This window comes from Nyctereutes procyonoides, unplaced genomic scaffold, assembly GCF_905146905.1.
Source record: "Nyctereutes procyonoides isolate TBG_1078 unplaced genomic scaffold, NYPRO_anot_genome, whole genome shotgun sequence".
NCBI classification, from domain to species: Eukaryota; Metazoa; Chordata; class Mammalia; order Carnivora; family Canidae; genus Nyctereutes; species Nyctereutes procyonoides.
The window spans coordinates 898,626-968,986 of record NW_026575043.1 but is presented as its reverse complement, the minus strand read 5'-3'; the positions used below and the strand labels follow the sequence as shown (position 1 = coordinate 968,986).

Here is a 70,361-nt window from a genome sequence, read left to right as displayed (position 1 = left end):
AAGCCAAAGAGCATAGGCGGTCTCTAGAAGCTGGAAACAGTAGGTTCTCCCCTGGAGCTCCCAGAAAGGAATGCAGTCCCCCTGACACCTTGATTTTAGCCCAGTGACTCCCATGCTGGACTTCTGACCTATAAAACTCTCAGTTAATTAACCTGTGGTGTTTTGGGCTACTGGGTTTGTGATGATTTGTTAAAGCCACAATATAAAACTAATACAGAGCCATTTTGAGATGGACTTGGGCCACAACTCCATTCATCAATTGGTTAACATGTGTCTCCACTCTAACAGGGGGTCCACGATGGCATTTTATGTCTCCTGGTGTCAATGCTATATCGGCTCCCATAACCAATAATCCTTGAAAACTCTGAGCATTTCCCTTTCCCCATATGTAGTCAACCTGATAAGTTGCCACAGTACCCTTCAAGGAGGAACTGGGGAGATAGCTACTAAAGACCAGCCAAAGCCTCAATTCATATAAACGCTGTGACAGTGTACATCCTTCTTCAATGGGAACCAATCTCTTTCTAGTTCTGTGATCTCTAATTCTGTGTGCTAGTCATATCTGGAAACTGGCAAAAGATTGATTTCACAAAGTGGAGACAAATTGCCACCAATCCTTGTGGGTCAGGACCCTTTATAGAAATGGCTGAGTCGGGATCCCTGGGTGGCGCAGCGGTTTGGCGCCTGCCTTTGGCCCGGGGCACGATCCTGGACACCCGGGATCGAATCCCACATCGGGCTCCCGGTGCATGGAGCCTGCTTCTCCCTCTGCCTGTGTCTCTGCCTCTCTCTCTCTCTCTCTCTCTCTCTCTCTCTCTCTCTCTCTCTGTGACTATAATAAATAAATAAATAAATAAATAAATAAATAAATAAATAAATAAGAAATGGCTGAGTCCAGAGTTGGGACAAGAGAAGAATAAGAAAGGGGCACCTCGGTGGCTCAGTCAGTAAAGTATCTGCCTTTGGCTCAGGCCATGACCACAGGGTCCTGGGATCTAGTCTCACATCTGGCTCCCTTCTCAATGAGGAGTCTGCTTCTCCCTCTGCCCCTGACCCCTGCTCATGCACTCTCTCTGTCTCATAAACAAATAAATAAATAAGAGAAGGATAAGATGATTTTGGAATAGCTTGCATTAAGAAGCAAGAAAGTGGGGGATCCCTGGGTGGCTCAATGGTTTATCGCCTGCCTTCAACCCACCATGTGATCCTGGAGACCCAGGATCAAGTCCCGAGTCAGGTTCCCTGCATGGAGCCTGCTTCTCCCTCTGCCTGTGTCTCTGCCTCTGTGTGTGTGTCTCTCTCTCTCATGAATAAATAAATAAAATCTTTTCAAAAAAGGAAGAAGCAAGAAAATTTTCAAAGAATGATGGGGACAGGCCAAAAGGATAGAAACCCGTGGTTACATAAAATTTTAACCATAGTAGAAGACAGGGGAAGAGCATACAAGCTCTATACTGTGCTGCAGCCCTTCTGTAAATCTAAAATTACTTCAAAGTAAATGTTTCTTTAAAATGGACGTAGACTTTATCCAAAGGATACAAACGGTGTGATTTGTAGGGGACATGCACCCCAATGTTTATAGCAGCAATGGCCATAATAGCCAAAATATGGAAAGAACCCAGATGTCCATCAACAGATGAATGGATAAAGAAGATGTAATATATATATATATATATATATACACATATATATTAGATATAAAGATATTACATCTTTATATATGTAATATATATGTATATAAAGATGTAATTATATATATATATATATATATGTATTACTCAGCCACCAAAAAGAATTAAATCTTGCCATTTGCAATGACATGGATGGAACTAGAGGGTATTAGGCTAAGTGAAATAAGCCAGTCAGAAAAAGACAAATGTCATATGATTTCACTCATCTGTGGAATTTAAGAAATAAAACAGAATCATAGGGGAAGGGAAGGAAAAATAAGAAGAAAACAGAGTGAGACAAATCATAAGAGACTCTTAACTCTAGGAAACAAAATGAGGTTTCCTGGGGGGGGTGGAGAGATGGGGTAACTGGATGATGGGCATTAAGGAGGGCACTCGATGGAATGAGCACTGATGCAACTGATGAGTCACTGAATTCTACCTCTGAAACTAATAATATACTATATGTTAGTTAAATTGAATTTAAATTTAAAAGATTTTTAAATAAATAAAATATACATAGAAGCCAAGCTGGAGGAGTTCATACAGTACAAATCTGGTATAACTTCAGCATATAAATAAATAATGATATTAATATATTGTAACCAATTGAATCCATACTGAATATAAGAGAGAAAGAGGGAAGGAGAGCGAGGGAGGGTGGAAAGGAAAGAAGAAAGAGAGAAAGAGAGAAAGGAAGAAAGAGTGTTTTTTTTCCTTAAGTAAAATGCCAACTAATAACTGTAGAAAGAAAAGTGGAATTAGAAAATCATTACTGGGCAGCCCCGGTGGCTTAGTGGTTTAGCCGGGGTGTGATCCTGGAGACCTGGGATCGAGTCCCACGTCGGGCTCCCTACATGGAGCCTGCTTCTCTTTCTTTCTCTCTCTCTGTCTCTAATAAATAAATAAAAAATCTTAAAAAAAGAAAATCAGTTACAATTAATTTAGCAAGAAACATTAATAAGTACTAGAGCAAGTACAGAAAGTAATAAGGAATGGGATATTTACATTTACTGCCTCTGTAAAATACTTCTTAATTACAATAGGAAAGAAGAGGAACTTTAAGTGGAGAAACCCAGAACATGCTACCTTAATCAAGTGATCAAAGTTCATTACCACCTGTAATGAGCCAAACTGACACCTTGTGCCTTCCTGATAAGGTGCAATGAGGACACAGCATCATCTCTCTATTTCTGCCGAAAATGTGTTACCTACCTAATCATAAGGAAAGATCAGATAAGCCCATGTTAAGGAATTTGGGTTATTTTATAAAATATTCTGTACTCCTCAAAGGTATCAAAGTCATAGAAGTCAAGTAAAGACTGAGGAACTTTTCTGGATTGGGGAGACTAAAGAGATACAAGAAATCAATGCCATACATGATCCCAGATTGGCCCCTTTTGCTGTAAGCAAGATCACTGGGACAACTATTACAACTTGAATGGAAAGTGTGAATTAGGTCATAGTACAGTGTAAATGCAAGCTTCATAATTTTGACAGTTGTATTATGGTCATATAGGAGAATGGTCTTGTTTGTAGGAAGTACACTAAGGTACTTGGGTATGATGGCACAAACTGCTCTCAAATAATGCAGGATATAAAGTTATTTGTACAAAACTACAATTCTTCTGGAAGTTTGAAATCATGACAAAAGTAAAAACAAACTTCTGGCACCTAAAAGAACACTGAATCCTTTGGGATGGTCTCAGGCTTGGCTAAGTCTCCTTAGCCTCAGAGGTAAGCTAAAGGAAATAGGGATCTTACTCAAAGTGAACACAAGGGCCCCCCCACGCCCCACCCCATGCTCAGACTCTGAAGGAAGTACACATGTGACCTTTCTTACAAGCATCCTACTGGTCTTTCTTTCTGTACAACAGCAAACTTATCTAATTGCTTCAATGGAATGTACATTCCCAAAGGCTTCAGTGAACAGAAGAAAACATTTTTAGTTCTCCAATCTGAGACATTCAGTAAGAATTTAAAGGGTAAATGGTTTATATTACCTCAGAGTAGTCCTTTAGGAGCCTGAAGATCTGATCTCAGACTGGTGTGGGATGTGCTGAAGCTACAACACGGCTTCACAAATGGAATTGTTTTGGCTCAACACAATTTGAGGGTCAAAGTGACTGAGGTCAGGGCTGTAGATATGAATTGTACACTTATCTAGTGAGCAATTGCTCTCCACACAGATGTCCTTATAGAGTTTATTTGCAAGCTCAGAATCCAGTTACAAGAGCAGTTACTAAAGTGGAAATATCTTCAAGAACAGAGACCACTAACCAACTTCCTAGAACTAAAGCTGATTTTCAGAGGAGAGAAAAGAATAAGAAAACAAGAATGAGAACAGAGGTAAATCCTGACAATATTTCCTCATGGATACTTTAAAAGGAGGCAGGTAATATTGAAATTATTTAATTATTTATTTTCTAACAATAAATTACTGTTTTTTTACCCTGATCTACTTTTCTGTTAACCATAAAAATATGGCAGTCACACTTAATGATATTAATGGTTGTATTTTCCTTTAAACAGATCTAGGAAAAAAAGAGGACAATAGGGATAATTACACAAGGACGAAAATGCTGGAATGAAACATGACTTTTCATATAATTCATAATGGCAAAAAGCTAATCATAGAAGTAAAATTCATGTAGACAGACGAACTACTAAAAATTCATGCTTATACAGTTCCAGACAAAGTTCAGATTCCTGGATTCTGACACAAAACTTCTAGCCAAACTTCAGGAATCTACATATTCATCAGTTGTGCTTTATGATGTCACAGATGTATAGGTATACTACATTCATTTTTTTGGCCATGTTTAGATATTCTAATAATTTGTAAAGTTGTATCATTTTTATATAACTTGTGTAGATAAAATACTCTTCAAAATGTTTGCTTTATCTTGGAATAAAAAACTTCCTATAAAAAGATAAAATCTAAAAAAAATCTATCAGACATTTGAAAAATCCATCAATAATAACTGACATATCATATTGGATTAAGTTTCTCTCAGTCTAAGATTTCACTAATTCAAGCTAAAATGGAATCAGTTTCTTCTTTTGCTATTGGGAAATTCTATTAATTTTATTAGATGTCATTATTCTTACCTCTAAACATGAACTGTAAAAATATCTTCAGACCAGTCTCAGTTTTGAGAACAAGCTATCTTAAACATCTTCTTAAATAGATTGATAATTCTTGTACCTCATGTGAACAGTGACTCTAATTATAAATGAATGAATGCAAAACAAAATGAATTGTTTCCCAAATCCTTACAACATTCTAGGTATCATGTAGCCTTAATTTGTGCCTACATGGATTAGTCACTGTAATTTTTTTTAAAAAACTGAAAATTTCCTGAAAGTTCTTTTTGTTTTCCAGATTTAAAAAATTGCATACATTTGTATTTGGCAGCAATTGACTACGAGTGATTCAATAAGGTGTGAAGTTTGCAGAAGTCCATATGCCTAACAGACCTATATACTATGAGGTCCTGTAGAAACTTCTCACTTGGTCCCCAAATTAAATGGTGGACTGTCTCCACCAACCCAGAAGTGCTTCCGTCTGTATTCCCATTTTGTGAAGTGTCTGTGCAAACAGGGAGACACAAACTTGAAGATTCTGCTTCACCCTCCCATCACTCATCTGGTAGATCTCCCAGGGCTATGGATTATCTCTCTGAGGCCTGGACACTACACTCTTGTTACCACAGCTCTCAGTCCAGTTGCAGCACCTTTGACAGAATCCCTCTCTTCCAATCCACTGCAGAGTAAGGCTGAAATCCCCAATTCCGTAATACTTCTACTTTGAATCACTCAGTGATTCTCAATTATTGTTTTGTTTTATTTTTGTTTTTTAATATAAAGACCAACTCCTGAGCATGAGCTACAAGACCACTCCTACTAGTCTAGCCTTTATTGCCTCTCCAGTCTGAGTGAATGCTGCTCCCTCATCACATTCACAATACGGAGGTTTTTCAACTTCCCCCATATACACTTTTTCTCCTACTTCTAGTCCTCTTCTGTTAAAGCTCTTATTTGAGGTACCACTTTTTCTAAGAACACATCCCTCTTCTCCTGGGTTTCAAGAAAGCACCCTGTCGGTGTCTAAACCCCTTTCAATCATATGATATATTGCCCTTCATTATACTTGACTTATTATTCTCCAAATCCCACACTGGACTATAATTGGTGTGAGGCAAGAATCATCTACACATTATCTGGCATCTTACCCCCAGAATGTACCACAGCATCAATTTTAAGGTAAATACTCATATTTTGTTTTTTCCCAAATATCCTCCACATTTTCATTCTGTGTGAGTAGGATGCCAGCAGTTGGTTAACTTATTAGGAGCTTCTGAATAATACTAGACTGGAAAAAGTGACTGAATTATAAATAAGGGTCAGGTTATTGATGAAAAATAAAATTTTAAATTTATTTTTAAAAAACAGGCAGTATTGTTTGTTGTGGGATAGACAATAATAGGGAAAGGACTTTGAAATATTCTTTTATGTCTCTACTCCCAAAAATTACAGGCACAAACTCACTCACTCTGTGTATAGGACACTGTGGACTATACAACTCTTTCCTTCCAGAATGGCACCTTGATGAAAGAAATTAAACCCACAAGTGCCACACAAAGACACCACAAAGCAACCCACCTTTAAAGCTCAGCAGTTGGGAGGGAGGGGCAAGACGGTGGAAGAGTAGGGTCCCCAAGTCCCCTGTCCCCACCAAATTACCTAGATAACCTTCAAATCATCCTGAAAATCTACGAATTCAGCCTGAGATGTAAAGAGAGAACAGCTGGAATGCTACAGTGAGAAGAGTTCGCGCTTCTCTCAAGGTAGGAAGACGGGGAAAAAGAAATAAAGAAACAAAAGGCCTCCGAGGGGGAGGGGCCCCGTGAGGAGCCGGGCTGAGGCCTGGGCGAGTGTCCCCAGGACAGGAGAGCTCCGTCCCGGAGAAGCAGGAGCTGCACCAACCTTCCCGGGCGGAAAGGGGCCCGCAGGGAGTTAGAGCAGGACCCAGGAGGGTGGGGATGCCCTCGGGCTCCCGGGGACACTAACAGACACCTGCGCCCCGGGAGAGTGCGCCGAGCTCCCTAAGGGCTGCAGCGCGCACGGCTGGACCCGGAGCAGCTCAGAGGGGCTCGGGCGGCGGCTCCGCGGAGGGGGCAGCGCGGCTCCGGGAGCACGAATCCAACAGCGCAGGCCTCGGAACACAGGGCGCCGGGACACAGCCCAGGATCCGGCCTCCCCCCGGGACAGGCAGAGGCCGGGAGGGCCCAGGACAGCGAGGACGCTCCTGCCCCGAGCTGAGCAGATCAGCGGCCCCGCCCTGGCGCTTCCAGGCCCTGCAGACGGACAGCTCTGTAGTTACTGTGGGAGCTGACTCCAGGGCTCCAGAGCTGGCCTCAGCCACTGCAGTTGTTCCTCCTGGGGCCTCACGGGGTAAACAACCCCCACTGAACCCTGCACCAGGCAGGGGGCACAGCAGCTCCCCCAAGTGCTAACACATGAAAATCAGCACAACAGGCCTCTCCCCCAGAAGACCAGCTAGATGGACAAGTTCCAGGGGAAATCAAGGGACTTAAAGTATACAGAATCAGAAGATACTCCCCCGTGGTTTTTCTTTTTCTTTTTTTTTTTCTTTTTGATTTCTGTTTGCTTCCCCCACCCTGTTTTTACCTTTCTTTCTATTTCTTTCTCTTTTTCTTCTCTTTTTTCGTTTTTTCTTCCTTTTTTCTTTTTTCTTTTTCTCTTTTCTTTCCTTCTTTCTCTCTCTTTTTCTCCTTTTCCCAACACAACTTGTTTTTGGCCACTCTGCACTGAGCAAAATGACTAGAAGGAAAACCTCACCTCAAAAGAAAGAATCAGAAACAGTCCTCTCTCCCACAGAGTTACAAAATCTGGATTACAATTCAATGTCAGAAAGCCAATTCAGAAGCACTATTATACAGCTACTGGTGGCTCTAGAAAAAAGCATAAAGGACTCAAGAGACTTCATGACTGCAGAATTTAGATCCAATCAGGCAGAAATTAAAAATCAATTGAATGAGATGCAATCCAAACTAGAAGTCTTAACGACGAGGGTTAGTTAACGAGGTGGAAGAACGAGTGAGTGACATAGAAGACAAGTTGATGGCAAAGAGGGAAACTGAGGAAAAAAGAGACAAACAATTAAAAGACCATGAGGATAGATTAAGGGAAATAAACGACAGCCTGAGGAAGAAAAACCTACGTTTAATTGGGGTTCCCGAGGGTGCCGAAAGGGACAGAGAGCCAGAATATGTATTTGAACAAATCCTAGCTGAAAACTTTCCTAATCTGGGAAGGGAAATAGGCATTCAGACCCAGGAAATAGAGAGATCCCCCCCTAAAATCAATAAAAACCATTCAACACTTCGACATCTAATAGTTAAGCTTGCAAATTCCAAAGAAAAAGAGAAGATCCTTAAAGCAGCAAGAGACAAGAAATCCCTGACTTTTATGGGGAGGAGTATTAGGGCAACAGCAGACCTCTCCACAGAGACCTGGCAGGCCAGAAAGGGCTGGCAGGATATATTCAGGGTCCTAAATGAGAAGAACATGCAACCAAGAATACTTTATCCAGCAAGGCTCTCATTCAAAATGGAAGGAGAGATAAAGAGCTTCCAAGACAGGCAGGAACTGAAAGAATATGTGACCTCCAAACCAGCTCTGTAAGAAATTTTAAGGGGGACTCTTAAAATTCCCCTTTAAGAAGAAGTTCAGGGGAACAGTCCACAAAACCAAGGACTGAATAGATATCATGATGACACTAAACTCATATCTTTCAATAGTAACTCTGAACGTGAACGGGCTTAATGACCCCATCAAAAGGTGCAGGGTTTCAGACTGGATAAAAAAGCAGGACCCATCTATTTGCTGTCTACAAGAGACACATTTTAGACAGAAGGACACCTACAGCCTGAAAATAAAAGGTTGGAGAACCATTTACCATTCAAATGGTTCTCAAAAGAAAGCAGGGGTAGCTATCCTTATATCAGATAAACAAAATTTACCCTGAAGACTGTAGTGAGAGATGAAGAGGGACACTATATCATACTTAAAGGATCTATCCAGCGAGATGAATTAACAATCCTCAATATATATGCCCCGAATGTGGGAGCTCCCAAATATTTAAATCAATTAATAACCAAAGTGAATAAATATTTAGATAATAATACACTTATACTTGGTGACTTCAATCTAGCTCTTTCTATACTCGAAAGGTCTTCTAAGCACAACATCCCCAAAGAAACGAGAGCTTTAAATGATACACTGGACCAGATGGATTTCACAGATATCTACAGAACTTTACATCCAAACTCAACTGAATACACATTCTTCTCAAGTGCACATGGAACTTTCTCCAGAATAGACCACATACTGGGTCACAAATCAAGTCTTAACCGATGCCAAAAGATTGGGATCGTCCCCTGTATATTCTCAGACCATAATGCCTTGAAATTAGAACTCAATCACAGCAAGAAGTTTGGAAGGACGTCAAACACGTGGAGGTTAAGGACCATCCTGCTAAAAGATGAAAGGGTCAACCAGGAAATTAAGGAAGAATTAAAAAGATTCATGGAAACTAATGAGAATGAAGATACAACCGTTCAAAATCTTTGGGATGCAGCAAAAGCAGTCCTGAGGGGGAAACACATCGCAATACAAGCATCCATTCAAAAACTGGAAAGAACTCAAATACAAAAGCTAACCTTACACATAAAAAAACTAGAGAAAAAAACAGCAGATAGATCCTACACCCAGCAGAAGAAGAGAGTTAATTAAGATTTGAGCAGAACTCAACGAAATTGAGACCAGAAGAACTGTGGAACAGATCAACAGAACCAGGAGTTGGTTCTTTGAAAGAATTAATAAGATAGATAAACCATTAGCCAACCTTATTAAAAAGAAGAGAGAGAAGACTCAAATTAATAAAATCATGAATGAGAAAGGAGAGATCACTACCAACACCAAGGAAATACAAACGATTTTAAAGACATATTATGAACAGCTATACGCCAAGAAATTAGGCAATCTAGAAGAAATGGACGCATTCCTGGAAAGCCACAAACTACCAAAACTGGAACAGGAAGAATTAGAAAACCTGAACAGGCCAATAACCAGGGAGGAAATTGAAGCAGTCATCAAAAACCTCCCAAGACACAAAAGTCCAGGGCCAGATGGCTTCCCAGGGGAATTCTATCAAACATTTCAAGAAAAAAACCATACCTATTCTACTAAAGCTGTTTGGAAAGATAGAAAGAGATGGAGTACTTCCAAATTCGTTCTATGAGGCCAGCATCACATTAGTTCCAAAACCGGACAAAGACCCCACCAAAAAGGAGAATTACAGACCGATATCCCTGATGAACATACATGCAAAAATTCTCAACAAGATACTAGCCAATAGGATCCAACGATACATTAAAAAAATTACTCACCATGACCAAGTAGGATTTATCCCTGGGACACAAGGCTGGTTCAACACTCGTAAAACAATCAATGTGATTCATCATATCAGCAAGAGAAACACCAAGAACCATAGGATCCTCTCATTAGATGCAGAGAAAGCATTTGACAAAATACACCATCCATTCCTGATCAAAACTCTTCAGAGTGTAGGGATAGAGGGAACTTTCCTCGACATCTTAAAAGCCATCTACGAAAAGCCCACAGCAAATCTCATTCTCAATGGGGAAGCACTGGGAGCCTTTCCCCTAAGATCAGGAACAAGACAGGGATGTCCACTCTCACCACTGCTATTCAACATAGTATTGGAAGTCCTAGCCTCAGCAATCAGACAACAAAAAGACATTAAAGGCATTCAAATTGGCAAAGAAGAAGTCAAACTCTCCCTCTTCGCCGATGACATGATACTCTACCTAGAAAACCCAAAAGCCTCCACCCCAAGATTGCTAGAACTCATACAGCAATTTGGTAGCGTGGCAGGATACAAAATCAATGCCCAGAAATCAATGGCATTCCTATACACTAACAATGAGACTGAAGAAAGAGAAATTAAGGAGTCAATCCCATTTACAATTGCACCCAAAAGCATAAGATACTTAGGAATAAACCTAACCAAAGAGGTAAAGGATCTATACCCTAAAAACTATAGAACACTTCTGAAAGAAATTGAGGAAGACACAAAGAGATGGAAAAATATTCCATGCTCATGGATTGGCAGAATTAATATTGTGAAAATGTCAATGTTACCCAGGGCAATTTACATGTTTAATGCAATCCCTATCAAAATACCATGGACTTTCTTCAGAGAGTTAGAACAAATTATTTTAAGGTTGGTATGGAATCAGAAAAGACCCCGAATAGCCAGGGGTATTTTAAAAAAGAAAACCATAGCTGGGGGCATCACAATGCCAGATTTCAGGTTGTACTACAAAGCTGTGGTCATCAAGACAGTGTGGTACTGGCACAAAAACAGACACATAGATCAATGGAACAGAATAGAGAACCCAGAAGTGGACCCTGAACTTTATGGTCAACTAATATTCGATAAAGGAGGAAAGACGATCCACTGGAAGAAAGACAGTCTCTTCAATAGATGGTGCTGGGAAAATTGGACATCCACATACAGAAGAATGAAACTAGACCACTCCCTTGCACCATACACAAAGATAAACTCAAAATGGATGAAAGATCTAAATGTGAGACAAGATTCCATCAAAATCCTAGAGGAGAACACAGGCAACACCCTTTTTGAACTTGGCCACAGGAACTTCTTGCAAGATACATTCACGAAAGCAAAAGAAACAAAAGCAAAAATGAACTATTGGGACTTCATCAAGATAAGAATCTTTTGCACAGCAAAGGATACAGTCAACAAAACTCAAAGACGACCTACAGAATGGGAGAAGATATTTGCAAATAATGTATCAGATAAAGGGCTAGTTTCCAAGATCTATAAAGAACTTATTAAACTCAACAGCAAAGAAACAATCCAATCATGAAATGGGCAAAGGACATGAAGAGAAATCTCACCGAGGAAGACATGGACATGGCCAACATGCACATGAGAAAATGCTCTGCATCACTTGCCATCAGGGAAATACAAATCAAAACCACAATGAGATACCACCTCACACCACTGAGAATGGGGAAAATTAACAAGGCAGGAAGCCACAAATGTTGCAGAGGATGCGGAGAAAAGGGAACCCTCTTGCACTGCTGGTGGGAATGTGAACTGGTGCAGCCACTCTGGAAAACTGTGTGGAGGTTCCTCAAAGAGTTAAAAATAGACCTGCCCTACGACCCAGCAATTGCACTGTTAGGGATTTACCCCAAAGATTCAGATGCAATGAAACGCCGGGACACCTGCACCCCGATGTTTCTAGCAGCCATGTCCACAATAGCCAAACTGTGGAAGGAGCCTCGGTGTCCATCGAAAGATGAATGGATAAAGAAGATGTGGTTTATGTATACAATGGAATATTCCTCAGCCATTAGAAACGACAAATACCCACCATTTGCTTCAACGTGGATGGAACTGGAGGGTATTATGCTGAGTGAAGTAAGTCAATCGGAGAAAGACAGTGTATGTTCTCATTCATTTGGGGAATATGAATAATAGTGAAAGGGAATATAAGGGAAGGGAGAAGAAAAGTGTGGGAAATATCAGAAAGGGACACAGAACATGAAGACTCCTAACTCTGGGAAACGAATTAGGGGTGGTGGAAGGGGAGGAGGGCGGGGGGGTGGGGGTGAATGGGTGACGGGCACTGAGGGGTACACTTGACGGGATGAGCACTGGGTGTTGTTCTGTATGTTGGCAAATTGAACACCAATAAAAATAAAAATAAAATAAAATAACCAAAAACCCATATCTCGTACATCTACCAAAATTAAATTGAATCCGTTGAAGGGAATCCAGAAGTGAAAAATATATCTAAGACATGTAATTGTAGAAATATGAAAGTCAAAAATGAAAAAAGTTAAAAATGAAGAGCTGGTAGAATATTGTAGGGTGGGAAAGGAGAAAAAATAATGGAAATTTTTAGTCTGATATAAAAACAAGCCATAATGGAAAAAAGAAAAAGAAAAAAAAGGACCCTCTAGTTCTGTATTTTCTCTCTGTCCTGGAGCTTTCCAAGTGCTGCTTGGTCAGTGAACTTGCTCTTCCCCTGTTCTTCCAGCTGGTCATCTTGGGGAGGGGACTGCTGTGCTGATTCTCAGGGCTGGGGGTGGGGGGTAGGGGGGAGGGGAGGGGATTTGTACGGTCCCTTGCCAGGGGCCAGGGTTCAGTGTGAGCTGTTTATCCTGTGAGGCTTTTGTTCCCTGGGGGCCCCGCCTCTCCTAGGCACACAGAGAAACAAAGAGGATAAACAACAACGGTACCCGCCAGATTTCCAGCTCTGGAGTGGAGCTCCCTTGAGTAACTAACTGCAGTCTCCCAGTCCACACTGGCCTAGATGCTCCCAGACCCACGCGGGTCCACTGATCTGCACAGCTTGGGGGAGCCCAGTGGCAGGAGAGTTCTTGGTGTTCTGTGCCCTCCCTGCTTCTGCCTGTCCCAGGGGGCACAGAGGATCCCTGGCTTTGTCTGCTTGGGCACCCTAGAATCCCGGGCCTTGTGCCACGGGACCCGTGCTCCCAGGTTCCGTGCTCCCGGGGGCTGCCTCTCCTGAAGGGAACAGGGCACAGCCACCTCCATTCAGAGCCAGGCTCTAGGGTAAAGGGAGCTCTAGAGCCTGCCTGTTTAACCAATTGGCTTTTCCCAAATGCACTGGAGGGCTGCAGTGCTCTAGCCCTTTATGAAGATCGGTCCTCGGTTTGCAGTGAGCTTCCCGCCTCTCGGTTTGCAGTGAGCTTCCCGCCTCGCAGGTGCCCGCCTCTTATAGTAAAAACATACTTTTTTTAAAGCAACATGATAGCATTCTCTGTGAATCTATTAAAATTTCTAAATCATATAAATAAGTACATATATAAATTTCTGAAGGATATAAATAGAATTATATCATTTTGTATTTATGTCATTTATAATTTTATCATATAATTTTATTTTTATATAAATGTAAGTTTTATATTTATAATAAGTGATTAGTTGTTTTCTAATTTATGGCATTTTAGAATTTGATGTGATTAATAACTATGTCTGCCTCAGTTATATACAATTAAAAATATAATTATGAACATCATTCATAAAAAAGGAAGAAATTGTTAAAACACAATATTCTTTGAAAATTTTACATAATTGTGTCTTTCTTAACATCAAAACTTTATGAAATACATGAATATATTTGTAGGTGAGGAAAACAAGGACATGAAGAGGATAAAGTAGAAGTAGGGATCTCGTCATTTACAAAAGAAGTTATATGTTGTCATAGGTACAGCTGTTGAAGGCAAATGGAAAAATGTGCTTTGGATTTAAATGCATAAAAGAAAACCCACCAAGGAGCACCTGGGTGCCCCAGTCCATTAAGCATCCAACTCTTGATTTTGGCTCAGGTCATGATCTCAGAATCATGAGATCAAGCCCCGCATCAGCCTCCTCACTGAGTGGAGTTTCTATTTCCTTCTCCCTCTGTTCTCCCCATCACACTCACACTTTCTCTCTCAAGTATATAAATCTTAAAAAAAAAAGAGAAGAAAAGAAAATCAGCCTTTACTCCTGTTTTCAATGATATACAAAAGGTCATTTCTGAATTGTGTTGGAAGACTTTTTTATGATTTGTGACAACGTAGCTCAGTGACAGAGAAATGTTTTCCCAAATGTGAAAAGCTTAATAAGTATAAAAAATTTAATAAGACAAAGAAAAAAAAATCGAATCAATTCCATGGCTACCAACTTCAGATTTGGGGGATCAAACGATTGCCAAAGGTTTAAGGAAGAACATGCTAGAGTGCAGTAAAACAAGTCCTCCCAAAATCTCTCTCAAGACCTTACAATATTGGAAATATCCTTAATGACTACCTACAGAGAAATGTGTAGAATATCTTACAGCTATAGGAATATTATGCATACATTCATGATTATTTTTTGTAAAATTTTAAAACCAAGGCAAATTTTCACAATATAAAATTGAGTGAAAGATAACCAGAATATAAAATTTATAAACATGCTGTGATTTAGGTTGTGTTCAAGAAAAGATTGAAAAGAAATAAATCAATATTGCAATAGTGGTTGTTTCTGGAGTATAGGTAATCTTTTCCTATCTTTTATAGATGTCTGTATTTTCCAAAAATTCTACAATGATCCCTACTCTTTTTGGAGTCCAAAAAGAAACAAATGAAGTCAATAAAAGATTGTTCTTAAAATATACAATCCCTATCTGTACAGAATATTGAAATTTTATGTAATTATTTGTACTTGTTATTTCTCTGGTCTCAGTCCCTTAGCCTACTTCACTAAGGGTGTATTGTGCTCCTATCTGCTTCCTTGTAGGCCTGTACTAATGGTCCACTGTCATGACCAACCAGAGCTGCCAGAAACAGTTCATTTTTTGGGTTTCTCAGACAGACCCCAGCTAGAGTAGACCCTTTTTGTCTTTGTGCTGCTCTTCTACCTTCTGACTTTGGTGGGCAACATAGTCATAATCTTGGTGTCCCACCTGGACCCCTGCCTCCACACACCCATGTACTTATTCCTTACCAAATTGTCCTTCCTAGACCTCTGCTTTACCACCAGTTCCATCCCCCAGCTGCTCTTCAACTTGGGTGGCCCAGACAAGACCATCAGTTACACTGGTTGTGCCATCCAGTTATTCATGTTCCTGGGGCTGGGTGGCACAGAATGTGTCCTCCTGGCAGTCATGGCTTATGATCGCTTCACTGCAATCTGTAAGCCCCTTCACTACTCCATCATTGTGCATCCTCAGCTCTGTTGGAAGCTGGTGTCTGTGGCCTGGGGTGTCAGGCTCCTCAACTCCCTGGTGATGTCTCCAGTGACCGTGAGGCTGCCACGATGTGGGAGATAGTAAGGTGAAACATTTCCTATGTGAAATTGCCTGTGTGGACACCGTGGCTGTGGAAAGCACTGTTTTCATCTTATCAGTAATGACTGTCCTTCAGCCCCTGGCACTCATCCTGGTCTCCTATGGCTACATTGGCCTGGTGGTGCTGAGCATGAAGTCAGCTACGGGAAGAAGGAAAACTTTCAACACATGTGGGTCCCACTTCACTGTGATCTTGTTTTATGGGAATATTATCTATATGTATATACAGCCAGAAAATAATTCTTCTCAGAACCAAAGAAATTTCTCAGAAATTCCTTACCCTCTTCTACAACTTGGTCACCCCCATGTTGAACCCTGTCATCTACACACTGAGAAACAAGGATGTAAAGGGTACCCTGAGGAGGCTCATGTCCAGAAAGTGAGCTGACCATGACTTTTTCTAAGTCTCCTTCTTTTACTTAGTTACCAGAAATAAATAATGCTTGAAGTGTAATTCTAGAGTTCGTTTAAACCTTCCAACCTCATTGAGTGTTATATGCAAATGATAAGTTACTGAACACTACATCTGAAACTAAGTATAATTGAATTTAAATAAAATTAAATAAAAAACAAACCCTCCAACCTACCCAATAAAAATTTCCAGGGATGGAGTTTGGGAATATATATTATAAAGCCCCAATATGATGCTGATGATAAACTAGGTTGGACATAAATTTTAATTTGCATAATATCTTATGTCTACCCTTCAAATCATTTTTCCTCCTCCTTTCCAAGTGGTCACATCTAATTAAAACTCAACAAAACTATGAATCAATGCTTTAGTACTGTGGGCTGAGAGTGGACTGGCTTAAGTTACACCCAAATGAAATTGTATAAGGATCTTTCCTCTCATTGGTACTTTGTGTAATTATCATTTTTATCACAGAATTAGGCCAATGTAGTGCCAAAATACCATACTTTTTGTATTCTAATAGCTTTAAATTTCACTGTCTGGAGAAGATAGCACCATTACCCTAAACACAACCCCTGATATTTAAATTATTTGAACTCAGCTTTGTTTCACTGATCAGCTATATTACAATGATCTGGACAGATATTTTGTTTGATTTAAATACAGATTCTCAAGGCTCAGTCACTGAAGCTCTCATTTTAGTAAGTCTAGAAATATTTGTGTTGAAAACTGTCTTGTTTTAACATGGATTTAAGTTTGAAAACAAATAATCCATTCCAGATCCTTCCATTTGACAGATTAGGAGACTGAGGCATGGTGAAACATATTTATAATCAAACAGACACATGAATAATGGAGCCAAAATTTTTTATTGTTATGTGACATATTTTTATTATATTATGAAGTATAGTTGACATACAATGTTGTATTAATTTCAGGTGTAAAACATTAGGATTCAACAATTCTATACATTACTCAATGCTCTCACCATAAGTATAGTCACCATACAACATTATTATAATATTGCTAATTATATTCCCTATGCTGTACTTCCCATTTTTGTGACTTATTTATTTTATGACTGGAAGTTTGTATCTCTTAATCCCCTTCACCTATTTGGCCCATGCTCCCACCCTCTTCCCCTGTGGTAACCACTAGTTGTCTGTATTTATAAGTCTGTTTCTAGTTTGTTTGTTCATTCATTTGTTTTGTCTTTTAGATTCCACATTTATGTGAAACATATGGTATTTGTCTCTCTATGTCTGATTTATTTTACTTAGCATGATACCCTCTAGGTCCATCCATGTTGCTGTAAATGGCAAGTTCTCATTCTTTTTTTTTTTCTTTTTTTCTTTTTTTTTTCTTTTTCTTTTTTTTTTTTCTCATTCTTTTTTAAGTCACAAGGACGAAAGGTACAGCATAGGGAATATAGTCAATGATATTGTAATAACATTGTATGGTGACAGATGGTAGCTACACTTGTGGTGAGCATAGCATAATGTGCAGATAAATTGAATCACTATGTTGTACATCTGAAGCTAATATAACATCATGTGTCAACTATACTTACATTTAAAAATATTTTTTAAAAAGTTCTCATTTTTTTATGGCTGAGAAATATAGTAGAGCTAAGATTTTAACATAGGAGTCTGAATTATCAGAATGAGTGTAAATGTCCACACTTTTTAAATCCAAATTTTATTGAAAGGCTTATTAAAAGTCACAATGATAAAAACAAATAAGGAAACCATGTATGTGCCACCACACGTTTAGATCTTTATACACACACAAGGCTTAGGAAGGTTTTACAAAGTTATAAGTGACTAATTTTTCCTAGAAATAAATTCAAGGGGCACCTCGGTGGCACTGTTGATTGAGCATTCAACTCTCGGTTTCAGCTCAGGGCTCTGAGATTGAGCCCCTGGGCCAGGATCCATGCTCAGCCTGGTGTCTGGTTGAGATTCTCCCTCTCTCTCTGCTTCCACTCCTTCACCTCACTAGCACTCTCTCTCTCTAAAATAAATAAATAAGTAAATAAGTAAATAAATAAATAAATAAATAAATATATTTTTTAAAAAAAGAAAGAAATTCAAAAGTGTCTTCTCACTCTGATTCAGCTTAAGAATAAGGGTCTTATCCTAGGGAGCCCTTTAAATAGGTACTTTGTGAATTAAAAATTTCAAGTAGTCAGTGCTAGACATAGCTTTGGAGCAAGCATAAAATAAAAGTTAACCAAATAATTGTATTGCTTTGTTTTCTTTTTACTGGAGATGTTTATTTATATCAATTTTCTTAAAAAGTATATTAAGTAGGATTATGGGCTAGATACCACATTAAGTAGCATCCTTTTGTATCCATGCAGAAAAATAGTAAAGGTCATTTAAAAAAATGCCAAAGGAGACATTTCCTGGAGTAAAACCAGATAAAGACAACTTTACTTTTCAGTTAAGAAGGGGTTTCTGTCACTGGAGACCCTTACTTTCCTGTCCACAGTCACTCCCACCAGACAGTTCACATTGCTTCATTTTTCCCTCTTAGGCCAACAACCCACAAATCCGAATTCCATGCTAAAAGTTGATTCCAGGGCAGCCTGGGTGGCTCAGCAGTTTAGGGCCGCCTTCAGCCCAGGGCTTGATGCTAGATACTCAGGATCAAGTCCCACGTCAGGCTCCCTGCATGGAGCCTGCTTCTCCCTCTGCCTGTGTCTCTGCCTCTCTCTCTCATTTTCTCTCTCTCTCTCTCTGTCTTTCATGAATAAATAAATAAAATATTTTTAAAAAATAAAAGTTGATTCCAAACACCAGCCATTATATTTCCAATTATTTTCTGGCCTAAATCATACCTGTGTGAACAAATTTAACTTTTATAAATCAAACTCATCCTTCATAAAGCAAAATATTTCTTTGTCTCAATTCATCTCTTTCCTCCAACAGACAGAATGTTTACAAAGATTAAAAACATAAGCCACATCCTTGGCTTCTATCTCTGCCTTCATTTGAAATCCTCAGTGATCAAAATCACTCTGGTCTTAGCATGTAAAAGACATTATATAAATATTTGCTGATTGAATGAATAAAAAAGGTTATTACCCTTTGTTTTTCTAATGAAAATGATCATGGGGCAGCCCAGGTGGCTCAGGGGTTTAGCGCTGCCTTGAGCCCAGGGCCTGATCCTGGAGACCTGGGATCGAGTCCCACGTCGGGCTCCCTGCATGGAGCCTGCTTCTCTGCCTGTCTCTCTGCCTCTCTCTGTGTGTCTCTCATGATTAATTAAATAAAATCTTAAAAAAAAAAAGAAAATGATCATGTAATGTGTAAGTAATATGACATGTATCTCCTTCTAGAAATCCCTCTATACCTACTTGGCCCACAAAGGTAGGGGAATTCTGACAAGAGACCATCACACAGAGCTGGGGCCTCAAAAGCCTACCACCTTGGGTGGGGTAAGGGTGCATAAGAAATGCATCCATATTGCATCCATATTGCAGAAGACAGAAAAGAAACTTGCTCCTCTTGACTTTGAAGAATAACGGAGTGGCTGGTGGGTGAGGAAAAGGCTTTATCCTGAAATTTTATAACTTCAAGAGTGTCAATGTGTATATCTGCAACCAAAATCCATGCTGTGGTCTGAGAAAACTTGAGAATTGCTCTTTCTCTCAGAGTGCTTTTATAATTTTCTCTGTCTCTGATAGTCTTTTAAAAATAATTGTCTTGGTTTTTTTATTGAGATATAATTGGCATAACATTGTATTAGTTTTAGGTGTACAAAAATGATTTGATGTTTGTATATATTGTGAAATGATCATCACATTAAATCTAGTTAACATATATATATAGTTAATAAATTATTTTTGTGATGAGAAATTTTAACATTTATTCTCTTACCAACTTCGAAATATCCAATAAAGTATTATAAACTATTGTCATCCTGCTGTACATTAGACGCTCGTGACATTTATTTTATAACTGGAAGTTTGTATCTTTTGACCCCTTTCACCCACCCCCTACCCTCCCCACCTGGCAACCACCAATCTGTTAAATCTGTTTTCCATATCTATGAGCTCATTTTTGTTTGTTTTTAAGTTCTTCATATAAGTGAGATCATACAGTATTTGCCTGTCTTTCCCTGTCATTTTCCACTTAGCAAAATACCTTTAAAGTTTATCCATGTTGTTGTAGATGGCAAAATTTCCTTTCTTATGGCTAAATAATATCCCATTATATATACATACCACAGCTTCTTTATCTATTCATGCATCATTGGACATACCTGTTAGAATGGCTATTCTCAAAAAGACAAGAGACAGTAACTAGTGACCAGGATGTGGAGAAAGGAAACCCTTGTGCCCTGTTGGTGGGAACATAAATTGGTACAGACACTATGGGAAATAGTATGGAAGTTCCTCAAAAAATTAAAAATATAACTACCTTATGATCTAGAAATCCCACTTCTGGGTATTTATCCAAAGGAAATGACTCATTATCTCAAAGAGATATCTGTACTCCCATGTTCATGGTAGTATTATTCACAGTCCCAAGGTATGGAAACAATCTAAGTGTTCACCAATGGACGAATGCATAAAAAAATTGTGGTATAGGGTGCCTGGGTGGCTCGTGAGTTAAGCATCTGACTCTTGGTTTCAGCTCATGTCATGATCTCAAGACTGTGAGATTGAACTCTGTGTTGGGCTCCCTACTTGGTGAGGAGTCTGTTTGATATTCCTTTCTCCCTCTTCTTCTGCCCCTCTCCCCTCTAAAATAAATAAATAAACCATTTTAAAAACAGAAATTGTGGTATATACATACAATGGAATATTATTCAGACTTTAAAAAGGTGGAAATCCTTTTTATGACATTTATGGCAACATGGGTATACCTGGAGGATGTTATGCTAAGAGAAATAAGCCAGACCAAGAAAGGCAAATACTGCATGGTATCCCTCACAGGTGGCCAGGGGGGAGTACAATTCATAAAAACAGAGTAAAAAAGTGTTTGCCAGGGATTGGAGAATTGCTAGTGGGGAGTGAGGTGGAAATGAAGAGAAGTTGGTAAAAGGGTACAAACTTTCTGTTATTATGTGAGTAAGTTCTGAGTATCTAACATATAGCACAGTGACTATCATTAATAACACTATTGTATAATTGAAATTTGTTAAGAGAACAGAACTTAAATGTTCACACACACAAAGATAAAAATGTGAGATGACAGATGTGTTAACTGCATGGGGAAATCCTTTCATAAGGTATATGTATAACATCATGTTGAACACTTTAAAAATCTTAGTTTTAAAAAATCTTAGTTTTATTTGTCAACTGTACCTCAATAAAGTTGAGGGGGCAGAAAGGATTGCATTGGGACACCTGAAAATTAAGTTTTTATTAACAAAGAGTGAATGCAGTCCCCATGTTTAAGAACTATTCTAACAAAAATTTATATACTGGGTATGTGAAATTTTTTGCATAATAAAAACCACTAATTCAAAAATAAAATTTAAAAAAGGACTATAATCTTTGAGCAAAATCTTGAATTAGTAATGGAATATGGTGTATGGGAAAATAGAATAAGATAATACCTTTCAAATGAAGCAAAATGGTAGAATAATAAATGCGTAATGGAATGTTTGCTCCAGTGTTGTTCTCACACATACAGGGTCCATGGAATAAACACAGCTTTATATATTGAAGGTGTGTTTTTTATTTAATCTTGTAGACAGTGGTTACCAAGACTATTTTTAGAAAGTAATGATGTGGTTGTGTCAGTTTTAGAAAAAATAATTCAGATAATGCTATAGAAGCTTAGGGTTGGTGTGGTTGGAGGATCTCTTAGGAGATTAATTTAATGGGTTAGACAAGGGTAAAAAGAGCTTAAGTAAACCTTGATAACAAATAGAAAATGTGCACTGCACAGTGAATCTATTCTAAAACTATGTCAGAGAGAATCAGCAAGGCATAGGTTCAGTGGTTGAACAAAAACAGAGGGAAGAATCAGGAATAATTCAGGGGAGTCTTACTGAGGTTGTTGAGGGTTTGGTATTGAGATTCTGAAAGTCTGACATGCAAAACAGCAGCTGCTTTTAGAATATGATACATCAGGTTGTAAAACCATGGAAATTTTAGAGTTCACAAATAATCCTCATACATAGCCAAGATTCCATTTGCTTTTAGTATGGAACTCAAGAAGGGTCTAAATTATGGATGTGGTTTAGAGATTTACCTGATAGATAGATGGCAATTCATACCAAGAAATGACAAAGTATCTCACTGGAGAGAGAAGAGCCAAGGATGGAATCTTGGGAAATTGGAACATTGAAGTTTGTGCCCAATGAGAAAGAAGAAAGAACTGAGAATCAATAACCCAAGAAATAATAGAAAACAGAGAAAAGCTGATCGATAGCATAATTTCGTGAAGGAGGGAAACATCATCAATGCCATATTATACCAACTAAGATAATGATGAGTCCATCTACTTTGTGTAGTGGAAGACTATTAAATGTTTTACAGAAAGCAGCCTCACCAGAGTGGTAGGGGAAGATGTCAAAAGAGCATTTGGAAGTGTTGATGGGAGAAGAAAGAACATGAATAATCAAAAAGATGAAATTAACAAAGAGGATATCTAGAAAACAGTGGGGCAGAAGGAGAGTCTCATTCTAACTTTATTTTTCTGATAAGAGAGAGGAGCATATTTTTAGACTATGAACAAACAGATAATGGGCTATAAAAAGCTGAAGAAAGAACAGATTAAAGATAACTGAGTAATAAGCTCTCAAAAAAGTTGGAAGTTTCAAAAGAGTTGACTTCCAGTGTATCGTGTTGTTCCCACACCTACAGGGTCCATAAAATAAACACAGCTTTATATATTAAAGGTGTGCTTTAACAAAGAAAGGATATGACTAACAGGAGAGGGGAAAGGCATAGAAGTGTCCTTTTTCAAGTAGGAAAAGATGACAGTTCTAAAAATAAGGATGGAAAATCTAGAGACTGGCCCAGGGGATGTAACTTACAGCATGGGAACTATACTTAATAACACTATATTGTATGTTTGAAGATTGCTGAGACAATAGATCCTAAAAGTTCTCCTCACAAGAAAATAATGGGAAGAATGTGCAGCATAAATGGTAACTAGACTTACAGTGTTGATCACTTCACAATATATACAAGAATTGAATCCTTACATTGTATGATTAAAATTAACACAATGTTATATGATGACAATTGTGTCTCAATATTAAAAAGGAATTTGAGACTAGCAAAAAATATTCTAATACTATTAAACAGGATTGGTAAATGGAAGTTAAGATAGTTTCACTCCAGTCAATTTGGCAGGAAGACATAGACTACCTGTTGATGTCACCTCTCCAGAGCCTTCCTCTTTGGCTGCCTCTGGGGAACCAAACTCTGACTATTTCAACTGAGGCTAATGAGTTGTATGGAGCAGGACACTCCTGGGGCTACTAAAAATAAACACATCCTCTGTCCCTAAAGCACGTACTTTGACTTTGATGACTTATAAAAATATCCTTCAGACATCATAGTAGCCCTTCTATTCAAGGGCAGATTCCATAGAATTCACAGATTCCAATTTCTGTTTTGCTGTGACTCATTTGTCCACTCTAATTTGTCTTTCCTCTTCTGTGCTGAAACACTGAAATGAGTGGACAGTCTTCCTGGGTAAACCCTGAGGATGAGACAATTTATGCTAACATTAGTTGTAAAGAGATTTGGTACTACCATTAACAGAATTTGAGGGAGAGTAATTTTTACTTCCCTTGACTTTTAGATTCACCATTTTCAAACATTATCCTCTCCAAGGATGGCATACTTTAAATACATGAATCTGTATTTATTCTAAGAATTCTGTTCTCTTTCATCCCCTAACACATTTCTACAACTCCATGACCATAAACATCTTGGCAATCACTGTATGCATTAGCAATCCTGGGGGACCAGCAGTCATGCACTTTCATCTGCAGACATTCACTTTGCCATCAATATACTAATCTCCTCATTTCATTCAACTGTACTGATCCTTCAAAGATCATCTTTCTTCTTCCAAGAGGCAGTTGGATATCCGTAATCTTTGTTATTCTTCCTAGGAAGAAGATGTTATATTCTTATCCTCACATCCATTCAAATGCTCCTACAATGAGATGAAGTTGTTCCTTTTGCTCCTAAGAACTTAGACCCAGAAAGGTGGTGATGTTACCTGCAGAAGTAGTGTCTATGGGTGAGTTTGCTGTTTCCTTAGAGTCACTTGCAGACAGAAGAGAAATCTGAACTCTAGATTAGCTGAATACCACTTCACTAGTGAAATGATAGAATGTAGTTTCTCTTCCAGCTCAAACCAAATGCTAGGTGGTAGGACTTACAAGCATGCAATCTGTGTTTTTGTTTCAGATCTGTAAAGTGTAACAAATGGGTGTATAGGAGAAAAGTCTTCATTGATTATTCACGCCACGCAAAACAGATCTGCCTCCTATTACTGTAGGTTTCTGCAATATGAATAAGAGAATAAGAGAACTTGGAATAGGATAGAACTAATACCTGCATCTTGGTCTTACCATTGCACGCAGGCATTTATTTATAATAAAGATTTGTTGTCATTTGAAGGGCATAATTGCATTATACTATTGCTATAGGGTTGTATTGCGTCTGCCCACAACCTCCCTGCCCTCCTAAAAAAGTATGTTGAGATACTAACCCCAGTTTAGGTTAACTGGATTTTATGTGAAAACAGAATTTTTACAGATGTATTCAAATTAGGATGATGGTACACTCAATAGGGTGTGCTCTAATCCAATACAACTGGTATTTCTTATAAGAACAAGAGATGACAGGCAGGAGAGACTGTCATATGCCTATGGAGGCAGTAGATGAAGTGCTATAGCTGCTAGCCAATGAACCCCCAAAACTGCCAGTAAACAAACCACCAGAAGCTACAAAGGCCCAAGGATGTATTCTCCATATGGCCTAAGAAGCCCTGCTAATGTCTTCACTTAGGATTTCTATTCTCCTGAGCTATGATACAGTAAGGCTTGTTCTCTCAAACCACCTACTTTGTGGGACTCTGTTATGGAAGTCTAGGAAAATAATACTACATATTGAAATTTACTAAAATTTCCATGGCCATTTAATTCTCCTTTTCTTTCTTCTTCTTCTTCTTTTTTTTTTTTTTGCTAAAATGATCATTTTAATAACAACTCTCTTTTTTTAATAAATTAATTTTTATTGGTGTTCAATTTACCAACATACAGAATAACACCCAGTGCTCATCCCGTCAAGTGTCCCCCTCAGTGCCCGTCACCCATTCACCCCCACCCCCCGCCCTCCTCCCCTTCCACCACCCCTAGTTCATTTCCCAGAGTTAGGAGTCTTTATGTTCTGTGTCCCTTTCTGATATTTCCCACACTTTTCTTCTCCCTTCCCTTATATTCCCTTTCACTATTATTCATATTCCCCAAATGAATGAGAACATACACTGTTTGTCCTTCTCCGATTGACTTACTTCACTCAGCATAATACCCTCCAGTTCCATCCACGTTGAAGCAAATGGTGGGTATTTGTCGTTTCTAATGGCTGAGGAATATTCCATTGTATACATAAACCACATCTTCTTTATCCATTCATCTTTCGATGGACACCGAGGCTCCTTCCACAGTTTGGCTATTGTGGACATGGCTGCTAGAAACATCGGGGTGCAGGTGTCCCGGCGTTTGATTGCATCTGAATCTTTGGGGTAAATCCCTAACAGTGCAATTGCTGGGTCGTAGGGCAGGTCTATTTTTAACTCTTTGAGGAACCTCCACACAGTTTTCCAGAGTGGCTGCACCAGTTCACATTCCCACCAGCAGTGCAAGAGGGTTCCCTTTTCTCCGCATCCTCTCCAACATTTGTTGTTTCCTGCCTTGTTAATTTTCCCCATTCTCAGTGGTGTGAGGTGGTATCTCATTGTGGTTTTGATTTGTATTTCCCTGATGGCAAGTGATGCAGAGCATTTTCTCATGTGCATGTTGGCCATGTCTATGTCTTCCTCGGTGAGATTTCTCTTCATGTCCTTTGCCCATTTCATGATTGGATTGTTTGTTTCTTTGCTGTTGAGTTTAATAAGTTCTTTATACATTTTGGAAACTAGCCCTTTATCTGATACATTATTTGCAAATATCTTCTCCCATTCTGTAGGTTGTCTTTGAGTTTTGTTGACTGTATCCTTTGCTGTGCAAAAGCTTCTAACCTTGATGAAGTCCCAATAGTTCATTTTTGCTTTTGTTTCTTTTGCCTTTGTGGATGTATCTTGCAAGAAGTTACTGTGGCCGAGTTCAAAAAGGGTGTTGCCTGTGTTCTCCTCTAGGATTTTGATGGAATCTTGTCTCACATTTAGACCTTTCATCCATTTTGAGTTTATCTTTGTGTATGGTGCAAGGGAGTGGTCTAGTTTCATTCTTCTGCATGTGGATGTCCAATTTTCCCAGCACCATCTATTGAAGAGACTGTCTTTCTTCCAGTGGATCGTCTTTCCTCCTTTATCGAATATTAGTTGACCATAAAGTTCAGGGTCCACTTCTGGGTCCTCTATTCTGTTCCATTTGTCTGTTTTTGTGCCAGTACCACACTGTCTTGATGACCACAGCTTTGTAGTACAACCTGAAATCTGGCATTGTGATGCCCCCAGCTATGGTTTTCTTTTTTAAAATACCCCTGGCTATTCGGGGTCTTTTCTGATTCCACACAAATCTTAAAATAATTTGTTCTAACTCTCTGAAGAAAGTCCATGGTATTTTGATAGGGATTGCATTAAACATGTAAATTGCCCTGGGTAACATTGACATTTTCACAATATTAATTCTGCCAATCCATGAGCATGGAATATTTTTCCATCTCTTTGTGTCTTCCTCAATTTCTTTCAGAAGTGTTCTATAGTTTTTAGGGTATAGATCCTTTACCTCTTTGGTTAGCTTTATTCCTAGGTATCTTATGCTTTTGGGTGCAATTGTAAATGGGATTGACTCCTTAATTTCTCTTTCTTCAGTCTCATTGTTAGTGTATAGAAATGCCACTGATTTCTGGGCATTGATTTTGTATCCTGCCACGCTACCAAATTGCTGTATGAGTTCTAGCAATCTTGGGGTGGAGGCTTTTGGGTTTTCTATGTAGAGTATCATGTCATCGGCGAAGAGGGAGAGTTTGACTTCTTTGCCAATTTGAATGCCTTTAATGTCTTTTTGTTGTCTGATTGCTGAGGCTAGGACTTCCAGTACTATGTTGAATAGCAGTGGTGAGAGTGGACATCCCTGTCTTGTTCCTGATCTTTAATTCTCCTTTTCTAGTTACAATGAATTTTAGATGTTCCTTATCAGAATATATGCTTTCTTGGTTCCAATCACTTTCTGTGCATCACTGACAAGAACAAAATCTTTTAAAATCGTATTCTCGACTGAGTTATGAGACATGTCAGTGATTCCTGAGAAAAAACAACTGACTTGAAAGCCCTGTAAGAGACTTCCACTGGAGACCATGATGGACTGGAGACACCCTTCTCTGACTCTTAAAGCACAAAGAGAGAGGGAAGTACCAGAGCTAAGGCTCAATAACATCTGGTAAGACAAATTCCACTGACTAATGCCTGTTGTTTGATTCTGGATATTTCGGATCAAGGCCTGATAATATGGAAGATACAGAAATTTAAAACCCATGTTTTTGCTTAAGAGCATGCAAGGAGTGACAGGTGCTTCTTTGAAACAGACAACGGATCTATTGAACCATAAATCTACCAGGTTTCAGTAAAGAGCTAAAAACATTATATCTTACATTTCTTACTAAAACCTAGTAATATCACCTCATTTATTTGGAAGGAGGAAAGGCCAGGCAGGAGGAGTTGAGGAGCAGCCTTCAATATGTCAAAGCTTATTAATAGGGGTAGATTTGTACTTAAAATCCAAGTATTCTGATTCCCATTAATTGCATTTTGAAACATATTATTCCAAATTAATTCTACACTTTGGCAACACCGTAACAACAGCCAACAAAATAATCACCGAAAGGATTTAGGAATAAAAGGAAAAGGGGACTGACAATCCAACAGAAAAGGCAGAATAGAGAGGTGGTCGAATATCCTCTTGCTGGGTCATGGATTTTGCTGATAGAAAAGTGACATTTACAGAAGATAGACCAAGTCCTGCAAAGTTCCAGACAACACAGTTTTAAAAAAACACACACACACAGTTTGAATAGTCAAGGCTATTTATTATCTATTGTTCAAGATTTCCTTTGCTTTGGTATTCTCTCTGAATTTCTGATACCCCTTAGGCTCACTTTCAATAACTTGTTACAGGTCTTAATCTTCCATATTTTCATTTATTCCATAAACATTTTTTTGTGATTCTACTACATGCCAGACTCTTTTCCAGGCTATGGTGATACTATGAGATATTACTCTTAAGTTGTATTCACTATCAGACTTATATCATAGGTTGTGGGGATGAGAAGGAGGTTATTTCTAAGAACAAGCCTGATGTTTTATAGAAAACAAAATGATTTCTGTGAGGCTGGTATTTATAGAAGTAGAGATTGGGATTTTGAAAAAATATTTTGTTCCATTACATCTAATACAAAAATTTTATTTTTTTGTTTTGTATTAGATTTATTTATTTATTTATTTATTTATTTATTTATTTATTTATTTTACAGAGAGAGTGAGAGAGCAGGGGAAGGCCCAGGGAGAGGGAGAGAGATAATGCTGAAGAAGACTCCATGCTGATTGTGGAGCCATGACAATCCCAGAACCTGAGATCATGAACTGAGCCACTTAACCTACTAAGCCATCCAGGCACCCTACATTGAAAAAATTTTAAATGGAATTGTAATGTGAGAGAGAAGGAAAAACTAAACATTGGATTGGTGATTTTCTCAGATTTTACTGAAATTAGTGTCAGTAATGATTATTCCGCATTAGTCCTCCTGTAACACAAAGTTTGGACACAATGAATTCTTCAATCATTTCCAATAGGCACTTCCCAGTCAATAATTATAATTTCAGGCTCCATTCCCAAATGTTTCATTAGATTATACATAAAAATACATTGTTCTCTTTGAATAAAATTAGTAATGGAAAATTTTGCTATCTATGCATTTATAGAAAAAATGTATTTTTCTCTACACAAAGCAGAAGTAGGGGAGCCAGTCTGATGTATTTCAATTCTTGATGGAAAATAGAGAAAGGAATAGAGGCAGTACAAATGGGCAACTGATTCAGAACAAATTGATTTAATTTTTGGAGAAACTACAGTGAGCCTCAGAATTCATACAATGATGAAAAGACAATATCCCTAGTGGTTAAGAGCTCATGGAGTGGAGAGCGCTGTCTGAACCCTGGTGAGTCTCCCTTGGAAAATGATTGAATCTCCTTCATCCTCCATTCCCTCATCTATTCAACGGAGATCATGTACATGCCAACCTCACCGACTCGCTGAGAGAAGAGCCTGAAACATGGAAGATGATTCTGTCCAGTGGCTATTTATTACCCCCTTCCTCACCCACAAGGAAGGCACTGTGCAAACTTAGGCTCCCAACCAGACTCCAGCCACCTGCTGTAGGAAAACAGAGGTGGATGGAACACACAAGATAAAACAATGGAGTCCTCCTTCTTGCACAGGCAGAGTGCAAGAGAAAGAGCTAATGACAGCACCTTCTCAGGATTCCTTCTCCTAGGATTCTCCAACAGGCCTCAGTTGGAGACGCCTCTCTTTGTGCTCATCCTGATCGTTTACTTCTTGAGCTTTCTTGGCAATGGCACCATCATCCTTCTGTCTTGGATGGACCCTCGCCTGCACACCCCCATGTATTTCTTCCTGTCCAACCTCTCTTTCATGGATCTTTGTTTGACCACCTGCACGGTGCCTCAGACGCTGGCCAACCTCCAGGGGCGGGTCAAGACCATCACGTATGGTGGCTGTGTGACCCAGCTCTTCATCGCCCTGGGGCTTGGGGGCGTGGAGTGTGTGCTCCTGGCCGTCATGGCCTATGACCGCTATGCCGCCGTGTGCCGCCCACTGCACTACCTGGCCATCGTGCACCCGCAGCTTTGCCTGCGGCTGGTGCTAACTGCTTGGTTCACAGGGTTCGGCAACTCTGTGCTACAAACGGCTCTGACCATGATTCTTCCCCTGTGTGGGAGAAACCAGCTGGACCATTTCTTCTGTGAAGTTCCGGTGATGCTGAAGCTGTCCTGTGCCGACACCTCCATCAACCAGGCTGAACTCTTCACGGTCAGCGTCTTCTTCCTCGTTGTGCCCCTGTCTCTCATCTTACTGTCCTATGGCCACATCACCCGGACAGTCCTGAAGATAAAGTCAGCCCAGGGCAGGCAGAAGGCCTTCGGAACCTGTGGTTCCCACCTCATGGTGGTGGTCATCTTCTTTGGCACACTCATCTCAATGTACCTCCAGCCTCCCTCCAGTTATTCACAGGATGTGAACAAGAGCATTGCACTCTTCTACACACTGGTCACTCCCCTGCTGAATCCCCTCATTTACACTCTGAGAAACAAAGAGGTCAAAGGGGCACTGAGGAGACTGCTGAGGGTGACCATGGACTCCAGAAGGAGCTAATGCAGGCTCGCAGGCTTGACAGTTGGTGCTCGAGGGAACTTCTGGGTGACTCCAAGTGGGTTCTCACATAATTCAGCAGATCTTCATACAGCATCTGTTCTGGATGAGGTGGTAATCTAGAACTTGAGATGTGTCAGCAACTACAGCAAACACCACTGTCCCCATGGAGCTAAATCTTCCAGTGGAAAGAATATGGGTTTTAAGATTATGTAGAAAAAGAAAGGAAGATAGAAAGAAAGAAAGAAAGAAAGAAAGAAAGAAAGAAAGAAAGAAAAGAAAAAAGACAGAAAACCACGAGAATATCATGTCTTGGAAAACTTTACAAAAATGAGAATACACAAATTATAAGTACAAACAACAACATGAATGATTCTCAAAAACACAATGTTGAAAGAAATAAGATATAAAATGGTCTCCCTCTCTGATTTCATCTTCGTTTATTTTTCCCTCTGTTCCCCTAGGATCCAGTTTCTTGCATTTCACATGAGTGAAGTCATATGAAAATTGTCTTTTCTGATTGACTTATTTAACTTAGTATAATTCCCTTGGAGTTCCTTCCAAGTTGTTGCAAATAGCAAGATTTCATTTTTATATTACTCAGCCATTAGAAACGACAAATACCCACCATTTGCTTCAACGTGGATGGAACTGGAGGGTATTATGCTGAGTGAAGTAAGTCAATCGGAGAAGGACAAACAGTGTATGTTCTCATTCATTTGGGGAATATGAATAATAGTGAAAGGGAATATAAGGGAAGGGAGAAGAAATGTGTGGGAAATATCAGAAAGGGAGACAGAACATAAAGACTCCTAACTCTGGGAAATGAACTAGGGGTGGTGGAAGGGGAGGAGGGCGGGGGGTGGGGGTGAATGGGTGACGGGCACTGAGGGGGACACTTGACGGGATGAGCACTGGGTGTTATTCTGTATGTTGGTAAATTGAACACCAATAAAAATTAATTTATAAAAAAAAGATTTCATTTTTATGGTAATATTCCATTGTGTGTGTGTGCGTGCACGTGCATCACATCTTCTTTATTCATTCATCTTTTGGTAAACACTTGGGCTCTTTCTATAGTTTGGCCATTGTGGACATTGCTGCTATAAACGTTGGGGTGCAGGTGCCCCTTTGGATCACTACATTTGTATCTTTGGGGTAAATAGTAATGCAATTGCTGAGTTGTAGGGTAGCTCTATTTTCAACTTTTTGGGGAATGCCTATACTGTCTTCCAGAGTGGCTGCACCACCTTACATTCCCACCAACAATGTAAGAAGGTTCCCCTTTCTCTACATCCTTGCAAACATCTTTTATTTCCTGATTTTTTTCGTTTTAGCCATTCTGACCAGTTTGAGGTGGTATCTTATTGTGGTTTTGATTGTATTTCCCTGATGCCAAGAGATGCTGAGCATTTTTTCCCATCTGTTGGCCATCAGTATGTCTTCTTTGGAGAAGTGTCTGTTCATGTCTTCTGCCCATTTATTGACTGGATTATTTGTTCTCTGGGTGTGAGTTTGACCAGTTCTTTATAGATCTTGGATACTAGCCCTTTATCTGATCTGTCATTTGCAAATATCTTCTCTCATTCAGTCAGGTGTCTTTTGGTTTTGTCAATTGTTTCTTTGGCTATGCAAAAGCTTTGCATCATGATGAAGTTCCCATAGTTCATTTTAACCTTTGTTTCCCGTGCCTTTGGAGACTTGTCTAGCAAGAAGTTGCTGTGGCCAAGGTCACTAAGGTGGCTCCCTGTGTTCTTCTCTAAAATTTTTATGGATTCTTGCCTCCCATTTAGGTCTCAAATCCATTTGAGTTTATTTTTGTGTGTGGTGTGAGGAAATGGTCTAGTTTCATTCTTCTGCATGTGATTGTCCAATTTTCTCAACATCATTTATTGTCTTTTTTCTCATTGGATTGTCTTTCCTGCTTTGTCTTTTTTTCCATTGGATATTCGTCCCTGCTTTGCCAAAGATAGTTGACTATAGAGTTGAGGGTCTATTTCTGGGTTCTTTTGTTCCATTGATCTATGTGTCTTTTTTTGTGCCAGAACCATACTGTCTTTATGGTCACAGCTTTGCAATACAGCTTGAAAGTCAGGCATTAAGATACTCCCATCTTTAGTTTTCTTTTTCAACATTCCTCTGGCTATTTGGGGTCTTCTCTGGCTCCAAACAAATCTTAGGATTATTTGTTCCAACCTTGTGAAGAAAGGGCATGGTATTTAGATAGGGGTTGCATTGAATGTGTAAATAACTCTGGGTAGCATAGACATTTTCACAATATTTGTTCTTCCAATCCATGTGCATAGAATATTTTTCCATTTCTTGTGTCTTCCTCAATTTCTTTCATAAGTGTTCTGTATTTTTTAGAGCACCGATCTTTTGCATCTTTGGTTAGGTGTATTCCTAGGTATCTTATGGATTTTGATGCAATTGTAAATGGGATTGACTCTTTAATTTCTCTTTCTCCAGCCTCATTGTTAGCGTATAGAAATACAATTAATTTCTGTGCATTGACTTTGCATCTTGCCACATTGCTGAATTTCTGGATGAGTTCTAGCATTTTGGGGTGGAGTCTCTGGATTCTTTAGAGAGAGTATCATGTCATCTGCAAAGAGTGAGAGTTTGACTACTTCTTTGGCAATATGAATTCTTTTTATTTCATTTGTTGTCTGCTGAGGCTAGGACTTTTAGTACTATGTTGAACAACAATGATGGAAGAGGACATCCCTGCTTGCTCCTGACCTTAGGGGAAAAGCTCTCAGTTTTTCCCCATTGAGAATGATATTTGCTTCAGGCTTTTCATAGATACCTTTTATAATATTGAAGTATGTTCCCTCTATCCCTACGCTATGCAGAGTTTTAGGCAAGAAAGGATGCTCTATTTTGTTAAATGCTTTTTCTTCATCAATTGAGAGGATCATATGGTTCTTATCCTTTGTTTTATTAATGTGATCTATCATGTTGATTGTTTTATGGATGTTGAACCATCCTTGCATCCCAGGAATAAATTCCACTTGGTCATGGTGAATAATCCTTTTGGATTCCATTAACTAGTATCTTGGTCAGTATTTTGACATCCATGTATATCAGGGATGTTGGCCTATAAGTCTCTTTTCATGGGGTTTTGTTCAGTTTTGGGTTCAAGGTAATGCTGGCCTCATAGAAATAATTTGAAAGTTTTATTTCCCTTTCTATTTTTTTTAAACCACTTCAGTAGAATAAGTATTCTTTCTTCTTTTAATGTTTGGTACAATTCCCCTGGAAAGCCATCTAGCCCTGGACTCTTGTTTCTTGGGAAGTTTTTGATGACAGCTTCAATTTCCTTCTTGGTTTTGATCTGTTCACATTTTCTATTTCTTCCTGTTTTAGTTTTGGTAATTTCCAGGAATGTGTCCATTCTTCCAGCTTACCTAATTTGTTGGCATATAATACGTTCTTAGAATCATTCTCATTTCCTTAGTATTGGTATGATCTCTTCTCCTTAATTCTTGATTTTATTAATTTGAGTCGTTTTTCTTTTAATAAGTCTGACTAGGGGGTTGTATTAATTCTTTCAAAGAACCAGGTCCTCATTTTGTTTATCTGTCCTACTATTCTTCTGGTCTCAATCAAGTTCATTGATTTCTGCTGTAATCTTTTTTATTTCTTTTCTCCTGATTGGTGTAGGTTTTATTTGCTCTTCTTTCTCCAGCTCCTTTAGGTGTGAGGTTAGCTTGTGTATTTGAGATTTTTCTAGTTTTTTGTGGGAGGCTTGTATTGCAATGTACTTCCCTCCTAAAGACTATACTTTCAGGAATCATTTCTATAGTTAGTACTTCCCTCCTAGGACAACCTTTTCTGTAATCCAAAGGTTTTGAACAGTTGTGCTTTCATTTTTATAGTTTGCATGAGTCTTTTTAATTCTTCTCTAATTTCCTGTTTGACGTATTCATCTTTTAGTAGGATGTTTTTTCATCTCCCAGTGTTTGAGTTCCTTCCAAATTTCTTCTTGTGATTGAGGTCTTTCAAAGTATTGTGGTCTGAAAATATGCAGGGAATAATCCCAGTCTTTTGGTATCACTTGAGACCTGATTTGTGACCCAGTATGTGGTCTAATCCAGAGAAAGTTCTATGGGAAGTTGAGAAGAACATATTCCCTTGCATTAGGATGGAATGTTCTTAATATATCTATGAAGTCCATCTGGTCCAGTGTGTCATTCAAGCCCTTGTTTCTTTGTTGATCTTCTGCTTAGAAGATCTGTCTTTTGCTGAGAGTGGATTATTTTTTTTAAGATTTTATTTATTCATGAGAGACACAGAGAGAGAAGAGGCAGAGACACAGGCAGAGGGAGAAGCAGGCTCTATGCAGGGAGCCCGACGTGGGATTTGATCCTGGGTCTCCAGGATCAGGCCCTGGACTGAAGGTGGCACTAAATCACTGAGCCACCCGGGTTGCCCTGAGAGTGGAGTATTGAAGTCTCCTCCTATTAACGTATTATTATCTATATGTTTCTTTACCTTGGTTATTAACTGATTGATATAATTGGCTGCTCCAACATTAAGGGCAAAAAATATTCATAATTGTTAGATCTTCTTGTTGGATAAATCCTCTAAGTATGATATAGTGTTCTTCTCTCAGTGTTTGGTTCAAAATCTAATTTATCTGATATGAGGATCACTACCCCAGCTTTCTTTTGAGGTCGATTTGCATAGTAAATTGTTCTCCACCACCTCACTTTCAGTCTGAAGGTGTCTTAGTTCTAAAATGAGTCTCTTGTAGACAACATATGGTTGGGTCTTGCTTTTTTATCCAGTCTGAAACCCTGTGTCTTTTGATTGGAGCATTTAGCCCATTCACTTTCACAGTAACTATTGAAAAATATGAATTTAGTGTTACTGTATTACTTGTATGGTCCCTGTTTCTGCATATCGTCTCTGTTTCTTTGGGCTCGCTCTTTGCTTACATGATCCTCCTTAATATTTCTTGCAGAACTGGTTTGGTAGTCACATATTCTTTTAGTTTGTGTCTATCCTGGAAGTTCTTTATCTCTCCCTCCATTCTAAATGACAGCCTTGCTGGATAAAGTATTACTGGCTGCATGTTTTTCTCATTTAGTACCCTGAATATATCATGCCAACCCTTTCTATCCTGCCAAGTCTCTGTGGATAGGTCTGCTGTTAGTCTGATATTTCTTCCATTGTATGCCAGGAATCTTTTGTCTCTCACTGCTTTCAGGATTTTCTCTTTATCTCTGATATCTGCAAACTTCACTATTATATGTTTGAGTTTAACTGTTTTTGTTGACTATGGGAGGGGTCCTCTCTATTTCTTGGATATGAATGCTTGTTTTCTTCCCCAGATTAGGGAGGTTCTCAGCTATGATTTGCTCAAATATACCTCCTGGTTCTCTCTCTCTCTCTCTTTCTCTCTCTCTCTCTCTCTCTCTCTCTCTCTCCACCCTCAGGAGTTCTAATACTATATAGCTGTTACTTTTTTTTTTCAAACTATCACTTAATTCTCAGAGACTCTCCTCATGGGCTCTTAGTTGTTTTTCTCTTTTCTTCAGCTTCTTTCCTTTCCATCAGCTTGTCTTCTGTCTCACTTTCTCTTCTGTCTCATTTACCCTACTTGTTAGAGCATTCAGTTTAGACTGCATCTCAGAGTATTTTTAATTTTGGCCTGATTAGATCTCATTTCTGCAGGAAGAGATTCTCTAGAGTCTTTTATGTTTTTTTCAAGCCGAACTAGTAACTTTTTAATTGTAGTCCTGAATTCCAACATTTTACTTAAATCCATTTCCATTAGATCTGTGATAGAGTGTTACCTCTGTTTCTTCTTTTGTGTTGAATTTGTCCTTCTAGTCATTTTGTTGAATGCAAAATGGCTGTATGAGTGAGCAGAGTCAAAAATATCAAACATGACCCATGCAAAAGACACACTAGAAAAATTCCAGAGATGTCAGAAACCAGAAAATAAAAGGAAAACAAATTTAAAAAATAGAAACAAAAAAAAGGGGGGGCAATGGGATAGGAGGGAGAATATAATCTCAAAGACTGGACAAAACAGGGTGATCCATTTGGTTCTGAGTGTATTTTGGGCTGTGTGTTAGAAGATACCAAATTCCAAAATTATAAAATAGCAAAACTTACATATATACAAAAATAAAATTCAATACAGTGAAAGGAAGCCATAATTGAAGAATGTATCTAATACATGTAATTGTAAAAAAAATGAAAGTTAAGAAAAAACTTAAAAATGAGGAGTTGATAAAATAAACTAGTTGGTATGGGAATAAAGAACTCTGCTAGTTGATATGATATTGGAATTTTTTTAAGATTTTATTTATTTATTCACGAGAGGCAGAGAGAGAGAGAGAGAGAGAGAGAGAGAGAGAGAGAGGCAGAGACACAGGCAGAGGGAGAAGCAGGCTCCATGCAGGGAACCTGAGTGGGACTCGATCCCAGGACTCCATCCTGGGACTCCATCCCAGGACTCCAGTATCACGCCCCGAGCCAAAGACAGATGCCCAACCACTGAGCCACCCAGGGATCCCCGATATTGGAATATTTTAACCTGAAAGATAAATCATAAGAGAGAAAACTTGGGTTCTATATACTATTTACTCTCAGTCCTGGAGTTATGCAGTCCTGTTTGGTAAGTAAACTTGCAGTCCCCCTGTTATTCCAGCTGATCTGGGGGAGGGGACTGCTGTGCTGATTCTTGTCTGTCTCTGCCTGGGGGGAATTGTACCGCCCCTTGCCAGGGGGCAGGGTTCAGGGTAAGCTGCTTGCTGTGTGAGGTCTTTGTTCCCTGAAGGCTTTCTGCACCTCTTTTGAGTGGGGTGGGGGGGAGGAATGGCTGTGATGGCTGTGCCCAGATCTCAATCCCCAGAGCTGAGAGATGGTGGTATTTGCCAAACTCTGCAGACTCCTATGGTACATGCCCACTCAGAACCTTCCAGGGGCAGGCGAGGAGGACACTGATTTGTGTAATTTGTAGGATTTTGACAGGAAGAGCCTTTGCCTGCTGGTCCACCCACTTCACCCTTCCTGGAGGAGGCAGAGCATTGCCCCACTTCTGTCCCTTACAGAACCCTGGCGCAGAGAGTGGTTGCCTGGTGGAGTGCCCACCTGCTCATCTTTCCCAGAGAAAGGTGGAAGTTTACTGCATTCTAGTCCTTTGTAGGGACCCACCACAGACAGTGGTCACCAGATCCTGCTGAGGTTTGTGGTTTATAGCACGACAAACTGAGCCTCCTTCCAGGCTCACTGACCTAAACCTGTTTCCCTTGCTCCAATGCTTGGGAACTTTGGGGGCTCAGGCACCCCTCTTCTTTCTATGCCTTTGGGAATATTGAGACCACACCACCACCCCACCCTCTTGGGATTTTGCCCTGCTTCATCATTGAGCACCTTTCAGGCAGGGAGGTCTCTCATAGGAGCAGATTTCTAAAGGTCCCAATTTTGAGTTCAGGGCTGTATCATTTTCCTGCAGCCAGCTTACAAATGCTCCCTCTCCCTGCTGTTTATCTTCTGATATATTCCCCTCTATTTCTCTTTTCCACACTCCTACCTTGCAAAAAGTGGTCATTTTTCTATTTGCAGAGTTCCAGCCTTTTTTCTTTAAATCTCAGGTTGAATTCATATGTGTTCAGGATGGCTTGACAGTTATTGAGCCAAATTTAGGGGGCCAGATGAAACCAGAACCTCTACTCTTCTGCCATCTTGCCTCTCTTCCCCTTCATGAATTTTTTAAATTCTTAATTTCCTGGTTGACCCATTCATTCTTTAGTAGGATGCTCTTTAGCTTCCATGTATTTGAGTTCTTTCCAAATTTCTTCCTGTGACTGAGTTCAAGTTTCAATACATTGTAGTCTCAAAATAGGCAGGGAATGATCCCAATCTTTGATGCTGGTTGAGACCTGATTTGTGACCCAGTATATGATCTATTTTGGAGACTGTTCCATGTACACTTGAGAAAAATGTGTATTCTGTTGCTTTAGGATGGAATATCTGAATATATCTATGAAGTCCATCTGGTCCAATGTGTCATGCAAAGCCCTTGCTTCCTTGTTGATCTGCTGCTTAGATAACCTGTCCATTGCAGTGAGTGGGATGTTAAAGTCCCCTACCATTATTGTATTATTATTGATGCATTTCTTTAATTTGGTTATTGGTTGGTTTATAGAATTGGCTGTTCCCAAGTTAGGAGCATAAATATTTACAGTTGTTAGATCTTCCCATTGGACAGACCCTTTAATTATGATATAGTGTCCTTCCTCATATCTAATTACAGTCTTGGTTTAAAATCTAATTTATCTGACATGAGGATTGTTACTCCAGTTTTCTTTTGAGGTCAATTTGCATGGTAAATTGTTCTCCACCCCCTCATTTTCAGTCTGCAAGTGTCTTAGGTCTAAAATAAGTCTCTTATAGACAGCATATGGTTGGGTCTTGCTTTTATATTCAGTCTTATACTCTCTGTCTTTTGATCGGGCATTTAGCCCACTTGCATTCAGAGTAACTATTGAAAAATATGAACTTAGTGCCATTGTATTACCTATAAAGTCACTGTTTCTGTAAATTGTCTCCATTCCTTTCTGGTCTATGTTAGTTTTGGGTTCTTTTTTCTTTTAAAGTTCCACTTCAATATTTCTTGCAGGGCTGCTTTAGTGATCACAAATTCTTTTCATTTCTGTTTGTCCTGGAAGCTTTTCATCTCTCCTTCTATTTTGAACGACATCCTAGCTGGATAAAGTGTGTTTAACTGCATATTTTTTCTCATTTAACACCCTGAATATATCACGCCAGTCTTTTCTGGCCTGCCAGATCTCTGCAGATAGGTCTGCTGCTAGTCTACTGTTTCTACCTTTGTAGGTTATGGGCCTCTTCCCACCCCCTAGCTGCTTTCACAATTTTCTCTTTGAGATTCGCAAGTTTCACTATTATATGTCAAGGTATTGACCTATTTTTATTGATTTTGAGGTAGGTTTTCTGTGCCTCCTAGACTTGGATGCCTGATTCCTTCCCTACATTAGAGAAGTTCTCTGCTATAATTTGCTCTGATATACTTTCTGCCCCCTTCTTTACTTTTCTTCTGGAATTCTAATTACTTTAATATTGTTTCACTTTATGAGATCACTTATCTCTCAAATTCTCCCCTTCATGATTCAGTAGTTATCTCTCTTCTTCTCAGCTTCTTTATTCTCCATAACTTTGTCTTCTATATCACTAATTCCCTCTTCTGTATCATTTATCCTAGCAGTTAGAGCCTCCATTTTTTTTGCATCTCATTAATAGCCTTTTTTATGTTTACTTGACTAGATTTTAGTTCTTTTATTTCTCCAGAAAGGGATGCCCTAGTGTCTTCTATGCTTTTTTCAAGCCCAACTAGTATCTTTATAATTATTATTCTGAACTCTAGTTCTGACATCTTACTTATATCCATACAAATTAGATCCCTTGTAGTCAGATCGACGCTTGTTCATTTTTTAAGGTTTTTTCATCTTGTCATTATTGCAGAAGGTGGTTACTTTTCTATTTGTAGAGTTGCAGCTATTTTCTTAGATCTCCAGTTGAGTTCACAAGTGTTCAGAATAATTTAATAGCTATCTATCTGAATTCCTGGCACCAGACAAAACTAAGTCTCCTACTCTTCCACCATCTTGGGCTATCAATACTGTTCACATTTAATTGTATAAAATTTACCCCTTATTTGTGTAAAACTCAAAACCAGGCACAAAGAACCTGTGGTATTGGGAGTCAGAATAGTGGAATCACAAGGGATTTTTTTTATTAGAAGGAAAAATGAGGGAGAGGAACTCTGGGGTTCTGCTTATATTCGATTCTGGGTCTGGTCACTGTTTATGGAAGGTATACAATACTGGAAAATTCATCAAACTTGACACTGACTCTAGTTCCACTCTCTGTATGTTGTATGTCAAATCATTTACTTTTAAAACATTTGAAATAAACTAGATATTAATATATATTATGATACTAAACACTTTGTGTTCCTTTCACACTCGATCTTGCTTTCTATTCCAAATGATCCATCTGATTTCTTTCCAATGTGCTGAACTAATAGAATCGAAACTGTTTGATATCCATAATATTTAACCAATGAGAATGAACTTTATCTGGCTTTCCTTTTTTTTTTTTAAACTTTATTTTATTTTAATTTATGATAGTCACAGAGAGAGAGAGAGAAAGAGAGGGAGAGAGAGAGAGGCAGAGGGAGAAGCAGGCTCCATGCACCGGGAGCCTGACGTGGGATTCGATCCCGGGTCTCCAGGATCGCGCCCTGGGCCAAAGGCAGGCGCTAAACCACTGCCCCACCCAGGGATCCCTACCTGGCTTTCCTTTGAAGACCTCAAAGATCATTTGTTCAGTGAGTTCTGGTCTCTTCTCCCTTCCAGGTTGATTCGCTATTGTTTTTCTGATCTTATTTATTTCCATTCTGATCATTGTTCTTTCCTTCCTTCTGATAACTTGGAGCTTTTTTTTTTTTTTTTTTACTAGTTCCTACAAGAGTGAAGGTAGGTTATTTATTTGAGAATTTTTTCCTAATTTGGGTTTTATTGTGGTATACTTTCCCCTGAGATTGCAGTATCCCATAAATTTTAGTACTTGGTGTTGTATACACAATTTTTAAAGATATTTTGATTTCTCTTTGATGTTCTTTGATCCTTTGGTTTTGGGGTGGAGGATTTTATTTAATTTTTATGTATTTGGAAGTTTTTCAGCTTGTTTTGTTATGCTTCTTCATCTTGTATCACTGTGATCACAAAAAGGTGAGTTCAATCTTCTTAAATTTGCTAAGACTTGGGATGCCTGGGGAAGCCGAGGTGGCTCAGGGGTTTAGCGCCTCCTTCAGTTCAGGGCCTGATCCTGGAGACCGAGGATCAAGTCCCACATCAGGCTCCCTGCATGGAGCCTGCTTCTCCGTGTCCCTGCCTCTCTCTCTCTGTCTCTCATGAATAAATAAATAAAATAAAATAAAATAAAATAAAATAAATAAAAAAGACTTGAGACGCCTGAGTGGCTCAGTGGTTGAGCATCTGCCCCCTGCTCAGGGTGTGACCCCGGGTCGGGGGATCAAGTTCCAATTAGGCCGCCTGCGAGGAGCCTGCTTCTCTCTCTGCCTGTGTCTCTGCCTCTCTCTCTCTTTAATGAATAAATAAATAAATCTTTAAAAAACATTTGCTAAGACTTGTTTTGTAAATTATCATGTGATCTATACCAGATAATGTGCTTGGCAAGAATGTGTATCCTGCTGCTGTTGGATGAAATGATCTATATATCTTTATTAAATTTTTTAGTCTAAAGTATGACTCAAATCCAATATTTTCCTATTGATTTTGTCAGAATGATTATCCACTGTTAATATTAGAATATTGAAGTCGCTATGATTATTATATTGTTGTCTGTTTCCCCCTTCATATCTGTTAGCATTTGCTTAATAAGTTTATGTGATTGAATCTTGAGTTCTAAATATTTACCAGTTATATCTTCTTGATTAATTGACCCCTTTATATAATGATGTATTTTTTCTCTTGTTATCATTTTTGTTTTAAGATCTATTTTGTCTAATTTATGTTTAGCTACCCCTCCACTCTCAAACATTTACCAAAAAAATCAGCACCAATTCTTCTTAAATCCTTCAAAAAATTAAGAAGAAGGACATTCCAAACTCATTTTACAAGATTATCATTATCCTGACACTAAACACTGATAAATACTACAAAGAAAAAAAGAATAAATGAAATCTATAGACCTATATCCCTGGTGAATATAGATGCAAAATTTCTCAGCAAAGTATCAGCAAACCAAATTCAAAAGCACATTAAAAGGTTCACACACCATGATCAAAAGGAATATATAGCAGGAATACAGGAAGAGACAAGTACACAGATCAGCATATATGATACACCACACAGTAGAATGAAAGATAAAAATCATACAATTATCTCAATAGATGCAGAAAGGCAGTTAACAAAATATGACATCTTTTTATGGTAAACATACTCAACAACATAGATGTAGAAGGAATGTACCTCAACATAATAGAGGCCATATATGAGAAACTCATGGCTAACATTCAATGACAAAATGTTGAAAGCTTTTCTTCTAAGATTAGAAACAAGACAATGATGCGTGCCTTCACTACTCATACAGAACACAGAACTGCAAGTCCCAGCCTGAGTTATGAGGTAAAAAAAGAAATAAATGGCATCCAAACATTAAAAAAAGAAGTATAATTGTCTTTGCTTAGAAATTATATATATGATTATTTAGAGAAGATCCTAGGTGCCACCAAAAAACTATTAGAAGCCATCAACAAAGTAAAGTTGCAAAACAAAAAATCAACATAAAGAAATTAGTTGCCTTTCTATACCTTAAGAAAAAACATGTGAAAAGACTTTTTAAATCCCATCCACAATAGCATCAAAACCAAAACACTTAAGAATAAATTGAACAAAGGAGCCAAATGTTCACTATACTTTATTTTTTTTTATTTATGATAGTCACAGAGAGAGAGAGAGAGAGAGGCAGAGACACAGGCAGAGGGAGAAGCAGGCTCCATGCACCGGAAGCCTGACGTGGGATTCAATCCTGGGTCTCCAGGATCGCGCCCTGGGCCAAAGGCAGGCGCCAAACCGCTGCGCCACCCAGGGATCCCTTCATTATACTTTAAACTATAATGTATTTATGAAAGAATTTGAAGAATTAAGATATCTTATTTTCATGAGTCAAAAGAGTTAATTCTGCTAAGATGTCCACACCACTCAACCATTGATTCAATGCAATCACTATCAAATTTGAGTATTATTTTTTACAGATAGAAAAATAAGCAATCCTAAAATCTATATGTATAGACAAAAGTCTCCAATTATAAGTCAGTCTGACAAAGAAGAACAAAGCCTGAGACATCCCACTTCCTGATTCAAGCTACATTATAAAGAAGTAATCAAAACAATATAGTACTGGCTGAAGACACACACACCAAAGGAATTGAATGAAGAGCCCAAACATAAACCCACCCATATATAGACAACTAATATTTGACAAGAGTTCAGAATATTCATGGGGAAACACAGTCTTTTTAATAAATAGTCCCAAGAAAACTGGGTAAGAACATGCAGGGAAGTGAAATTGGAGTTATTACACATCTCACAAAAAATAACTTGAAATGGATTGAGTTGTAAATATAAGACCTGAAACTTTACAACTCCTAGAAGGCAACAGAGGGGAAAAGATTCATGACATTGGACACGTTGACAGCTACCTACCAAATGAGGGTGGTCTAAGCATTATCCTATCTACTAATATAGCCTAGTCTTTATAATCCAAATTTTAATCCAAAGCCAGAATATGTCCCCAAACGCACCAGCAACAAAAGCAAAAAATCAAGAAGTGGGACTACATTGAACAAAAAGCTTCTGTACAGCAAAAGCAGCAATCAACAAAATGAAAGATCAACCTATAGAATGTAAGAAAATACACATTTTCTACCTGATAAGGGGCTAATACCCAAAATATATAAGGAATTCATGCAATGCAGGAGCAGAAAAAAACAATAATTCCATTGTCTTCAAAAGGACAGGGGAACTGAATAGATATTTTCACAGAGAAGATATACAAAGGGCCAATAGATATATGAAAGGTATTTGACATCACTAGTCATCAGGAAAATGCAAATCAAAACCACAATCAGATATCACCTCCCACCTGTTAGACTGGCTATCATCAAAATGACAAAAGATAACAAGAGTCGGTGAGGGGACACTGACTGTGGGAATGTAAACTGGTATAGCTTCTATGGAAACCAGTATGGAGGTGTCTCAAAAAATTAAAGATAGAACTACTACTTGGATACCCAGCAACCAACTTCTAGGCACACATCCAAAGGAAATGAAATCAGGATATTGAAGAGATATATACACCCTCCCATATTCACTGCAGCATTGTTCACAATAGCCAAGATATGGAAATGACCTAAGTATCCAAACAGATGAATGGATAAAGAGGATGTGGCATACATATCTAAAGGAATATTATTCAGCCAGGAGAAGAAAGGAAATCCCGCCTTTTAGGACAACATGAATGGACCTTGAGGACATTATGCTAGGTGAAATAAGTCAGAAGAGAAAGACAAATACTATGTGATCTCATGTAACTGTGGAGTCCGGAAAACCTGAACCTGTAGATACAGACAGTAGAATGGTGATTACCAGGGACTAAGGAGTAGGAGAAGTGGGAGATTTAGGGCAAAAGGCACCAACTACCAGTCATAAAATGAATAAGTCCTGAAGACCTAATGTATAGCATGGTAGTTATAGTTCATATTATAATATTACAGACTTGAAAGTTGCTAAGGAAGCAGATCTTAAATGTTCTCACCACAAAGAAGAAATGGTAATTATGTCACATGATTGCGGTGTTGGCTGACACTACAATGGCAATCGTTTCATTATGCATATATTCATATTTGTACTCCTACAACTTGCTCAATGTTATATGTCAATTTCATCTCAGTATATCTGGCAAAAATAAATAAAAACTAAAGATATCATTCATTTCTTTCATCCCACTATTCTTCCTCTCCTGAGACCATATTTTTACTGCTGTTTAATACAAAATTCTCTTTACAAAGTTACTAAATGAGAATATTGTAGAAATGCCCTATATATAAACACAGCCCACTCTTTCTGATCCAAATTTCAATCCAGAGAATGAAAGAATAGCATTTCCAAACTTTGAAGAAATAGCATTTCTTCAACATATGTGTATCTACTATGACAGCAAAAGGGTTATAGTTTGTTTTATTCAACTCTTTAGTGATGTAAGATTCTACCAAGAGCAGATACCTTCACCACCTCCTGGTTAAGAGTTTGTTCTTTTTTCTATTCAATGTGACCTGCAGAAATAAACTGTTACCATACACACTTGGGTATACTTGTACACATTTCAAAAATTTTGAAATCATTTATAATTTATAATCACATCATTTATAATTCTGTCACTTCAAAGTAGGATAAGCTAAAGGAAACATATTTTCTTCTACTATTCATCTTCATAAATGGGATAAGAAGTCTGAAGAACTATGAGAGATTGCAGGAGGAGTACATTATTTGTGCATGTGCAGATCTTATATATGTGTAATATTATACTACTATATATGTTACTTCAATCTAAATGCAAGCCAAAATGACATGTTCTGTAGAATTTGAGAAACATTTTTCAGTATAAAATGGTCTTTCCCAAAAAAAGCAGTGAATCAAGAGAGAGTTTGAATTCATGCTAAAACGACACATTATAGCCATGATATTTCCTTTAAATACATTAAAACAAAAAAATAATAATAAATAAATAAATTTTAAAAATAAATAAATACATTAAAACAGAGTTCTCATTTCCATAGATAAATTAATAAAGAAGTTTTCCAAAAAGAACCTTGCAAAACTGTTTCACTGTTTATAAATACCTGAAAAAGGAATTTAAAAATACATATAAAGCACTATTTGCAATTTGCCACCACAAAATCAGGGGAGCTCCTGAGCAAGGCTTTGACAACTGAACATGGCATCCTATAGATCACAAGGATCCAAAATAACTCAATCATTAGAAATGTCCAGGATGCTCCACTGAGACTAAAGAAATAGATACAATACTGAACAATTTCACTCTCAAAAAGAGATTAAAACTGTCCTCAGAAATGATTGACTAATCACAAGAATCTTTATACTTCTTAAAGATCAGAGATTTCATTCAGTTCAAATGGTTAAAATAAATCCATACAACAATGGAAATCAATACAATTAAATTTTTTAAACAAAGCAAGTATAGGTGCCCAGGGCAAATCCCAAAATGTTCAGCACGATGCAGAGGGTCTGGAGAGAACGCAGGAAACCTACATTATACACACTGCAGATATGCTAATAAATGACAGTCCTAGAGCCAGAACAGGGCTATGAAGGTAGGGACACATAAATCGAGAATCCCCCAAGCCTCTTTGTGCTGACTTGTACCACACAAGTTAGTGCCCACATTCCATTGCAGTGAAGGGGACTCCAAAGCTGTGTTTGAAGGGTCAGAGGCCTCCTGCTCTTGCTATTTGGTATCCTTTGCTAATTGGTAATAAGTCTTCTGCTGGTTAAGAATTGTGTTTCAGGGGCATCTGGGTGGCTCAGTCAGTTAAATGTCTGCCTTTGGCTCAGGTCATGATCCCACAGTCCTGGGATTAAGTCTCACATTGGGCTTCCTGCTCAGGGGGGCGTCTGCTTCTCCCTCTCCCTCTGCTCCTTCCTGTGCTTTCTTTCTCTCTCACTCTGCTCTCTCTCTCTCTCTCTCTCAAATAAATAAAAATCTTTAAAACAAACAAACAAGAAAAGAACTGTGTTTCACATGAATGACTGATATTTTGGGGTCTACATCACTCACTACCCGAGCTGATGATGTGCCCCCTATGTTCCTCAGAAAGCAAAAAAGCTGGAAGAATCCATGAATTGTTCTAGAGCATAATGGTCGTCATGACCTGCAGGTGCTAAAGATGGAATAAAATAATTTAGCCAAGTCTTGGGTACAACTCCTACAGCCATGCAGAGTTATTGGTGAAAATTTAAAAGGAAATGATCCAAATAATATTGGTGACAATTTACACAACTATGGAGTCTGTTACAAAGCATTGAGAACGTGGGAAACAGATTCTTAACATTAGAAAAATGTTACAGGACAATTCTGAACTTGCGTTTGGTGATTTCTTTTAGCATGGATTCCACAGATTTTTAATAGTCATAATTTATTGCCATATAACACAAACATGCAAATGCCATTCAAACATTCACTTAAAGGAAATAAATCTGTTTCACCCCAGGGCTCTGTATATCTGTAAAAGTAGAGAAGTAGTTGCTCACCCAGAACAATAGGTTGTAACTTCATGAGACCTTGAGGGTTTTTGTATCAAAGACAGTTCATTTGAGGGATTTTGGGGTAATCATTTGGATATAACTGTTAAGATGTGGTTGAAACATAATGGACAGCCCTGGTGGCGCAGCGGTTTGGCGCCGCCTGCAGCCTGGGGGTGTGATCCTGGAGACCTGGGATGGAGTCCCACGTTGGACTCCCTGCATGGAGCCTGCTTCTCCCTCTCCCTCTGCCTGTGTCTCTGCCTCTCTCTCTGTGTCTATGAATAAATATATAAATAAATAAATCTTAAAAAAAAAAAGAAACATAATGGACAGTGGAGGGGCGCCTGCATGGCTCAATAAGTTAAATATCCAACTCTTGATTTCAATCAGATCATAGCTCATGATCTTGATTTCACAAGATCGAGCCCTACATCGGGCTTCATGCTCAGTGCAGAGTCTCCCTATCCTGCCTGGTCTCTCTCTCTCTCTTAATTAATTAATTAATTAATTAATTAAATCTTTAAAACAAACAAAAAAAAGAAATACAATGGAGAATGTAAATTTGTCACCATTGGATATAAACAGTATTACAAAACTGTTTTCCTACTGGTTTACATGAAGCATCACTATGGTATCAAGATATATCCCAGGTGTTGATCTCAAGTGAGAATACTGTGATGTTGTCAGTGACACAGGTAGAACCTGACCATGTGCATGATCTTTCCTGGTTGTCATTTCCAGCCTCCAAATGCTGTCTCTGTAGCAAGATCATTTGTCATGAGCATGACCATCTCAGGGGTTCAAGGCACTAGAGGATGCTGGTTAGTTGTCCAAATAGGGAAGAGTACAGTTGTTATGGGTATGTGTGTGGTCCAAGACACAAATACATTTACCTACACGGGGCTATGTGTTGGGAAAACCTACCAAAATCATAAACATTTCTATGATGATAGCATTGCCAAAGGTCCAACCTCTACGGGAAAATACACTGTCTGTGGCAATACATAAATACAAAAACCCAGATCCATAACCCAAAACATATTTAAGTGCAAACTGAGCTTCAGGTAAGATCTAAGGGCTCAAATGTCAGATTTAATTGTTTTTGAGATGTTTATATTTGTTTATATTAATTCAGAATTCAGTAACAGTTCATACTAAGATATTTGTAAAGTTTAGACATATTTAGATGCTTAGTAATTAATATACATTTGATTTTTTTCCTGAAATTTTCACTGGTGCATCTGGTAAGCTCCACAGAACATGGGATTTCCTGGGAATAAGAGGTTATTTCCCATATTTTTATAATATGTTCCTGAATTCAAATTGTATGGGGCCCTTGGCAGTTGTGAGACACAAAAGCATTGATCAGATGATACTCGGATCAAAGAATTTATAAAAGGACATGAAAACAGTATCTAAATGTGTCTTATGCTTGAAACTTTTGCTGTATGTATGTAGAATGGGTAGAATATTAAATAGGATCTGAGTCACGTACTGTTCAGATATGATAGTCTTCAAATGTCATTTTTAACCAACACCATGGCTCACAAGCTAAATAAACAATTTGCATACCTCACGTTGGCACTTCTGTGACTATGCACAAAATTACAGGTAAGCGCCTGTAGTTATCGTCTCATGCTCCCATTATCACTGGCAGGTATGCACCATGCCCTCCACCTTCTATAATATGAATGCTACGTAAAACCACTGTCACACTGGTGACATCACACTAGGGCCTAATACCTGAATGGCTTTTCCAAGATTGATGTTAGCAAGTGTTTCCTTAAAGTAAAAGTAGGTTTTTCCAACCTGCTTCTGGGAAAAAGCTGCAATACATCAACCTATGGACCTTGTCATAGAGCCATGATCAAAATGCAAGAACATTTGATATGCCTCCAACAATTGCTTGAAAATGCTAAAATGTTACTATTTCTTATACTGTTTTGTGGTTCGTATTCTTACCTGACTCTATGGTATGTGCCTAAATGTCTCCTTGCAAGTAAAAATGGAACAGTGTTCCCAAATGGGGGGGCGGGAATAAAGAAAACCTGTGGTTCTTTTAAAAATAATAATATGATGCAGGTGCTCTAGGAATACTAAGGCAGCATCTCTGGAGGATGCATGCATCCATGGACTTAGATTTTCAGCACTTGCTTGCATAAAAGGATCGGTTCAGAAAATTCCCTTGAGAGCTCTCAAGAGCCACACTCTGTGGCCCGCGGGCCTCCAGGGGGGCCTGCAGGTCAAGAAGCGATCAAGAGGCTGAGCGACTCCCCACGCTGGGCACTTGTGGCCTTCTTTTGGTCCAGGACCGGATGCATTGGCTTAGCCTATTGGTGGGGGTTGTGAACTTGCATCCTACCCTCTGCATAATCTACTTGCGCCTCATATGGTAGGACAAGTCCATCGGTTATATCAACAAATGGCCCAATAGCTGCTGGAGACACTTCAATTTTTCAATCCTTTCTTTTCCTCCAGGAACAGCTGACTTTGGCACTGGGTGTTCTCTGTCTGAATTCCTACTCTATAGCTCTGGGAGCAGCATCCTACTTCCCTTCATCCCCTACCCACTAATGAAAAGAATTACATATTGACCTCAATTAGCCTTGAGGTTGACTTTTAATTGGGGGGCATTACTGGATGGTCACTACCAAGGGCTCCTGTGATCCATCTCTTTGCCTGCCTCTTTATTTTTTGGAATTATGTGGAGTCTGATATACCTACTCCACTGCTCAGGAGCCCATCTAGCACACTAGATTTACACTCTAGACATTCACAGACCTAAGGATTTTTGGATAAATTTACCTCCAATCCAACACTAGGACTAACAGTTTTGTTAGGGATTGTCCTGGGGAATTTCTAGAAAGAAAAGAAGATGGATGAAGCAAAGAAAAGTGTAGACAGTAGAATAGGAAATTAGGGAATGAAGTTGATCTAGGAACCTTAACAAACTTTTACAAAACACTAGGGTCTTGTTACTACAAATTAGATTTGAATAAGCCATCTTGTAATATTTTAAATAATTAACCACCACAAAATGAGGACGTAGACCATATTTGCCAGGACTTAGTTCAAGAATTTACTAGCAAAATCCTTCCCCTTTCTCAGCAAACAGAGCACTAGGATTTGAGTGACCTTCACTTTTAAGTTGATGCATTCTTCAGCTCATTATAATTCGCATCTGCACTTATGAGAATGGTATGAGTTTGGGCACTATAAAAGACACCTGACGTGTAGAGGCACCTCGTTGGTTCACTTGGTAGAGCATCTGAATCTTGATCCCAGTTTGTGAGTTTGAGCCCCACCTTGGGTGTGGAGACTACTTTAAAAATATAAAAATAAATAAAAGTCACCTGATTTGTATCTCAGCTAAAGGAGTGAATTTGGGAAAACAGAACATTTTAGGGAAAGATAAAAGCTGCTGTAGGGTAAAAAAAGGAAATTTCCTTGAGAATTTTCAGGAGAAATTTTCCATGACACATGCAGGACACAAACATATTAAAAACTTTGGCATTCAAAGTCTCCCATCAAAGGGTCTTTCCCACCCAGTCATCTGGAGTTAGGACTCGCCAAAGCACCTTCTTCATTGCTCCAGTCACATCCTTGTTCCTCAGTGTATATATGACAGGATTGACCATGGGGGTGATGATGGTGTAGAAGAGAGAAATGAACTTGCCCTGATCCTGGGAATAGTTGTTGCTGGGCTGGAGGTAAGCGTAGATGGCTGTACCATAGAACAGGGAGACCACTGTGAGGTGGGACCCACATGTCCCAAATGCTTTCCTTTGCCCTGCAGATGATTTTATTCTAAAGATTGCCCTGACAATCCAACCATAGGAGAAGGTGATTAATGTCACAGGTATGAGGAGAATGATCACACTGACAAAGAAGATCTCAGATTCATATATAGTGGTGTCAACGCAGGCAAGATTGAGCAGTGGGGGGATCTCACAAAAGAAATGATCTATTTTATTTCTCCCACAAAGTGGTACAAGGAAGATGAGCACTGTCTGCAATGAGGAGTTGGCAAAACCAATGAACCATGATGCAGAAGCCATCAGGACACAGAGACGGGAATGCATGATCACTGTGTAGTGCAGGGGTCTGCAGACAGCTGCAAAGCGGTCAAATGCCATGACCCCTAGGAGAATGCATTCTGTGGATCCCAACCCTAGGGATATGAAGAGCTGAACTACACAGCCACCAAAGGAGATAGACTTGTCTGCTCTCCTGAGATGAACCAGGAGCTGAGGGACAGTGCTGGTCGTGTAACACAAGTCCAGAAAGCTTAGGTTGGAGAGGAAAAAGTACATGGGAGTCTGAAGAAGTGGGTCCAGGTGGGACAAGGCAATGATGGTTGTGTTTCCCAGCAGAGTAAACATATAGAAGATCAGAAGAACCACAAAGAGGACTAGCTCCAGTTGAGGCCGCTCAGAGAAACCCAGCAGGATAAACCCAGTGAAAGAACTACCATTGTTCTGTTCCATCCTCTGGTGGCACATGTTTCCTGTCAGGACCAAGCATTTAGCAATTTTTAAAAGAAATCTTCAAAAAAAAAAAGACAGTTGGCAGGGGATGGATCTATCATGTTATAAGACATGGCCATGGGATTTTATCAGTAACTATTTCAATAAATTATTGAAACTGACATAGCTTATACCAATACAGTTCCACATTATCACAAAAAGTATACCACTGATATTTAATGTAAGAAAAATGAAATATAGGCCTTGTGTTTTTTTTTAATTTATTTATGATAGTCACAGAGAGAGAGAGAGAGAGAGAGAGAGAGAGAGAGGCAGAGACACAGGCAGAGGGAGAAGCAGGCTCCATGCACTGGGAGCCCAATGTGGGATTCGATCCCAGGTCTCCAGGATCGCACCCCGGGCCCAAGGCAGGCGCCAAACCGCTGCGCCACCCAGGGATCCCGGGCCCTGTGTTTGTATTAGTCATAAGTACAAAAGGTCTTTCAGTCTGAGCTTAATAAGACTTAAAGTGGTATAAGTATTTACATACATTTTAGAGAGAAATGGTGATGAAGGAAAAAGAGGGAGAGCAATAAGAATGAATCCGAAAGAGATGCAAAGGGAGAGAAGTAATTGTAAATATGTATCTCATGATTCTACACAACTAAATTTGACGCACCTCACACAGAATAGAATAGAATACAACATAAACTTGAAAATGCATTCAGAGATTGGAATTTATGACTTAGAATGTACTTATACAAAGAATTCAATTACATTCAAAATATCATTACTAGTTCTTCATATAAAAATCTAGCATAATTGACTCTAGCTAGTAAGTATATTTATGAAAGCTGCACTGTTAGGTTTTTGGTGGGTTTTTTTTGGTATGGTAGCAAAACAATAAATAATCACAGAGAATCAAAAACATCACCATCCAATTATAGTGCTTAACTTTTCCCTAAAGATGCTTAAAATTACCATACTAATTTAACAAAAACTCCAAAAATTCATTGGTCCTTCATATCTGCTGGATTCAGAACCTTAAAATCCAGTGGCCAAGACTTTCCTTTTCCTTCTGCAGATTTCTGTTTCACACATTACCACGTAGAGCTCATGAAATCCTGAAAGAGGAAGGATTATTCACTATCAACATTCTAGTCAGAATAAACACTTAAAAAGTAATCCAGTTGTATAATCTATGTACAATGTGCAATGCTTTACATCACTCTCTATCATAAAATAATTAAATAGATAAATACATAGAGAGTAAGACAGAAACATTCTTAAAGACAAGTCAAAGCACTGTAATGGAAGCCTTAAAGTACTACAAGGAAATGCATAAAGAAAAGGATATTTTCATATTATACAGAATCTCATCTATCAACATTAGCCTATCACCTCCCTAGAGCTATCTTGCAGAGATAGTATGAACTAGTCACAACTAGTTCAAATACAGGCGAGTCTGATGACCATCATCATCCAGCTGCTTAGTACTAAAGAAGCATAGTTATACACCAACCAAAGAGGCATCAGCAAATGAGCATTTCAGTTCTCTCTTGTTCAAATGGTTAGGCATACAGTACATTTTTAATTCTTCTAAGACTTAAAATCTGAATATCGGGTTTGGATGTAAACCCATGGATGTATGAAAGAAACTGGTACAAACCTGCATAAATAAATGTAATAAAATCTGAATAGAGAAATTATATATTCTATATTCTACAACCTTTCTATAAGGTTGTGATCAGTGATACCCACAAGAAAAAACATTTATACACAAGTATTTCCTTGATAGAATTAAATATAAAGGTGGGATGCCTGGATGACTCAGCAATTGAGTGCCTGGCTTTGGCTCAGAGCATGATCCTGGAGTCCCAGGATGGAGTCCCACATCAGGCTCCTTGCATGGAGTCTGCCTCTCCCTTTGCCTATGTCTCTGCCTCTCTCTCTTTCTGTGTCTCTCATGAAAGAATTAAATCTTTTTAAAAAAAAAAAGAATTAATTATAAAGGTATTTGAGACAGTGTAAATGTGCAACAAAAGAGCATCCCCTGACTCACACCTGCTCATAGGAGCAAACAAAAACAAACCATGATTCAATCTCCTGCACACATGCACAAATACAGATAAATGATTTGAAATAAATTGCTGGCAACTTTTTAAATGTGCCTTATAAAGGATGTACTTACCAAAGTGAAGGAGGGCAAACATAAAATGCTAACTCATCCAAGGAAAACACCAATATAATAATGGACTATTAGAATAAAATAATGGTATATTTTAACATTAACAAATCAATAAGGACTAAGAAAGCAGATGAGATAAAACCCTGGACACGAACCTCTACAAATGATTTTGCTGCTTTACAGGATTATATGTGTGTGTGTGTGTGTGTGTGTGTGTGTGTGTGTGTGTACATATATATATAAAAGACTGCTAAATGACTACCTATCTTACAGGTATAATAATGAATAAGATTTTAAGTTGAAAAATAAAATAACAGGCAAAGGAGATGCATGCCAAAAGAGAAAAAGGAATATGATTGTCTCCAAATGTTACAATTGCTCCCAGTACCATCCTGCAGAGCACACTGGGAGGGAACTAGAATACTCATTTCATAGTCCACCATCTTACTTTTTTTTTTCTCATTCCATTCAGGAAACTTATTATCCTTTAGTAACACTGGATATGGGAAACAGTAGGCCATGCATTGTATTATCCCATCGATTCTCAAGAGCATGTTCTGCTGATCTGGGTCACTCTATTCTCTTCCTCATCCCCTACTCAGCATCCATCCTTCTCTAATCTGTGCACACCACCACAGAACACAATCTTCCAAGAGAAAGAATATGTTTAGACTAAGGTTAATAAGAAATTTTGTTTCATTTTCTTATCAAATTTAAAGGATTGTGTAATTAGACTAATAACCACCATCTATGTGTAGGTAAACATCAAACCACTGAATCCAGTAAGAGAGATTAATGCTTCTTAAACAAACTGTGGAAATGATTCTGGCTGGAAATATTGAACACATCCATCCTAGGTACAGGAACACAGCATGGTGTCCCTAGTAACTATCATGATATGATATGGTATAGAAAATCCAGTTAAAAATCCACACATAAATTATTACTTTGCATACAAAAAAATAAATACGGGGATCCCTGGGTGGCGCAGCGGTTTGGCGCCTGCCTTTGGCCCAGGGCGTGATCCTGGAGACCCGGGATCGAATCCCACATCGGGCTCCCGGTGCATGGAGCCTGCTTCTCCCTCTGCCTGTGTCTCTGCCTCTCTCTCTCTCTCTGTGTGTGTGTGACTATCATAAATAAATTTAAAAAAAAAATTTAAAAAAAACAAAAAAATAAATACTTGAAAAAACTACAAGTTATACATAGAAAGAGAAAATATGTCATTAGGTAAAATAACAATAAATAGATTCTATAAACTAAAGAAGATGGTATCCTATGTAATAATTACCATCAAAAAAGAATATAATGGGAAATGACATCTCTCAAAAATACATTTATACAATAATCAAGAGAAGGGGCATCATGGATACCTGGGTGGCTCGGTCAGTTAAGCATCTGCCTTCAGCTCAGGTCACAATCTAGGGGTCCTAGGATCAAGCCCCACATCGGGCTCACTGCTCTCCCTCTACCTCTCCCCCTCTCTCATGCCCTCTCACTTGCTCTCTCAAATAAATAAAATCTTAATAAATAAAAAAAGAAAGAAAAGAGACATCAAATGAAAGAGGTAAAAATGCTTAGTAGCGGCATACATAAGGTAATAAAGCAATTAACTAAGTGCTCAATGCTCACATATAAGTCTAAAAATTTTAATGGAAGAATATGTATTTCAATAAAACCAGATGTTCAGTATGCAAACTACACATTTTAAAGACCAGAGATCTCAAGATAACATCTGTATTGAAGATATTTCAAATATATAACATTCACTCACATATTTGACATACAAACTCTGCCCTATCCAGTTCCTGAATGAATCCTGAAATAATGTTGTTGGTAGGAATGAATCCCTATTGCTTTAATAATGTTTCTGTCTCCTAGGTCTGAGCTGACCCCAGATATATCAGAACAGGTCCCCAGGGACAATGCAGGATGAGCTAATGAGGGGGAATACAGCTATCACAACACCGGAAATGGCAGATCTAATGAACTTGGACAGTCTTTTGACCAGGTTCTATGGGAGAAGGCAATCAAGTAGGAATTCCACTGCATGTTGTTTGTTCAGGGAATGCTCTCAGGATAAAGGGGATGAGGGAAGCAAAACAGAGCAGAGAGTGTTGCTAAGCAAGGATGTGGTCTCAAGTGGACTATGGCCTGAGCCTGATCCCATAAGAAGCTGGAGCAGACTCTCCAATGCAAGTATCCATCTGTGCTGGTAGAAATACTCTGTCCTCACTGATATAATAGCCACTTTCCACATGTCTCTACCTGAATACTTAAGATATCTTAGGCGAGAAACAGAATTTTAAATTTGATTTAATTTTAATTAATTAAATTTAAGTGACTTCCTCTGGCTACTTATGCTTGTATGGACAGCACAAGAGGAGCATGAATTACATCAGATTTAGTCCTGCCTTGGCATTGGCAGCCTTTTGTCTACCCCATCAGTCTGTCATTGGTGTGAGCTGCCTCCACCCTGCTCCTGAGACCCCCTGGCAAAGTGGCTCCCTTTCAGCTGAGGTCAAATCTCTGAAGAAAGGATTGGCTATGAACCTTGCAGCCCATATTCCTAACAAATAGGGTGAGGATCAGAGCACCAGCCAGATAAAGAGCATCTGTGCAGGGCACCAACAGCATTCATACAAGAGTTCTTCATGATCTTGTGCAAGGATAGAAAGATGGAACCCAGTGTACTTTACACATCACTTCAGGGCAGTCACACACACACACACACACACACACACACACACACAACTTGTCAGTTGCCTAAATTATCATTAATTAAACATTCAGGTGGTAATCCCTGGGTGGCTCAGCCGTTTAGTGTCTGCCTTTGGCCCAGGGCATGATCCTGGAGTCCCGGGATCGAGTCCCACGTCGGGCTCCCTGCATGGAGCCTGCCTCTCCCTCTGCCTGTGTCTCTGCCTCTCTCTCTCTCTCTCTGTCTCATGAATAAATTTTTTTAAAAAATCTTTAAAAAAATTAAACATTCAGGTTTCTTCCTACCTTGTCTTCTTCAGATTGATATTTATACTAACACAAAATATCATTTCTTATTAACAGTAATGTCAAAATAAAGATGCATTGACACAATATTCACAAAGTGGAACTATCCTCTTCTTTTTTTTAATTTTAATTTTTATTTATTTATGATAGAATAGAGAGAGAGAGGCAGAGACACAGGCAGAGGGAGAAGCAGGCTCCATGCTGGGAGCCTGACATGGGACTCCATCCCGGGACTCCAGGACTGTGACCTAGGCCAAAGGCAGGCGCGAAACCGCTGAGCCACCCAGGGATCCCCGAACTTACACTCTTCTATTTTTGACATAGCCTTTTTAAAATTCTGTACATTTTAGGTATTAAATTTCTATACATTTTAGGTATTAAATTTAGGTATTGAAATTTATTTAATTTTAAATTAAATAAATTTAAATTAAATAAAAACATTTAGGTATTTACATTACATTAAACATTTAGATATTTAGGTATTTAATACCTAAATACATTTAGGTATTAAAATTCTGTACATTTTAGGTATTCTGTACATTTAGGTATTTTGGTAACTTATAAGGAAGAAAATGATCATTTAGAAACTATGAATACTGACAATGAGTTTTAAGTATAGAGAATAAACATTGTCTAATTACACAACAATAAGAACCAGTGGGAAAGCATGGAAGGATATGTATACTCTCTTATTCTATTACTGAAGGCCGTATTTTATTACCATTAAATATGCATAATTAAACTATTTTCCACATGTGCATACACAGGTATAATGAATATACTATGGTAGAATAAAATGTCTGAGAATGACTTGGTGGAGTCTATAATGTACAATTAAATTCAGTTCTTATATTTAATGAACTTCCATAGTCTGTTTCTCCAGAAAATGGACCATATATGCAAACCAACACAGCTTTTCAAGAATAATCCCAACTGATAAGAAACTAACTTCCAAATTGCATTTCACTCACCTTTATTCACCTTCTCTGAAGATTCTTTTTTTAAATTTTTTTTATTTATTTATGATAGTCACACACAGAAAGAGAGAGGGGGCAGAGACATAGGCTGAGGGAGAAGCAGGCTCCATGCACTGGGAGCCTGACGTGGGATTCGATCCCGGGTCTCCAGGATCGTCCCCTGGGCCAAAGGCAGGCACTAAACCGCTGCGCCACCCAGGGATCCCTTCTCTGAAGATTCTAATCAATTTCTCTACCTTCATTCCAAGTCACTATCTAAAGACAGTACTGAGGATTGGCACTTGGACATATAGGATCAGTTGTATGCAGTAAATGCAAAGGTTGACTATACCAGCACTGGGTTATCCATACATTATTCCTAAGCAAAAGGATGCTTTCTCATGATGATCTCACATGTCTTCATGTGATACCAGAGATCTGCATTTGCCTCTAGAAGGTAGGAGATGGAGCCAACTGCAAACTCTAAGGTGGTTTCCTAAATACAAGACCTGCCTGATGACAGTGCCTTATGAGCACAGGAGAGGGTGCTGTGACACTCAGCTGTGGCTGGGCTGTGTTTCCCTGGCTGAGATCTCTGAGGAACAGATGCCCCACAGAGTTAATGAGCCCGTCACTGAGCTTGTCCAGAGATGGCAATCCTCAAGGAGGAAGATAATCAAGGACAATGCCATCTATCTCTTCTGTTATTTCATAAATTTGACAGAGGACAAATACCTTCCTCCAGCTAGAGGGAGACATCTCCAGCTACCTTAGCTCTTATCTGTGAATTACCTACATGTTTTTTAAAATACTCAAGACTTTTTGGTCACATTTGCCTAAAATATTTGCATATAAATATATAAGTAAGTATCCATTCAGTTACTTAATTTTTTAATTATATTTATTTATTCATGAGAGACCCAGAGAGAGAGAGTCAGAGACATAGGCAGAGGGAGAAGCAGTGTCCATGTGGGAAGCCTGATGTGGGACTTGATCCCAGGACTCCAGGATCACGCCCTGAGCCAAAGGCAAACGCTCAACTGCTGAGCCACCCAGGCATCCCAAGTTACTTAATTTTTAATGTAAATATGAAAATAAATTCTTAATTTCAGTCATAACCAATTTATATGGGATCACGGAGCTAATAGGCACATTCTAATCTTCAGAATATATCTATATTCATTCTATCTTTATGAATATAGAGGAGGACAACCAAATTCTACCAAACTTCTAATGCAGCAAAGGAAAAAAAATCTCAAATCCTTTAAAACACTCTTCAGTTTATATCCACAGGTTTTATCTTTATTTTTTTAAAGATTTTATTTATTTATTCATGAGAGATACAGAGAGAGAGGCAGAGACACAGGCAGAGAGAAGCAGGCTCCATGCAGGGAGCCCGATGTGGGACTCTATCCCAGGTCTCCAGGATGACACCATTGGCCAAAGGCAGGTGCCAAACCATTGAGCCACCCAGGCATCCCCTATCCACAGGTTTTAATGATGTACTCAAATAAATTTTTAAAATTATCCACGTTTTTATTAAATCATGCATGGTTTATTTAATTTCAACCTTCTTTGCATTAAGTTCCAAATCATTTTGACTTTACCAGGATGGTTAAAATAATCACTACAGAAAAATGGAAGGAAGTTGTTGAGTTGTTTGTGGCTGTTTCTCCTAGTTCTGTAAGTAACAGTTTCAGTTATCATGTTTAGCCAAAAGAGATAAACTACTTCCTGTTAAAAACATTCTGGGGGCACCTGGGTGGCTCAGTGGTTGAACATCTGCCTTTGGCTCAGGTCATGACCCCAGGGTCCTGGGATCAAGTCCTACATCAGGATCCTTGCAGAGAAGGATCTGCTTCTCCCTCTGCCTATGTCTCTGCCTCTCTCTGTCTCTCATGAATAAGTAAATAAATTCTTTTAAAAAAAATAACATTCTTATATTTGAATTTTGTCAGTTATTCCCATACCAGGTAGATCCCATCCTAATAATTACAGGGAGAACTGGCAAAGACAGTATACTCTGGGTGTCCTAAAGAGGGAGGAAATCACAGACCTGCTATTAATGCTTTGCATCCCAGGCCACGCTCACTGGCAGACTTACATGCTCAAATCATTTTGATAATAGTGAGGCATTATCTAGCGATGCTGACCCCCACTTAAATTCCTAGATGCAATATTATCTAGGATACTGCTCTACCACCTACACCAAGATACACATATAAGAATGCTCCACCATAGCACTGCTTGTATTTATGGAAACTAGAAACAATCTAAACGCTCATCAACAGTAAACTGGATAAACTGTGGCCTGTTCTTACAAAAGAACACTCTATAACAATATGAATAAAACTACAGCAAAACAGGGGCACCTGGGTGGCTCATTTTGTTTAGCATCTGACTCTTAAACTCAGCTCAGTTCTTGATCTCAGGGTCATGAGTTCAAGCCCTGTGTTGGGCTCCACCCTGGGGTGTGGTGCCTACTTAAAAACAACAACAAACAATTTCAGCTAAGGGGTAGAAACAATGCTTTTCACACAAAGTACTGAGCAAATGATGCAAAGTTACAAAGTAATCCTTCCCTTTACATAAAACTCAAAAACAGGTAAGACAAACGTTTTTATGAATTCAAATATGGGTGTTAAGACTATAGTTACAGTAAAAAAGTTATATTAAAAACTAAAAATGGTATCAAAAGGCTGATTATAACAAAGTCAAGATCAAAATAGAGAGAAAGGTATGCAGCTGAGTAGAGTCTGAGGTTCTATCCAGGTTGTAGTTGACAAGGGTATTAATATCAGGACCATTCACTTTTCCATTTTTTATCAAACTGAACATACCCAGTGTTATACATATAACAATAGGAAAGTAGAAAATAAAGAGACTATATAAAAATAATATTAATTATGAGGAGTATTTTTTGAAAGAATGAAAGCTGATAAAATCACTTTTGGGGACACCACAGTGGCTCAGTTGGTGAAGCATCTGCCTTCAGCTCAGGTCATGATCTCAGCGTCCTGGGAACAAGCCTCACATAGGGTTCTCTGCTTAGCAGGGAGTCTGCTTCTCCCTCTCTCCACTCATGCTCTCTCTCTCTCTCTCTCTCTCTCTGTCAAATAAATAAATAAATAAATAAACAAACAAACAAACAAACATATCTGGAAAAGCTAACTTTGGGCAAAAAAGAAATATTACTAGGGATTTGTAAGGAATCAGACAGGTGGACTAAAAGGAATACCAGTTGAAATAAGATATTATAGAAAAGTAACATAATTGGAAAAAGTAGGAGCAGTAATGCTTCTCCAGCAGGAGCCTGGACACCATCCTCTCTGCAAAGCTGGAATTGTGAGGAAAGTCTTTCATCTGAAAGATCCAACTTGCCACCTTGCCAACTTGCTCAGCATATCCTCCAAGGGGCTACTTCTGGTCTCTGAATTGCTCCCAGCAGTCTGATCCTCTTCCTGACTACTTGTCCTCCATCTGAGGGAAACAGTGGGAACAGCCCAGCCTTCCTACTAAGAGACAGTACCGCCCCTACACTGGCCCTGGGTCGGGATCTGTGGTTACCACTAGATAAATGGATAAAGAGACTAAGTGGGAAAAGACAGAGAAGACAAATCTAGAAGGACAAATAAGAGAAGCTGAAGGAGACAGGACATACATACAAAGATGCCAGTGACACAGAGAACAGAGAATACTCCCTAAAAGTGAAAACAGAAGGAAAATGAGAAAATACAATAAAATGATGAGCAATACAAACCTCAAAGTTCAAAAAGCTCAGAATGGGTTGAAGTCATTACATATGAGGTAAAACATAGTGCCAGACTACAGAGCAAGCATCTTGTGTAATTATTCCATATTGAGAGTTCACATCTAGAAAGGACTTTCACACACACGCTCATCTTACACAAAAGGTAGGACATCTTGCATATGTTCATCTCCATTTCCACCCAGAGTCAGTGGTAACAAACCTGCTCATTCCTTTTTCAACACACCACACAGTCCTTCACCCTCTTCTACACAAGATGTAACTCTGAGGCTTCCATGGAAACATTCTCCAAGCCTAAAGCTGGACAATCCACTGCACCTGTGGGGTTCCTGAAGGATCTTCCCAAACTATTTCATCTTTGTGGGAATTTTATGGAACCTAAGCCAACTAGGTATAGTGACTGTGATGAGGATATAACTGAGAGCACTATAAGTCCAAATGTGCGGAAAGAAGTCAAAGAACACTTGCTACATTTCCTTCATCCATGCCCTCCCACTCCCAAACACATAATCATGTTCATGCACACAAAATACGTGCATTAGGAAGCTTCCAAAATTTGGTTTACAATGTCTTCTTTTAACATTTTTGACATGAACAAATTCCTGTTCAGGCTGCTGAATGTTGACAAGAAAAAATACTTTGAACCAATTTCTATTTTCATATATTAAAATTCTTTTACCTTTGGTCATTTGGGGACCAACCCTATAATTCTTGTGTAATTAAATTCTCAATATTATTAACACCTTAATCTTATAAATTATAAACATTAAGCTTCTTAATCACAATGAGGAGATCTTTGAACACTCAGCAAGCTAAGACAGAGCAGTTGGTCACTGCCTTTTGGTGACTTTAGTCTCCACCTGGTAAGACTAGGGCTTATTAAAGCAATTAAAAATATTCCAAAGTGGGCAGCCCTGGTGGTGCAGTGGTTTAGTGCTGCCTGCAACCCGGGGTGTGATCCTGGAGACCGGGGATCAAGTTCCACGTTGGGCTTCCTGCATGGAGCCTGCTTCTCCCTCTGCCTGTGTCTCTGCCTCTCTCTGAATAAATAAATAAATAAATAAATAAATAAATAAATAAATAAATAGATAAATAAATAAATAAATCTTTAAAAAAATATATTCCAAAGTCCCATAGAAAGAACATAATTTTGGAGTCCGTATGTCTAAGTCCACATTTTGGCACTATCATTTAAAACTGTGCATTTCGAGGCATCTGGGTGTCTCGGCCAGTTAAGCATCCACCTTAGACTCACATCATGATCTCCAGATCCCGAGATCAAGACTGCATCAGATTTCAGGCTCAGCAGAGAGTCTGCTTCTCCCTCTGCCTTTGCCATTTCCCCCTACATATGCTCTCACTGTCTCTCTCTCTCTCTCTCAAATAAATAAAATCTTTAAAAGATAAAAATGAAAAAAATAAAACACAAAATGACTGTCAAAAGTCAAACAGAACAAAGTCTCATTAAAAGGAACAAATTTGAACCAGTCAGCCTGGTTCCATGTGGTATGTTGGACTGGAATTGCTAAACCACCATAAAGCCAACAAGGGTTTAAAAAAAAAAAAAAAAACTGGGGCACCTGGCTGGCTCAGCTGGTAAAGCATGCAACTCCTGATTTCAGGGACATGAGTTCAAGCCCTACAGTGAACACAGAGATTACTTGAAACAAACAAAAACTGAATAATTACTGGTGACAATTGTACTGGCACAAAAACAGACACATAGATCAATGGAACAGAATACAGAACCCAGAAATGGGCCCTCAAATCTATGGTCAACTAATATTCGACAAAGCAGGAAAGAATAGCCACTGGAAAAAGGACAGTCTCTTCAATAAATGGTGCTGGGAAAATTGGACAGCCACATGAGGAAGAATAAAACTAGACCATTCTCTGACACCATACACAAGATAAGCTGAAAATGGTTGAGAGTCTATATATGAGACAAGAATCCATCAAAATCCTAGAGAAGAACACAGGCTAGAGCAACTTCTTGCAAGATACATCTATGATGGCAAGTGAAACAAAAGCAAAAATGAACTATTGGGACTTCATCAAGATAAAAAGGTTCTGCACAGCAAAAGAAAGCAGTCAACAAAACTAAAAGACAACCTACAGAATGGGAGAAGATATTTGCAAATGACATATCAGATAAAGGGCTAGTACCCAAGACCTATAAAGAACTTATCAAACTCAACACCAAAGAAACAAAAAAATCTGATCATGAAATGGGCAGAAGATATGAACAGAAATTTCATCAAAGAAGACATACATGTCGCCAACAAGCACATGAAAAAATGCTCCACATCATTTGCCACCAGGGAAATACCAATCAAAACCACAATGAGATACCACCTCACACCAGTGAGAATGATGAAAATTAACAAGATAGGAAACAACAAATGTTGGACAGGATGTGGAGAAGGGGGAATCTTCTTGCACTGTTGGGAATGCAAACTGGTACAGCCATTCTGGAAAAGTGTGGAGGTTCTATTTTTCCTCTAAAAATAGAGCTACCCTACAACTCAGCAATTACACTACTGGGTATTTACCCCAAAGATACTGATGTAGTGAAATGCCAGGACACCTGCACCCCAATGTTCATAGCAGCAATGTCCACAACAGCCAAACTGTGGAAGGAGCCGTGATATCCTTCTACAGATGAATGGATAAAGATGTGGGATAGATAGATAGATAGATAGATAGATAGATAGATAGATACATACATACATACATACATACATACAATGGAATATTACTCAGCTATCAGAAGAGACGAATACCCACCATTTGCTTCAATGTGGATGATTGAACTAGAGGGTATTATGCTGAGTGAAATAAGTCAATCAGAGGACAATCATCATATGGTTTTAGTCATAAATGGAATATAAGAAATAGTGAAAGGGATTATAAGGAAGAGGAGGGGAACTGAGTGGGAAAAATTAGAGGGAGACAAATAATGAGAGACTCCTAATTCTGGGAAACAAAGAGTTTCAGAAGAGGAGGTGGGTGGGGGGATGGGGTAATTGGGTGACAGGCACTGAGGAGGGCACATGATGGGATGAGCACTTGGTGTTATACTATATGTAGGCAAATTGATTTTAAAAATGTTTAAATGTGGAGGGGCAAGATGGCGGAAGAGCAGGGTCCCCAAATCACCTGTCCCCACCAAATTACCTAGATAACCTTCAAACCATCCTGAAAATTTACGAATTCGGCCTGAGATGTAAAGAGAGACCAGCTGGAATGCTACAGTGAGAAAAGTTCGCGCTTCTATCAAGGTAGGAAGACGGGGAAAGAGAAATAAAGAAACAAAAGGCCTCCGAGGGGGAGGGGCCCCGCGAGGAGCCGGACTGAGGCCTGGGCGAGTATCCCCAGGACAGGAGAGCCCCGTCCCGGAGGAGCAGGAGCTGCACCAACCTTCCCCGGCGGGCGGAAAGGGGCTCGCAGGGAGTTGGAGCAGGACCCAGGAGGGCGGGGATGCCCTCAGGCTCCCTGGGACACTAACAGACACCTGCGAGCGCAGGAGAGTGCGCCGAGCTCCCTAAGGGCTGCAGCGCGCACGGCGGGGACCGACCGGAGCAGCTCGGAGGGGCTCGGGAGCGGCTCCAGGGAGGGAGCTGCGGGGCGGGAGCGCGAATCCCACAGCGCAGGCCCCGGAGCACAGGGCGCCGGGACACAGCCCAGGATCCGGCCTCCCCCGGGACAGGCAGAGGCCGGGAGGGCCCAGGACAGCGAGGACGCTCCTGCCTCGAGCTGAGCAGATCAGCGGCCCCGCCCCGGAGCCTCCAGGCCCTGCGGACGGAGAGCCGAGAGCCCCGAGCCCGAGCCCCGTAGTTCCTGCGGAGGCTGAATCCAGGCTTCCAGAGTTGCCATAGCAACTGCGACTGTTCCTCCTGGGGCCCCACGGGGTAAACAACCCCCGCTGAGCCCGGCAGCAGGCAGGGGCAGAGCAGCTCCCCCAAGTGCTAACACCTGAAAATCAGCACAGCAGGCCCCTCCCCCAGAAGACCAGCTAGAGGGACCAGTGATACTCCCCCGTGTTCCAATACAACTTGTTTTTGGCCACTCTGCACTGAGCAAAATGACTAGAAGGAAAACCTCACCTCAAAAGAAAGAATCAGAAACAGCCCTCGCTCCCACAGAGTTACAAAATCTGGATTACACTTCAATGTCAGAAAGCCAATTCAGAAGCACTATTCTACAGCTACTGGTGGCTCTAGAAAAAAGCATTAAGGCCTCACGAGACTTCATGACTGCAGAATTTAGATCCAATCAGGCAGAAATTAAAAATCAATTGAATGAGATGCGATCCAAACTAGAAGTCCTAACGACGAGGGTTAACGAGGTGGAAGAACGAGTGAGTGACATAGAAGACAAGTTAATGGCAAAGAGGGAAACTGAGGAAAAAAGAGACAGACAATTGAAGGACCATGAAGACAGATTAAGGCAAATAAATGACACTCTAAGGAAGAAAAACCTACGTTTAATTGGGGTTCCCGAGGGCGCCGAAAGGGACAGAGGGCCAGAATATGTATTTGAACAAATCCTAGCTGAAAACTTTCCCAATCTGGGAAGGGAAACAGGCATTCAGATCCAGGAAATAGAGAGATCCCCCCCTAAAATCAATAAAAACCGTTCAACACCTCGACATCTAATAGTGAAGCTTGCAAATTCCAAAGATAAAGAGAAGATCCTTAAAGCAGCAAGAGACAAGAAGTCCCTGACTTTCATGGGGAGGAATATTAGGGTAACAGCAGACCTCTCCACAGAGACCTGGCAGGCCAGAAAGGGCTGGCAGGATATATTCAGGGTCCTAAATGAGAAGAACATGCAACCAAGAATACTTTATCCAGCAAGGCTCTCATTCAAAATGGAAGGAGAGATAAAGAGCTTCCAAGACAGGCAGGAACTGAAAGAATATGTGACCTCCAAACCAGCTCTGCAAGAAATTTTAAGGGGGACTCTTAAAACTCCCCTTTAAGAAGAAGTTCAAGTAACTCTGAACGTGAATGGGCTTAATGACCCCATCAAAAGGCGCAGAGTTTCAGACTGGATAAAAAAACAGGACCCATCTATTTGCTGTCTACAAGAGACTCATTTTAGACAGAAGGACACCTACAACCTGAAAATAAAAGGTTGGAGAACCATTTACCATTCAAATGGTTCTCAAAATATACCCTAAAAACTACAGAACACTTCTGAAAGAAATTGAGGAAGACACAAAGAGATGGAAAAATATTCCATGCTCATGGATTGGCAGAATTAATATTGTGAAAATGTCAATGTTACCCAGGGCAATTTACACGTATAATGCAATCCCTATCAAAATACCATGGACTTTCTTCAGAGACTTAGAACAAATTATTTTAAGATTTGTGTGGAATCAGAAAAGACCCCAAACAGCCAGGGGAATTTTAAAAAAAGAAAACCATATCTGGGGGCATCACAATGCCAGATTTCAGGTTGTACTACAAAGCTGTGTTCATCAAGACAGTGTGGTACTGGCACAAAAACAGACATATAGATCAATGGAACAGAACAGAGAACCCAGAAGTGGACCCTGAACTTTATGCTCAACTAATATACGATAAAGGAGGAAAGACGATCCACTAGAAGAAAGACAGTCTCTTCAATAAATGGTGCTGGGAAAATTGGACATCCACATGCAGAAGAATGAAACTGGACCACTCTCTTGCACCATACACAAAGATAAACTCAAAATAGATGAAAGATCTAAATGTGAGACAAGATTCCATCAAAATCCCAGAGAAGAACTCAGGCAACACCCTTTTTGAACTTGGCCACAGTAACCGGAGAAGGACAAACAGTGTATGTTCTCATTCATTTGGGGAATATGAATAATAGAGAAAGGGAATATAAGGGAAGGGAGAAGAAATGTGTGAGAAATATCAGAAAGGGAGACAGAACATAAAGACTTCTAACTCTGGGAAATGAACTAGGGGTGGTGGAGGGGGAGGAGGGTGGGGGGTGGGGGTGAATGGGTGACGGGCACTGAGGGGTACACTTGACGGGATGAGCACTGGGTGTTATTCTGTATGTTGGTAAATTGAACACCAATAAAAATTAATTTATAAAAAAAAATGTTTAAATGTAAAATAATAATAATAATAATTACTGGTGACAAATTCAACCCAAAGAGAAGTTCTGGATTTTACTGGAAGGAGGAAAGAGAGGTAGGTTATCTTTATCTTCCCAGACCTTCCCTCAGTGCTCTGCACATAATGGATATCCAACACATATTTCTTTGAGTGATTAATTAATTAGATAATAAAAAATCAAAAATTGATAGCTATTTATTCCAGAAGAAGATAGAAGGTAATGTGAATACTAAAGAAGAAATGAAGGGTTTCATCAGGGACACAAATAAGTGTTTGTTTGTATATATAAAATAAAATTGTTAATTGGAATGGATTTTTTCAATATAAAAAGTGAAGTAACAATAAGGAGGCACATGCTAGGAAATATATATCACAAAGCTTGGCTGATGTCTAATTAAATGCCTTGTGGGGGCGTCTGGGTGCCTTAGCTGGTTAAGCCTACCTTTGGCTCAGGTCAGGTCATGATCTCAGGATCCTGGGATGGACCTCCAAGTCCCTGCTCAGAAGGGAGTCTGCTTCCCCCTCTCCACCTGCCTCTCTCTGTCTGCTCATTCTCTCTCTCTCTCTCTCTCTCTCTCTCTCTCTCTCTCATAATTAAATAAAATCTTTTTTAAAATAAATAAATGAAAATAAAAGTATATCATTTGGGGATATGGTAAAAAATATATGTTTCCTACTTCCATCCTTGGTTGATTGCAAAACTGCCCACAATTTTGCCCTTCTCCCCGAATCTATGTCTTTTTGCAATGTGACTTTGAAGCTCCTCCACCAGTATGTAGAGTCTTTACCCATCCTTTGAAACTGGGTTGGTTTTGTGACTTTCACTGGCTAACAGTATGCAGTAGAAGTAACACTGTGCCAGTTTCAAGCCTAGACTTTAAGACGCCTTTCATGGTTCTACTTTCTTGGAAATCTGCCCCTACCATATGAACGAACAACCCAGGCCACACTTCTGGAGGGATCACATCGAACAGACAGGGGTCATCCCAGCTGTGGCCATGCTAGAACACTAAATGAGCCCTAAATGAACCCAGTTGATAACTGCAGGCATTTGAGTGAGTCTAACCAAGATCAGAATAACTTGCCCAGCTGAGCCTAGCCCAAACTGTGGACCCACATAATTGTGAGATAAATAATGGTTTTAAGCTTCTAAGTTTTAAAACTTTAAGTTTTAAGTTTTGTTATATAGAAAAATGTTAACAGACACACACTCTTTGGCATCTAGACAGATAGGTTGTAGCACTGAGGACTTACTACCATATATGGTCATTTTTCCATGTGTATACAACATCCTGGAATATAGCATCCCCAAACTTCTGGGTGTTATCCCCAACCTGACATATTAGCTGAGGCTTTACAAGGCCATTTCACTGCTATATCGGGCTGTTTTGTGGGATGGAGTACATGTTAAAACTAGCAAATCCTGATCATGCGCCAATTGTCTCATCTCCTTTGCCAAAAAAAATGGTCCCTCTTATCTCAGGCAACATTGATAAATCAAGCATACAGAAGCCCAAGGATGGTGGTGTTGAGAGTGCTACAATAAAGGAAGACAAAGAATAAGTCAACCCATGCTGGAAAAGGTTATATGTTTTTGGTATAATGTTTGATATTTGTTGTTTTGGGACTTCTTGGAAGGTGAAGGGGGAGATATGTTACAACTCTTCCTGTGAGCCTGTGGGAACAATTTCCAGATATTTTAATTCTTTGAATCTCTCTGGAGGATTATCTGCCAGGTACATTATCCCTAGGTTTACAATTGGTAAACCCACAAAGGGGATAAAGTAATTGTTACAGGAATTGAGAGAGCCTGATAAGATTTGGTTCCCAAGCACTGCAAAGAAGCTATAAACTCTAGCACTGGGGAGTCCTGAAGTCACTCTAGCTCTCACTATACCATTCTAGCTCTCATTGTACCACTTATACCTGCCCCAAGAAGCATTCCAACTGCCATCCTTGTACATCCTGGAGGAGGAGCAATATTCTTTTTTTTTTTTTCCCATTACCTTTGAGACTTAGAAGCTAAAGTCTCTTCTCAGAAGATTCCTGATATGAGCATCTGGTAAGTGTGGTAGAAAGTGAGCAGATTTGAGAAAAATGGAGGAAGCAAGTCTATTTAGATAAATAAGACAAATTCAGGTTCTACTCAAGGCCATCAGGCATTGTCTAACATATGGTAGGTGCCTAATACCAACTGTGGGCTGAACGATTTGATTAATAAACGGGAGCCCTCTCTGTGAAGGTGTAAAATTTATAGATTCCGTTGTGGCTTAGTGAAATGTGGAATAGATTTAAAAATCAAT

General features: G+C 39.2%; 2 protein-coding genes and 1 pseudogene across 2 annotated transcripts; 2 read left to right on the top strand and 1 right to left on the bottom strand.

Annotated features, from left to right (window-relative positions):
• The first annotated feature begins 15,128 nt into the window (after positions 1 to 15,128).
• LOC129507468 (olfactory receptor 2W3-like) lies at positions 15,129 to 16,038 on the top strand (annotated as a pseudogene).
• Positions 16,039 to 29,687: 13,649 nt separating this feature from the next.
• On the top strand, positions 29,688 to 30,665 carry LOC129507843 (putative olfactory receptor 2B8). Its single transcript, XM_055322588.1, has one exon. The coding sequence runs from the start codon at positions 29,688 to 29,690 to the stop codon at positions 30,663 to 30,665; it is 978 nt and encodes a 325-aa protein (XP_055178563.1).
• Positions 30,666 to 51,078: 20,413 nt separating this feature from the next.
• LOC129507842 (putative olfactory receptor 2B8) lies at positions 51,079 to 52,053 on the bottom strand. The gene has a single exon (XM_055322587.1). It carries the CDS (start codon positions 52,051 to 52,053, stop codon positions 51,079 to 51,081), a length of 975 nt encoding a protein of 324 aa, XP_055178562.1.
• Positions 52,054 to 70,361: the final 18,308 nt, after the last annotated feature.

Coding starts and splice junctions, on each gene's coding strand:
- LOC129507843 (XM_055322588.1), top strand. CDS start 29,688: ATGGAGTCCTCCTTCTTGCACAGGCAGAGTGCAAGAGAAAGAGCTAAT.
- LOC129507842 (XM_055322587.1), bottom strand. CDS start 52,053: ATGTGCCACCAGAGGATGGAACAGAACAATGGTAGTTCTTTCACTGGG.